Source organism: Cupressus sempervirens, chromosome 3, assembly GCF_028749045.1.
Source record: "Cupressus sempervirens isolate cs-2001-9-10 chromosome 3, ASM2874904v1, whole genome shotgun sequence".
NCBI classification, from domain to species: Eukaryota; Viridiplantae; Streptophyta; class Pinopsida; order Cupressales; family Cupressaceae; genus Cupressus; species Cupressus sempervirens.
Window position 1 is genome coordinate 638,784,309 of NC_143120.1, and position 72,089 is coordinate 638,856,397.

Here is a 72,089-nt window from a genome sequence, read left to right on the forward strand (position 1 = left end):
ACTCTCCTCCACAAACAAGCCCTCTTATCTTAGGTGCTAGTGCTTCCTTGAACAGAGCCAAAACGGTACCTTTTGTTAAGAACACTGCGGGTTCTTCTTTCTGGTATATTCCTGTCATGGGAATTACTGTGAATGGCAACCCAGTAGATATTCCTAATGGAATTTTTGATGCGTAATCGGACAGTGGCGGCATGATCATTGAATCCAGAACAACCATTACAATTCTAGTAGAGGCTACATACAACCCCGTGAAGGAAGCAATTCAATCGGCCATTGATATGACTCCAACAAATGGCTCTTTCGCGGTGGGGCTGGATTTGTGTTACCAGACATCAAGTGACATCATGTTGCCAACTGTAGTATTCAATTTCAAAGGTGGGGTGGATTACGTGCTTGCAAGCGACAATCTTTTCGTCTGGGAATCCAGTCTTATGTGCCTCGCCATGGGTGGCACCACGGGATCACTTTCCATCTTTGAAAACATACAGCAGCAGAATTTCCACATTCTTTATGACAATGCTTAGAACAGTCTTTCCTTCATGCCCGCTAAATGTGATTCCCTTTGAACAATCAGTGATCACCCTCTTCTCCCTCCTCTTTGTCTGTCTCTGCAACTTCCTCTGCTCAGTTTCTTCCAACGTCCATTATAGTACGTTCTATCATCTTCTATTCAAGTTTTCTGCACTGCCTTATATAATACATAATGTCTCTACAACTTCCTCTTCTCAGTTTCTACCAAGGTCCAATATAATACGTTCTATCGTCTCTTATTTATGTTTTCTGCACTGCCTCATATAATACATAATCTGATATTGTTGTCATTCTGTGATTTCTGTACATGTGAAGTTCACTGAAAGTGCAAACTAGAAAGAACAGAATAATAAAAATAAGAAAACCACAAACACATGATTTATCGTGATTCACCACAAATTGTGGCTACATCCACACTACAGGGAAGATCTCTTATTAATGTTAAAGACTGAACTTTACATCACAGTTGTAGTTTCAGCTCTACGAATACAATACATAATGATGAACCTCCAATACACATAAAGTCTCGAAAGAAATGAAGAGACATAGATAATTGGAGGGAAACAATACTAAAATGTAAATAACAAATAAAAGACTGTTGGGCTTCACATATACACCCAACAAAACCCCACTTAAAGTCCAACTGCTATAACGTATGAGTCTCCCATGAATTCCGCTATTGTTATTTCTTTACAAGACCAAGAGAAGCTCAGTAGAACTCAAACTTCTATCATGGAGAAACCTTTGTGAGTGCATCAACTAGATTCTCCTTAGTGTTAATCTTCAAAACCTAAAGTTTTCCCTCCTCAAGTTTACTTTGAATGAAATGATAACACACTTCAATGTGTTTAGTCCTACTATGAAACATTGCATTTTTGGCTAAGTCAATGGCACTTTTACTATCACATTACAAGGTTGATCTTTGTTGAGGACAATCAAAATCACCAAATAAACATTGCAACCAAATCAACTCTTTTGCTCCTTTAGTGAGAGCAATGTACTCAGCCTCAATAGTAGAAAGTGAGACCACTTGTTGCTTCTCCAATAGAAGTAAAAATATAACCAATAGTAGATCTTCTATTATCTAGATTTCCATCCATACTCGAATCAGTATAACCTCTAAGAGAAGTATCATTGCTACCAAAACACAATACAAAATTTGGAGTACCTTTAAGATACATTAAGATCCACTTAACCACATCCTTCACTCATAAATCTACTGACAACCTTCACTACTTGGGTGATACCTAAACAAGTGAGACCATTGCATACATAAGACTACCCACTGCTGAAGAATATGATATGTTCTTTATTTAGTTTTGTTCTGCTTACATTGTTTACCTGGATTACTCATAAATCTGCTGACAACCTTCACTACTTGGGTGATACCTAAACAAGTGATATCATTGCATACATAAGACTACCCACTGCTGAAGAATATGAGATTTTCTTTATTTATTTTTTTTCTGCTTGTGTCTTGGGGTAGATGGCTAAAGATAATTGGAAATGATCAGTGAGAGGAGTGTTGACTAGTTTGGCATCCCTCATGCCAAATCTTTCTAATACTTTAAGAACATAGTGTTCTTGAGAAAGCTTTATTTCCCTCTTGTGTATATCATAGATAATGTCCATGCCAAGTATCCAATTCGATGCCCCTAAGTCCTTCATAGAAAACTTTTGTGACAACTTTTCTTTCAATTATGAACTTAGCTTCATAGATCAACTAGTAACAAGCATGTCATCAACATAGAGTGATAAAAGAACAAAGAAACCATTAGATAACTTCTTGTAGTAGACACATGGATCAAATTCACTCTAAATGAAGTTATTTTCAGTCATGAATTGGTCAAACTTGAGGTACCACTGCCTTGGATCTTGCTTGAGACCATACAAGCTCTTCCTTAATCTACAATATAAGTTTTCTTTATCATGTTTAATAAATCCCTTAGGTTGCATCAGGTAGATTTCTTCATTCAGATCACCATAGAGAAATGTCATTTTAAAATCCAATTATTCAAATTCAAGATTATGAGCAACAACTAAACCAAGAATGGCTCGGATTGTAGTCATCTTGACCATGGGTGAGAAGATTTCATTGAAATTTATGCCCTTTTGCTGATCAAAACCTTTAAGAACCAACCTGGCTTTGTAATGCTTATGACTTTTTCCTTCATCTTTCACTTGATAAATCCATCAATTTTTGAGTGCTTTCCGATTTGGTGGCAAGAGAATCAAATCCTAAGTTTCATTTTGCAATAGAGAATCCATCTCTTCCTACATTGCTACCTCCCATTTGTGAGAATCTGATGCTTTGCAAATTTCTTTGAAGCTTGCTGGTTCAACATGGTCTGATAGAAAATATTCTAGCTTTGCTTCTTCAGAATATAATAGTTCATAATCAGAGAATCAGGTAGGAAGCCTTCTCTATCTTATAGATTTTCTCGGCCCCTAAAAATTATCCCCATTATGTGCATCTAGATTTCCATTGTTATCAACACTATTGGTATTTGCCTGAAAATTGGATTTTATTAATTCATAGGGATTGCCCCTTGGCAGAGAATAATTGTTTTTTGAAGTTTTGTTTTGATTTATGTTGATATTTTGCATCTCAACGCCCTATGTGAGGGAATTGTTCCTAGCAGATGAATTGTGCATGCAATCCTCTATGTTATGTTCACTGTTGATATTTCCATCATGCCAATAACCAAGAGTGAGGAAGGCTATTGCCTTGGTGAATGGTAGAGACTTGCTAATTATTGAACACTATTATCTATCCCATGTGAATGCTATGATGAGTCTCAACCGGAGTGATCAGAGTTTGCACACTAGTTTGGATGCCACGGGAATTAACTTCCCTCTAAATGACCTTGTCTTTATCCAAGATGTGTTGTTGTCTTGCATGGCCTATCTAATAGGTAACCTCAAAGTACCTTGAGTCACAAGTGAACTCCTCATGTTATGGTTTCTCTACTGTTGTGGTTGTTAGCTCGAGTTCGTGGATGAGCTATTGACTAGTGTGATTACACTATGTAACATCTTCCAAATGTATGCATGGTTCATGCTCAGTGAGACTTGTCAGATTGTGGTGGTGAGTATGGGGATGGAAGGCAGTATTATTAATGATATACTATGAAACATAATGGGGAGTAGGGGAGCTATGGTTGAGCTAATATTTGTTAGCATTTTGAATATCCATCATTTTTCCATCGGTTCCCCTTTCTCCTATGTGACCAATCTAATAGGTGTACTAGAAGTGGCAAACCATAGAACCACTATTGGTGTAGTGTGCAAAAAATCATCGGTGAGCCTCCTATGTGGAGTCTGCCTCACCTATGAGTGGTATGTTCTCATCATTAAGATGTCTATGACCAAGAACATCGATAGGGAGAGTGTCTTTCTTAGTATGTTTTTCATTTTCTCTGTACTCAAACAAAGGATTATCATCTTTGTTTTGATAGAAATTTGAAACTAGAGTTTCATGGTTGTGACTTCCTATTTCATCAATACTCTTTTCACTAGTAGTATTGGAGTGTCTCCACATGCTAGTAGATGAAGTGGAAAGTGGGGTAATAGCTAAAATTGAAGTGGGAGATAGAATACTTGAAGAAACATTGTTCTGATTTCTATCAGCATTAGTGTTATTATCAAAAAGAGAGAAATGAACTTACTCACTTGCAGATTTTTCTTCTAAGTTGAGAACTAGAAATACCTTCTCGTTGAAGACAACATCTCTACTTCTAATAATTTTCTTCCCAAATAGATCCCAAACTTTGAAACAAAACTAGTCTTCACTATAGCCCATAAATATGCCTCTTTATGATTTTGGATCAAGCTTCCTTCATTTCTCCTTCGGAACATGTACATAAGCTTTGCATCCAAACAACAGAATGTGAGAATATGAGATTTTCTTTCCCAGCCGCTCTTGCTTTGGTAAGCCAAAATCTAACTAAGAAGAGGGACTTTACTTGATTAAGTATACAGTTGTATTACATGCCTCTATCGAAAACTCCTTGCCTAAACTAGCATTAGAAAACATACAATAAGCTTTCTCAAGGATTGCCTAATTTTTTGTTACATGCCTCTACACAAAACTCCTTGTTTAAAGTCTTACATTCTCTTAAAACACTTCACCATCTGACCATATTCATCACACTTATCGAGCATAATCTAGTTAAACTCCACACCTATATTTTTAGAGAACCAAATCCCATGCTCATCATTTCTATGCTTAATACCAAGAATCTAACAAATAGAGAGAACAAAGTAGTGCATAGGAAAATTATCTTTGGAGAGGAGAAGCCACCTATAGAGACCTTGAATAGAAACTTCTTAAAAAAATTTTAAAATGGAACAATGCCCCAATTCCCTACTAACTTTTAAAATAATTAACCTCATTAAAAACATTGAGTACTTCACAATAAATGCACATTATAATGATTTCATGAGAGATTTACACATAATGCTCCATAGGGATAGATTCAAAATCTTCCCAATTTAAGAAGAAAATAAAAAAATTAGTGTACATTCCTTGTCCCATGAACTTGCATGCAACATTATATTGCTTTTGGAACATAATATGTTTTGGAAAAATCACCCCATCTCTCATGTCAACCAAGACTCAATGTTTTGTTGATAGCATATCTTCCTTGCCAACCCATACCACCCTATCCATGAAATTTATTAGTAACATTGAGAGCATCACCTTCAACAATAAATTTCTCATAACCCTTCGAATGAGATAATGTGACCCCTTGGAAAGAGCAAAAATCTCTACAATGTAGATTTTATGAACTAAATGTGGATAACATAATTGACCAAAACTCTGCCTATAGAATCCCTTATGAGACCAACCCACTTGCATAACTAGGATATTATAGTGTTACAATCTAAATAGAAGAAGTATTTTTGAAATTTTAGTAGTTAAATTATTATTTTAAATTTTTTTTCAAAACATTACAATAAGTCTATAAAATAAGATTACTCATTTATAAGTTAAATAAAATATTTTGTTAAGGATATAGTCATTGACCATATCTTGAGGTACTAATGGTATACATTAAATAGTGTTTGGGTTACCTTATCATTTGTCCCAATATTCATAAGTGATTTGATGCACAGCTAAAAAAATTTGACAAGTATTATTGATAATGTGAAGTTGCACTAGGCTTCAACTAGCAAGCTATTTTAGTTGTAGCAAAACAATTGTTAAATTCACACATTCAATAAAAGGTACAACTTATTCTTATCATAAATTTCCTATCTCAATATCACAATATTTATTGGTGGCATTGTCATGCCCAACTTTTACAAGGAAAAACACAACCCAATTTTTTTTTTTGAAAGGTAAATTGAAGGGTAATATTTATATAGGCCTATACTTCATTATGAATACATTATCAAACTATGAGGTGTTTGGAATATAAGAATTCATGTTTCCTCAAGAATCTTAGAATTTTCTTATTCAATCATTGGGTTTGGGGAAAATAAATTTTAGTTGATGTGGAATATTTGTCACCATTCAAAATTATGTATTCCAAGCTTCCATGGGAAGCCAATTTGTCTTCTAACATTCATAGGGGTTCTAGATTGTAACATGAAAGCTAGATGATATGATTTCATTACGAATCCACATCCAAACTGGGAAGTAAGACTTTACTTCTAGGGATGTTAAGTACCCCTTGCATATCAACGTAGTTGCAATAATTTTGTTGTTTGCCAATGTGGCTATGTTTGTAAAAGTCCTAGATGTTCTGACTTTAAGTCGTATGACCTTACTTGTTACATTCTATGTACAATACTATTGTGGTATGGTTATTACTATTTTAATGAGATTCTTACATTTCATCTTTTATTAGTTTACAACTAAATTAATGTTTTTCGCCTAGATATTTTAAATCAATTCTTGATTATTTATTCACCAAATTTCTCTAACATTTTACTGTCTAATAACCCATTTTTAATTACTAAATTTTAATAATTCTCAAATAATCTATAGCTAATGATACCCCAACCATTCCTACGTCCGAACATAGAGTCATCTTCCATATATATATATATATCTTTATACTTGTCCTCAAGGTGATGTACATATTTACTAATATTTTTACGTGTCTAACTAATGTATTATTTCTTAACACTACTTGGTAATCTAGGTTATGACATAATAGCTAGGTGATGTTATCATATAAGATTCACATTCTATCCTCAAGGTGAGACATTCTGTATGTAATTTTGGAACACAATTTCTGCATCAATGTTGTTATAGTGGTTCCATAGTTGCTTTTGTGAAGATGTTTTATAATTGCCCTAGGTAAATGACTATTCTCATTACATTCTATGTCCCATTTGATCCTAAACTATTATAGGAGGACTACTTTGATGAAAAATCTTGCTCTATATCCTTTAATAGCTTCAGCCAATTAGTTGTTTTACAACTATGTATTTTAAATCATTTATCATTTATTCATTATCCTAATTTTATGATGTAGTACTATTTACCAATCCCTTATCATTATTATTTAATGAAAGTAACTAAGAAAATATAAAAGACTAATTAAAAAGTACGATTCTATTTCTTACATTATCAACTTTGAACCATTACTTTTAACCACGATTCTTTGTTTATACCTCCAAATAATAAATTTATGTTCTAACTAGGAACATTATCAAATAACCAACTACTTTAATTACTACCATTACATATGCTTACTTAACCATAAATATAAAAGTTGTTTTCTAAATCTTACAATTTCATGACTATTTACATAACCACTAGAAAATCTATCAATCTTATAATTAGCTTGAATAACCTAAGTGCCAACTTAATTTTCCACATTAATCACCTTATTCATAGCATAATTAATTATTATTAAAGGAAAAAAAACCAATTTCCCTAACTTTATGTGAATACAGATTCCCTTTATTCTATATGATCTAACATTATAAACATACTAATATAACTCACTATTAATCGCTTAGATCCTAAACAAAACTCACCAATACTAAGTATTTATAATATATGCTTTCTTACTAAATAGGAGATTGCATTAACTAATCCTTACAAGCTAATGCCAAAAAAATATTATAATGACCCTTTTTTACTTAGTAAGGCCATCCCTTACTTATTTAAATCACTAAATCATAATTAGAAATTAGTATCTAACCCACCCCCTAAACTAAAATTATCAATAACAAAGAAACACCTAACTACCTTACCTTTATACCCCTTTAACCCCAAACTTTTTTGTTTTTTCAAGAATTTTTCTAGGCATGTGAGAGGGGATTTAAAGTATTGTTGAATTTTGATTTAGTAGCCTTAAGAGATACCTAAAGATCTATGCAAAAGGAGTTAGGGGTCTTGTCTTATAAAGACATGAGTACAAGACATGTTTCCATGTTCCCAAGAAAACTTTTGTTACACTCTTGATAATGCTAAGCTTAAAGGATGATGGAGTATTATTCTTAAAGGTGAGATGGGCCTTCCCACATGTAAGGTGAGGTTGAGCAGCTTGGATATGAGGCTGATCAATATAAGAAAAACATACTATTTATATGTTTTTTTTTAAAATTTTATATGCACATTGTAAAAAGTGTGTCCACTTACCAAGGGAATGTGATAATGTTAGAAGTTGTTTTCATTTCTATTTTATTAATATCTTAAGGGTGAGTTGATGCATTGGGAAGTGGTTAGGTCTTCAAACTCATAGTGAAGTGAGGACAAATGTGTCCTATACCAAAGTAATTCAATCTTTTGGGGAGAGATTCTAGGAATTTTTAGGTGATATATTATATATTTTCTTTATTTTAGAATTGAGTTTCTTCACTTGAAATTGTAGTAGGGTACACATTATTATAGTGTTTATATTATTCTAATTATGGATTTGTGACATTCAGTCACACGATTACCATGAGCTTCCTTCATATGTAGATAAACAATTCTAATTGGATGAATATAAAACTTAGATTCCTAACTCAGTATTTGATATATCTTTTTCTGTCGAGAGGGCAGGATACATGGAATATTTTTATGATTATTTTATTGTCTATAATTGGGGAGAGGAGTTATTTTCCTTTTCCCATACAATTTCTAGAGACTTGAATTGTAGCTACAAGAGGATCTTCACTATAATTTTAATACATCTCTCCTTTCTCATTTTAGGAGCCATGTTTATGAGTTGCTAATGAACTAATTTGGCTTCCCCACTAATCTAAAATTTGCAAGTTTGATACCACCAAAGTAACTATCTCATCTAATGATATATTAAAACTTGAAATCAAATGAATAAATTTCCATGTATATACAATGATCTATTAAAATATAATATTTCTCTTTCCATTGCATCTAATGCATGATAACTAATTTTTTCAATTCAATCACCTATGTTTTTTGAATTGAGCCAACTATATCAATAAGAATCTCCCACACAAAAAACTATGAAATATGTATACCAATGGATTTATAGATCAATATAAGGGGTAGCATCTCATTTACATAACTTCTCAATATTACATCAAATCACATAATTGGGAAACTTACAGTGATTTACTCAATCTACATTGCATAATTTTTACATAGATTATCCTACATGAAGACCCCATAAGATTTAACTCTAAACTAAATGCATAGATCTTCATATTTGAAAAATCTTGATCATCTAATTTTATCATGCCTTTCCTCACAATGAATATTTCTATGCAAAGACATCTATATACATTTTTCTCAAACTCCACTTTACACAATTATAACAAGTAGTTTTTTTTTTACTATGAAACAACAAAGGAAACTTAATGTTGGTGTAAATAGATATTTACTATTTACACTTTACTTAAGTTTACTTAGGTTAGTGCACTATTTTATTATTTATTTTGTGAGACACTTAGAAGTTTGTGTACCTTTTTGAGTTGTCATGTTGACAACACAGAAGTGCGCAACTCTAATTCAGCACATGGTGTCTACAACACTAGAGTTTGCATCATTCATTGATTTTTCATGCAGACAACATAGGTATTTACACTCCTAATTTATCACATGGTGTCTACAACATAGATTTGCATGCTACACCATTGTAGGCTTATCCTCTCATCATTGCACTTACTTTCATGCTTAATGGAGGATAACCCATATTTGGTGGACATGTGCCTATTTGTATGACTTATCATGATGTTGATTCCTAGACATTCTAGATGCATCTCAAAGGGTTTTATATACAGGCACTCCTAGTGTACTTGTACATTGGGTTGAATATAATATAGTTATTCTAATCATACTTTGATCTATTTTGCGCTTGCTTTTGAGTTTCTTGGTCTTGGGTGAAATTTTCCCTAAGGAAAATTCTTACACTTTAACTTCACAACACATTGGGAGATGCCATGGGAAATATTATGTCTCTCCACACACTTGATTTTCAACATATCTAGGAGTAAAACCCTAATATCTTCATAGGAACCATCTTTCCAAAAGCTACAAAACACACAAAAATTTCAACCATGTAGGCTCACCTCCCATCCTAGGCTTCTATGAAGCCACCTATTGAGCAAGGGAAACAAGATCCAAACTAGGTTTCCTTCCAATCTTACAAATGCATAACATATCATAGTTATATCACTTGAACAATCCCATTCCAAGGGTATTTCACAATGGTCAACCAATGGCACCTTGAACATAGGGTGAAGGTGTGCTTTCAAAAGGAGACTTGCCATATCATAACATATCTTCAATAAAAAACTTTCATGCCCTTTCAAGGCTTTCAAAAATATCCTCCAAACATACTACCATCAAATATAGCATCCCTGAAAACCCATACTCCATAAACTTCCTTTAAGCACATGTCCACCAGGTGTGGATTATCCTCCATTAACCACAAGAGTAAGTGTGATATTGAGAGAATAAGCTTACAAAGGTGTAGCATAAAAAATAATGTTGTAGACACCATGTGCTTAATTAAGAGTGAAAATAACTGTGTTGTCTACATGACAGCTTAGTTAATTATGCAAACTCTAGTGTTGTAGACACCACGTTCTGAATTAGAGTTGCTGACTTCTATGTTGTCAACATGACAACTCATAAAAGTATGCAAAATCCTAAGTTTCAACCTAATAAATAATAAAATAATACATTGACCTAAGTAAACTTAAGTAAAGAGTAAATAGTGAATACTTATTTACACCAACACACCCCTTAAGTGCAACTTAGGGGAATGCACTTAAGCTCACAAATGCATGACGGGTCCTAGATAGATGGTCATGTTAGGTACCCATGTACAAAAAAAATGCTCTACATACAATGTGATGGAATGCAATATTTCATAAAGAAGAGAAAGAGGAAAAACTCATGGGAAAAACCCTCCTCCAAAAAGAGAGATAAGTACAATAAAGAAGATGAGAGAGAAGAAGACCTCTAATGAGGAAAAGATCCATTTTCTACAACATCTCACACCCCCAAGAGATCTTGTAAATGAATATACTTGAACTCAGTGAAGAGTTTTGTGAAGATATCCATGACTTGCTGTGCTATAGGACAATACTGTAATGCAATGATCTTCTCATGTATCAACTCTCTGATGTAGTGCATATGAACCTCAATGTGTTTAGTCCATTGATGCTGAACTAGATATTTAGAGATCTCAATAACACTCTAATTGTCACAATGTATGACTGTAGGTTTAGGTAGATCAAATCCAAACTCCTTCAGGATGTGCTATAACCAAAGAGCCTCTGTAGCTACATTGATAGTACTTCAATACTCAACCTCAGTTGAAGAAAGAGAATTATTATTTTTCTTCTTACTCTACCAAAAAATGGGGCTAGAACCAAGGTGAAACATATAACATGAAGTAGACTTGCGAGAATCAAGGTCCCCTACATAGTCTTAGTTTGTATATTCAACTAGCTGAAGTCCTATACTTGTTGCATAGTGTATCCTGTGTGTATGTGTACCCTATATGTAGTGCAAGATGCACTTGGTTGCCTTCCAATGAAGATCATGTAGCTCTCGCATGTAGTGAGAAACCATGCCAACTGGGTGAACCCACAATAGTGGGTTACACTTTTTTGGAGGAATAAATTCGTCCAAAAATGCTCAAGACAAATTTTTGGCCCTAAAACTTTAGATAGAAACTCCTCACATAGTTTCGATCGAAACTAATTTTGGAGGTAGTTTTGATTGAAACTAACTAAAAAAATATTTCTTGGCCTAAATAGTTTCGATAGAAACTAAGTAGTTTTGATAAAAACTAATTAGGCATGAAAAAATCGGCCTAAATAGTTTTGATAGAAACTAACTGAAAGTAGTTTCTATCGAAACTATTAAAAAACTTTCGATAGAAATTTAGTTTCTATCAAAACTAGTAAAGTAGATGCATTTTTCTTTGAGCTTCTAATGCCTTTTGCTTTTGTGGAGGTATCCTTGCCCATGTTGGACAACCAAAAACTTTAAAGTGCTTTACAATTGGTTTTCTACCACACCAAGACTCAAAAGATGTAATTCCATCTAAGGCCTTATGGGAACTTTTGTTTTGGATGTAATTGGCACAACACATGGCTTCTGCCCAAAACACTTGATCTAGAGACTTATGTTGAAGCATACAAGTGGTCATTTACTTAAGGCTTCTATTCTTTCTTTTAGCAATACCATTCTACTATGGTGTGTAGGAAACTAAATGTTGAAGATCAATACCCTCATGAGTGCAAAAGTCTATAAGCCTAGAGTTGACATATTTCATGCCATTATCTGTTTGTAGAATCTTGATGGCTTTCCCTGATTGCTTTTAAACTTGAGCTTTGAAGGTACTTTAAATGGGCCAACTACATCACTATGAACTAATTCAAGAACAATTGTAGCCTTCCAAGACTTCCCCTTGTCATATTTATTTTTGGGATGCTTGCCTACTTACAACTTGGACATACACCCTCTGAATACTTGACTTGAGGTAGACCAATGACCATATCCTTGCTACTAAGTTGCTAAAGGTAGTAATAATTGAGATGTCCAAATCTCTCATGCCATAGTTTACTTTGTGAATTTGAATGAGTCAACAAGGAAAGGGAAGTGAACTTAGGCACAAAATAAGAAAAGGAATAAAGTCTTGTCTCATGATTAACCTTTCCAACCGCCACCATAGAATCATCCTTGAGATTTTTCACCACAACTATATCAGGACAAAACTCCACTTTGGTGCCACATCCATAGTGAGTTATTTGATAGATGGAAAGAATATTGGTGCTAAGTTTAGGAAAATTAAGGACATCCTTGAAGATGTCATTTTCCAACTCAACATTCCCTTTCCCTTCAACTTCTACTTGAGTATCATTTCCAACATAGATTTAAGGTACATTTGATGGTTTCAAAGAGGAAAAATGCACCCTTGAAGTGCCCATGTGATGTGTAGCTCTTGAATTAAGAACCCATTCCTCAGCATTGTTTGTACTTGATACCAAAGTTTGTCCCTTACCCTTTGAAGTGATTGAAGATCCCTTATCCTTATAGGCATTTGGCACATCAATTTTATGTTTCCTCATTAGGTTTACCAATTCATCAATCATCTTATCCTTACACTCATGTTCATCATGACCATTCTTCTTACAATAGGCACAAGTTTTCTTCTCCCTTTTGTTGGAGCTGTTCCCCTTTTGATTTTTTTTGGAGAAGGACTTGCCTTGTTGTAAGAAAGATTATTGAGTGGAAGAAGATTGATGTGAGGAAGATTGTTGTTTAGAGGAGGATTATTGTGTGTCCTATTGTGGCTTAGCCTTCCATTACTTTTGCTTCTTGTTGTATTTTTTACCACTTGAATTCTCTTCATTAGCTACCAAGACTTTGGTCATGGAAGACTTGAGAATTCCCATACTCACTAAATTATCATGTTCTAAGATCAACATTTCTAAACATTTCTTGAATGAAGGTTTAGTGTAGGCACTAACCATTATTAATTTGTGAGTATTATAAATGGAAACAAAAGGAGCATATTTAGGTAGAAGATGAGTCATTATATGTTTGATCATCTTTCCATCCTTGATGGGTTCACCATAATCCTTAATTTGTGCCCTATACATGTCTACTTGGGTAAGATAGTCTTTGATGGTGTTGAAATTCCTAGGATCCAATTTGAGAAGTTTTTCCTCAATGTTGTAGGCCATATCTTCATCTATGGTCCCATATAATGCTTCAAGTTTAGCCTAGACCTCTATTGGATTGGTAAGTTTCCTAACATGATATTTGACAAGGTTTCAGATATTCTTAAGTAAGGTTCCTAGGGCCATTTCTTGTTTGATTCTCATTCTTCTATTTGAGCTTCATCAGCATCAGCCAGAGGTTTCTTTGCTACACCAGTTACATAACATAGTAAACCTTTTTCAACCAATGGTTCCTTTATGTTTTCTTTCCAAGTAGCATAATTATGTGGAGTTAATTTTGAAAAGGAACCCATAATGCATAAGCACAATATCAAGGAGACACAAAACATAATACAACACCCCCCCCCCGCCACCCCCCCCAAAATGAAAGATTTTGGCACTTTATATGTAGTGCATTTACAATAAGCCACTTGTCAAAATGGACAAAGTGGGCTTCTAATTTTTCTATTTAAAACCTCCTCTTGGAGTTCAAATCTAGAATTTTATAATGTAGTTTAGAAATAAAACAACTTTGAAGTAATACAATGCAATATAGGACCTATTTCTGAAAGTGGTATTTTTCTCCACACAAGCCTATAATTTGATTATAGATCTAGAAAGTAGATGAAACAATATACACTTTCAAAAAAAATAGAACCTATTTTTGAGTCCAGATGAGCCTGTATAGAGCGTTTGAAGTTGCAAAATGTAGGATTGGATAGGTAAAATCACCAAAAAATGCTATTTCTGACTAATATGTGCATCAAAACTAGAAAAGAATTGTATCATAAAAGTTTAGGAAATTTTTCCCAAACTAAAAAATATCACACCTAATTTGGAGTACGGATGACTAAGTTATAGCCTTCCAAAGTTGGACTATCAAATCAAAACTAAATCTAGAGAGGGGTCTAGAGAAGAAAACATGAGGTTAAATTTAATGGTTAAACAACAATCACAACAGTTCTAATTTGTCTCCAAATGACTATCAAATGGCCATCAAATTTGAGATAGAAAATTGATGACATCAACAAAAAAAATGTCCCCCCTAGTTAACGTGGTAGTATGGAATTGGCATGTGGAGTATGAAAATTTGCTAATGTGTGCAACTATACGAGTCCAACATGACAGTTTATGTGTTGTTGATGGGACCGTTGGCTCGATGCTTATGTGGACTTGTTAATGTAGCTCTTATGTCGCATCCTACGTAGTAGGAGGATCTAACTAGATTGGGACGATGCTGTATAGACACGCTATGTGGCAGTTCATGATTTGGTCATACCACAAATGTTGACTGATAGAGTTGCATTGATCACCAGTTTGGAAAATTCAGTTACCAAAAAGTCATCCCAATAGGAACATTGAAAGCAACCGACAAAGAAAGATAGGGAGAATAGAGGTTTGGTTTGTGGCTATTACAAGGAATAAGATAGGTGCCAGAGAGTAGCTATTTCAACAGGCTGATGACATGGTTTCAAAGCCAACAAAGGGGACTCTCTTTAGTCCCACATGCTTTGTAATAGCACAAGTGGTGGTTTTTAAAAGACTTCGGCCTACATTGTTGAATCAAAAGCAATGTTTGTCAAATTGTTGAGCCATGCTCGATTGGTTGAAAAATATGGTCGGTATTTGAGTAATCAGTGCTATAAATGATGTTGAATCTTGTAGGGTGTAGGCTAGATTTGATTGTGGATAAATGGAATATTCTAATGAATATTATTTGTGGGGGTTGGGGTTTCACAGCTTGGTTCCTACAAAAAATTTTCTCTACAAGCTGAACTTGCATAAAATATTTTTCAAAAGAAATACCTAAAAAATGCAGAAATTAGAGAGAAAATTAAAATGATAGATCTAAAACTCAAATGAACAAATTAATAATGACCATACTAAATTTGCAAATCAAGCCTTTGGGTTCTGGTTTGTAAGAAAATTTTGCTTCAAAATCAACTATGGCCCAATATAGGCATATTTATAGTCAATTTTTACTGAATCGATGCTATGGATGCAATGGTGAGGTCTACTTTGGCTCTAGATGCTACCAATCTTTGTAAATTCTCTAAATTTGAATTGGGCCCTTTAAGAGGTGAAGAAACAAAGATCTCCAATGGCTATGTGAAGAGAATCTCTGTTAGCTCTGATACCATGTAAGAATTTGCCTTAGGGAAAAATTTACCCAAGATGAAGGAACTCAAGCACAAGCACAGAATAGACCAGAGTATGATCAGAATAATAATATATATTCAATTCAATGTATGAGTACACTAGGAGTGCCTGTATATAAAGGCCTCTAAAATGCATCTAGAATGCCTAGGAGTTAACAACATGATAAGTCTTACAACTGCACACATGTCCACCAGGTGTGGATTATCTTCCATTAAGCACAAGAGTAAGTGCAATGATGAGAGGATAAGCCTACAAAGGTGTAGCACAAAAATAAATGTTGTAGACACCATGTGCTTAATTAAGAGTACAAATAACTATGTTGTCTACATGACAACTCAGTTAATTATGCAAACTCTGGTGTTGTAGACACCATGTGTTGAATTAGAGTTGCTTACTCCTGTGTTGTCAACATGACAACTCATAAAAATATTCATAGTCCTAAGTGTCAACCTGATAAATATTAAAATAATGTATTGACCTAATTAAACTTAAGTAAAGTATAAATAGTGAATACTTATTTACTCAAAACAAGGAGATTCAAGAAAGAAAATCAAGAAGTTTCATGAAACACAATGCACAGTCACACTACCACAACACAATACCAAGATTTACAATAGCAATACAAGAATCCCATAACAACACTTCATGCTTACACACTAGTAAATTTGGACTCAATTTTCCACAAATTTTGGTCAAAATTTTGATGTAGGTTGGTCAAAATTTTAACCAAATAGTTTGTGGTAATTTTTCCTATTGAAATTTTGACCAACTTGCATGTTGGTCAAAATTTTGACCAATACATTTGTCAAAAAATTTAAATTTTTGCTAGCTCTAATTTTCCATTGTTGGTCGAAATTTATGCCAATGCTTAGGTGAATTTTTTTTAGAATTGGTGGAAATTTCAACCAATGTTTGGTAGAAAACTATTAAGAATTTGTCGAAATTTCCACCCATGTTTGGTCAATTTTTTTATATAATTGGTGGAAATTTCAACCAAGTCTTGGTAGAAAACTATCAAGAATTGGTCAAATTTTCCATCAATGTTTGGTCAATTTTTTTTTATAACTAGTGGAAATTTTGACCAATTCTCGGTAGGAAATTATCAAGAACTAATCAAAATTTCCACCAATGTTTGGTTGAATTTTTTTTATGTTGTATCAAGCAATTGTTTCTTATCCAAGCTATTTAATTTGCAACCTTTTAAATCTCTACAAAGATAAAGTTGGAGTAGGATAATTTTTCTTCTCAAAGGTGTCCTCTAACTATAAAGTGTCTATTCCATTATCTCTTGAACTAGATATGTCTTGTTTGTTAAATAGATAAGGGAATGGATGCTTTACAATTAGAGGACACCTTTGAGAAGAAAAATTCTCCTGCTCCAACTTTATCTTTGTAGAGATTTAAAAGGTTTCAAATTAAATGGCTTGGATAAGAAACAATTGCTTCATACAACATGGAACAAAGAAGAACATAAACATATAACATGGACATGTATTCTTTGAAATGAAAGCATCCAAGAATGTAAGCAAAAGTAGAACTATTGAAGTGTAACATGCCTCATTATGCACTCTTGATATTGCCAAAGTTGACAAAAAAAATTTCAACTGTGAATAATGAGATATTATATAATCAAAGTAACAAAGGAATTTCATTTTCATGAAAATCAATTTTTGAAGTACAGTATAGTACAGTACACAAGTTGAAGAAGAAAATATCCTAAATTAAACACCACAATATGAACATTATACATTTTATCCCACAAGAACTTCAGCACTAGAACAACTACTTTTGAAGTTTACTAAAAATGAATAGGGCATAACATTTATATAGAAATGAGATAACAAAATTTCATTAAAATAGTTATAACAATAGTTATAAGAAAGATTTCTTTTTCACTGTTCTATGAAATTCTGCCTTCACTGGTACAAAGTTTAAGTGTACCAGCATTAAGATAATATAAATCAGTTTGTAATAGGAAGAAAAATGCTTATAGTATGCTAAAATCATCAAGGTAATTACATATAATCAGCACCAAACGATAGATATTGAGCAAGAACCTAATGATACTGATGCCATTCTTGTAGCAACAAAAGATATAAGCTCTAAAAACTCAACACCACAAAAATGGAATACAGATTTAGTATCTGAAATACCAAGAGTAATTTGAATTACACATATATGGCATTCCAATTCATTCATATACAACCATTTCCATTTGGCATACCAATTTGATCTCTTAGGCTTTGGCTCTGGCCTTGGGACAAATAGGCCCTTATAGAGCTCCTTTTGTTTCATATACATCTCCTTGTCATGTTGTGCAAGGAAATGCAACTCTTGTACCACTAACTTATCTTTAGGATAAAGTTTCTTAACCTTTTGGAAATCCTCTCTTGCATCATCTATCTTCCCAAGAGCACATTTTTCCTTCCCACATCTAAATAAAGACTTCACATTATTCTCATCTTCAACTAACACCTGCAGATAAGGAAATTGAACATCAAAGAGGTGAAACCCATTACTTGATCTCTTCTACATATATAGGTAAAAGTAGACCCACACTTGCAATTTATGGAATCCTTGGCCTCAAATTAGATTGGGTACAAAAGTATCACAATTTTTAGAAAAACAAAATGACTCAATACACCATTACACAATGCATACCATGTTACACTAGCCAATGACATCTTCATAATGGTTCAATTTCAACAAACATGCAACCATATTGTGATGGCATGGATTCTTAATAGCATTTTCCATGTTATTATATTTTCCAAACTGGAACATAAAATCATCTCCCATGCACACTAGGGCCTACGCAAAATCACATGTTGGAAAATTTTGCTAGGTAGGCAAACTGCCTGAACCTAGGTAATTTGGAATATAGTAAATAGAAGAATCAACAAAAGAACAAATATGTCACCATTTTATATTGATGCATCACCTCTGCTAGTTTTCCCTCTTTAAAAAATGCATTACCCTCTATATGTTTCATATCAATTGCTTTAATCTATCCCTCTACTATCATGTCACTCCATGCATTACCTTGACAAATTTATAATAAATGAAAAGAAAATTATAATTTACAAATTGCAATGTAACTACACAAAAAGACAATTGGTTTTGCAACTGTAAGCTGCCAAGATTGTTAAAATAAGTAACCAGTCTGATTTGCATTTGTTAAAGGGGAACACTATTAGGAATTCAACCTAGGTCTATTGTGCAGTAAGCACTCAAAATTAACACTAGATAGAGCCTACCTGTCATCTTACTAAAAGACATTAAGATTTAAGAATGATACAAAATAAAATTAGCATTGACATATAACTACATCCTTCACTCTTTCTATCCCTAATACTAGCCATTCCAAAGGAAATTGGATCATACGATGTGTAGCATTTGATATTTGAGGTTCTGTTACTCTTACATATTTAGTGCCTACATATATAGCTTGACTAATTAGTGTGAGAAGAGAAGAATTAGACTTACCTCCTTTGCTTCCTGAAAAGCAATAAGCTCAACCTCATTTATGAGATTAGTCTTAGGAGGAACATTTGGAAAAGAAAAGTTACCTATATCCAAATTGCCATCCCACATGAAGTAATGCATGTTCACTAGCTTGCATGCTTGCTACACCAATTGCCAAGCCACTTAAGACCTTTTTCTCTACAGGAATAGTAAAAGTTATGTCAAACTTAAACCATGTTCATATATAGATACATTATGAATAAGAAACTGATTACATTCTAGATCATATAAGATTTCATCAATCTTGTAATAGAATACATTTGTTTTGATATAGCATATCAATAAAAACTACCCAAACAATGGCAACCAAAATTTCTGATAATAAATTATTCCTAGAGCTATTTACCATTTTAAAGAGTAAAAGATTTTAACTAGAGATAGAATACACCATTATTATTATTTTTTGAATATCACACTTGTAATTTTTATTGATAATCTGAGGATTATAATGGGGCCCCAACCCATTAAATCTATTTAAAAACTATATGAAATACAAGGGCTAGATAAATCTAGACACCTATAAGCCTCTGATGAATAACTATAGACCAAATAAAAACTCATGTACCAAAATGAGCAAGGTCTAAATTTCCTAATAACTAACCTCACAAATGGACAAAAAATGATATTATACCAAAATCCACCATTCTCAAGCTGGCATGCAAATAGATGTGTTTATATTGTGAAAATAGGGACCTAGCCATATTTGCAATAAGTTGATAGCCCTAAGATTTTCCTAGTGAACACATATTTCACACAACACCCAATTTCCTTCCCTACTCTCTTACCATCAGAACTAGTAGCAACCTAAACACTAAGCTCTTTAAAAGAGTGTTTTTAAAGCACAAATCAAACCATCTTTTAAAATAACAAAAAGAATTAACAAAATTTGGAAATTTCCAACACTCATTACGAAGAATTACCAGCAGCCCATCTACATCCATTGCAAGTTCCCAACCCTAAAAAAACTAGTTCTATTTTAGAATAAAGTAGTTAAATCTCCTTGTGCAAGGTTATGAGTTCCCCCACCAAGCTTTTAGTTGGTTACTCTACCATGCTTATAAAATCTTCATTTGAACTATCAAATAAAATAATTACTCTACTATTCCCATACTACCTTCATTTGAACTATCATATAAGATAATATTTTTTGTAGAAAGGAAAACTAATTTTAAGACCCACTATTGACAGCCAAACAATGAATGTAAGCATTAAGTTTATCCTTGAAATTAACAAAAATGAAAGCACTAGTTCTAAGAATTTCCATACTCCCACTAGCATCCTACCCTAGGATTACTATAAGCTTAATAATCTTTTAGGTATCAACATCAAGAATCATAATGGTATTTTGGGACCTATCAATTTGAAACATCCCCATAGATGGGAGAATCCCAAGATGAAGAGTCATGGTCCATCATTTCTAAGAGATCCAAAGCTTGAGAGCACACCACAAATATCTCAACAAAACATATCTTGCAAAGCACAAAATGACAGAGGAAAAACTTATCTTCCACCATAGATATCACATCTACTGATGCCAACTAGTAGGAGCACATACCATGTACTATGATTGTTGGCACATCTTAAACAGAGCCATGTGGGACAAAGTCAAAGTTACTAAATAATGATGATCCATACATTTACATGATACACTCCTTGAGCTCAGGCAAAATGAATTGGGAAAGGTAATGTGAATGAGAATAAAAAGAGGAAACAACAGGGCATTCAATATGATGCCAACCCTTGCAAAAGTTCTAAAAACCACACCTCAGGAACAAGCTTAAATGCATGCATAATTTAGTAATTTCAAATTTTATAATATGTGGACATTATAACAAAGTTGAAATAGTAGTATGATGAAAGCCAAAGTGAATTAAAAATCAACGAGTGAGTTTGAAAGTGTAGGGAAATCAAGATACCATTTTGATTTATATTAGGATACAAGAATAAAATACAATTTTAAATTTTAATGCAATTGCAAGGGGTACTAACAAGATCATTATATAGGGAAAATATATAAATATAGATTAGATGGCATAAATACATAACAACAATAAAAGGAACAAATGGGCTTGCCAAATTGTCATCTCGTCTCTATAACCCACACAAAATGTCAAATATGAGTACCTCACTCTCAATGGTATCAAATTGTTTTCCTATGTTATAGATGCTAGGCATATAATTGTGGAGGAAGCAAGAGATTGTATAATCCAAACTGAGCATGCATTCACAAGAGTGGGAGTGGGGTTAAATAAAATGTATGAAGAAATGAGAAATAACTTGACAAGAGATCTTAATAGAAAACTACGAAAGGAGAAAGTGGAGTCTAAATTTATGGTGTTTCCAAAGAAAAATAGAAATCTATTGCATGAGATTAGTATCCTAAACAAGCATCTTAAAATGCTTCCTTTTTCTCTTAGGACTCTAATGTTGGGTACCCCGTCTGACCTATTACAAAAAGGTAATTAACAGTTCAAGAAATCTAATAACACTTCTCATTCTTTTTATTCATTGTGTTAATGAAGTGAATATAATTCACATATCACTAGTGCCTTAACGTCAAGAATGGATGGTATGAAAATCTTAACTCCTTGGCTTTAGAAGGAATTGAAGAACAATGGTCTGAGAAGGATTAGAGAATTCCATTACTCTATAGATATCTAAGAACACATTGTAAATTGGCAAAATAAACTTATAGATTTGTACATATGACATGTAGATAATTCATAATAATATTATAAATCACATTATAAGAATTTTGTTTAAAAAATTCAAATTTTTGAATTGTTACAGTAAAAAATTTGTTTACCAATGCTTCCCATTAGTAGACAATATTTGCCTATATAGGCAATTAAAAAAAAGCATTGCTGCCTCATCAAAGTACCTAATAGATATATTATTACTAAACAAAATGTTTGGATCTTATATTAAGGGGCAAACACTTTAAACAAATGGAAGTCCTCATCAAACTGAAATAAGATTTTGAAAAGTGATTTTGGTATCTGTGAACACATTCCCATTATAAATGACAAAGATAGATGCAATGCTACCTCTCAAAAAAATATCAGATAAGGGTAACTGCACCAAGTTGTGGTGCCAAAAAGGTGACACAATTTTTTTTTCTAATTTTCAATAGCACATATACACTTTATAAAAAACCAAAATATTATAAATGGGCTGCATAATTGCAGCCCATTCATTTCTCCTCTATTTTCCAATTTTCCCTCCTCACAGTGCATACCTAGATTGAGAGAAGACAAGATTTTTGCCACCCACCTTGCCAATATACCTCCTTGTCATCGAAGTTCAACATCAAAAGCATGCCATATGTTATCTAACTCTCTTTTTGCATTATTTTATATGTTTTGTAGCTTTTTTTTTGATTTTTCTTTAAATTTGTTTATTTATTTAGATTTCAATTGATTTCTTATCTAAAAATGTGAATAATGAACCAAAAAATCCCCAAGAAGGTCAAAACCAAAAACCTCAACAAGATCCAAACCAAAACCCTCAAGAAGATCAAAACCAAAACCCTCCACAACAAGAATAAAAAATTTCACAACCTAAACCAATTGCAAGACCTCCTCTTGGCACACAAGAAAACATAATAAATGAAATAGAACAAGGCAAAATTAAATTAGAAGCACTCATTGGTTAGTTGAAAGCTTGTGGACAAACCAATCCAATGAGAGCTCAATTGGCATCATCCCTCAAATCCATGAAGACCCACATAGCTTCTATTAGTGGTCAGTTAGATGTTTGGTGGGTTAAGAGGGATGAACAAAAAAGATATTATGCAAATAAATTATCATATCAAGATGTTAAAACAAAAGATATACCAAAAGTTAGAATATGTGCATTGTTTAGAAAGCCTGGTGAACAGGATACTGTTAGAGAGGGTATTATACGGTTCCCCATCCATTGGAGCATACAGGACGGTATTAGAAATAATTTTTGGGATAGATGGTGGATGGTTTTTGATGCCCCTCCTTGCAATAATCATGAGGTCTTGATGTATTTCTTAAGGAAATTGTATTGTGAGTTTGTCCTTGGGGAGATCCCTAATTATTTTGATATATTAGACTCTTAGGGTAGAGGTGGGGGGTCATCATTTGAGAGGCCATGGCCACGTCATGACCCTAATGTAGATAGGGCACCTATGGTCAAGCCATAGGCTGAGCATGTGACTATTCTTTTAGTTGTGAAGGAACGTGTAAAGGCCAATGCTCTAGGGACTATTAGTGCTTTGGCGCGGACCCTCATTCATTGCATGAGTCCATTAGATTAGGAGGAGCCTTTTGTATGTCATGGTCACATGTGCACATCATGTGGATCCTTATGCACATTTTGTAGTCATGCTGAAGATGGTGCAGATGATGGGCTAGTGACTGATCAATTCATGAATGAGACATTTGGCATTGACACACAAGTAAATTAAAATTATAATAAACTAATTTGATCACATTTCATATGTATATTGAATGAATAATTAATTAGCATGTATTGGCATTGTTCAAAATTCAAGGTCAGAGTGTTGGTGGCCCTAGAAGCAATCCCCTGGCCCCATTTTTCATCTCATTGACAAGTCCAGAGTTATATATCAATTTAATCCTTTAAATGAATACATATATTTATTAATTAATCATATGAAGGATTGACAAAAAAAATTATGCATGTGCATTAGTTCTTTATAGGACCATCGACATTCACTATAGACTTTGAGCCTAGATGTGACATGAGCTTCGTAGAGGTACATTTTTTTCATGTTAATTTAATTCATTTGATTATATTTGTTTCATAATTCGTGTTACATTTAACATAAAATGTATTGTAAGACATGAAACTGTTGACATTTGAGACTCCTCCTCATCTTTGATAGTCCATCGATCGTGGAGTGGCTACAGCTATGGCTAGTTCATAGCCATTGACTGAGGTATGAAAGAATTTTCTTGGTTTTAGTTGTTGTTTATAATAGTCAGTATCAAAATTTCTAATGTTATTTATAAGTGATTATATTGATTCAATTGTTGTAGGGTCTTGTCACACTCAATCATCCACGAGCCTTCGAGGTGGACTTGCAGAGCGACTATATGATGGTGGTAAGAAAATAATTAATTTTGTGTGTACATATATTTGATTTCAATTTATAATAATTATTGATTCATATCTACTTTGTTTCTATTAGCTCAAGTTAGAAAAGAGCCACAACAAGAGGATGAGTGAGCATTCACTCCACATGACAACCGAAGACCTCTAGAGATTTGTTTCCTTCCCCTCATTGGAAGGAGAAGATATAGTTGATAGACATACATATATAGGCATCAACGGACATATATGTTAGATTTTATGTTAGTGGACATATTCGATATACATTTGATGTATATATGACATTTTATATTTGATGTATGATATTTATTTGATGCATGAAATTATTAGACTTATGACATTAATTGGTTAATATATGATATGTTTGTTCATGTACGACATTATTGGTTATCATAATATATTATGCATTTGTTGATGTATGACATTATTGGTTATCATTTTATATTATATGTTTGTTCATGTATGACATTATTGGTTTTCATAATATATTATATGTTCCTTCGTGTATGACATTATTGGTTAACATAATATATTATATGTTTGTTCATGTATGACATTATTGGTTATCATAATATATTATGAGGTTGCATGGGTACTTGTACCCACACCCCTGGTACTCATACCCACGTACCCAAGTACGAGGTACTTGGTGGAGAGCATCATACCTAAGGACCTTGATTGAGATTTTGGATTTTTTTTTTGGTTTTTTGTTTGTGTATTAGCTTGTTGCTTATCAAGCTTAATTCAATACGTAATTAGTTTGAAACTTTGATATAATATTGATTAACAATAAACTATATCACTATTTAAGCATAAGTTTATCATTTCCAATATGTCATCATCATATGATTTATGATCTTGTTCATGTTTAACATTTTCCTTCTCTATTATTTGTTTATCAAGCTTAATTCAATACGTAATTAGCTTAAATTTTTTATACAATATTGATTAGCAATACACTTTATCAGTGTTAAAGCTAGAAATTTATCATTTGCAATATGTCATTGTCATATGATTTATGATCTTCTTGTTCGTGTTTAAAGCCTGCCTTCTATGTTATGCATCTAAATATTTATCCTAAATTATTATTACAAACATAAAACAAATTTAAAACTGAAAACAATACATTACATTTGCAAACTTTATCACTGTTCTTGATTTGAAAAATCATTGTCATGACTCATAAATTCAGGTTTTCTATAAATATAAAAGTATAATTAAAACTAAAGTTTGACATACCCAAGTAACCCCATCCCCTATTATAAAAAATAGTTGTACCTGTACCCCTACCCATACACATACCCTAAGTACTCCAAGTACCCCTGTCCCCATGCAACCTTGTATAATATATGTGGATCTTGGTGTTTTCTATACACCTATGTGGTCTATAGGATCTCTTGCTACTTAGAACATCCACTAACCTTGCCCAACCTCCTCAAATGGAAGCTTTATGTGTGGTAATTTTTAATGAATACAAGATCTGGGACATTGCAATTGTTAGATAGAAGTTTTATGTTTCATGAGGACCCTTTAATGCATCCAGCTAATTTTATTTTCAGCACCACCCACTAAGAAAATTATTGTGCACCCACTTGCATGGGAACAGTGCTTAGTTTAGGTTTCTTAATCTCTCTACACAACATTCAATCCTCTTGAAATTTTTTTTTAATTTTTTGCAACCAAAATCATCAGTTAAATTCTATCTGAAAAAACTTACTGCACCAAAGTTACTATATGGGAAAAAACTCTTCAAACATTTGAGTAGATGCTGCAAATTTTTCATACCCCTATTTTATTTGGGGTGAAGGATAGTGCCTAGAGGACATGCACATTGAGTGGACTAAATGTTAGAAGAAGCATAATTATGAATGACAGAGGCTGAGAACCATACAAGGCTGGAGAAGATGAGGGGAAAACAAATAACATAATAAGTTAGATGTTAAACTTTAACTACAATGCACAATATTATTATCCAAGAGGTACAATCTAAGATGTTGTACATATTGGTGCCTAATCTATTCCGCTAATCTACCACTAGGTTGGCTCCTAGAGAATGGTAGGGCCAAATATGTCACTACAACTATTTGTAGTTAGCAAATATGTTAGGATAGGTGCCACTGGACGTGTGGCAAGTTTTTAGAAGACTTACATTGTTGTGTTTCTTTGATGTCATCTGTAGGTGATGATTGTGTTGTTGTTAGAGCAATAGAGGGCTTATCTTAGTATAGACAGAGTTATGTATCCTTGAGTCCCCCAAACCCTTGAGAAGCATTAACACCCATTGTGTCCAATTGCATAATGAGACATGGAGATTTTTGAGCAATTTGCACTTTTGTCTATCCTTATCCTTTGGAAGGAACTTTTTATACTTCCATAATTAGGAAGAGGGTGTCTCTTGTTGGCAAACTTAGATGTTGATTGTTGATGATCTAGTTACTATTGGTTGGGGTGGCACATGGAGGATCAAGTTCAATTGAAAATAGAGCATTTACAACATTGCACTCTCTCCCATCCTTTATTCTCACTCTCTCCCTCTCCCACCGCCTACTCTCTATCCCCCATCCCCTACTCTCACTCTCTCTCCCATCCTGTACGAGCTCTCTTTGCCATTGCCTACTCTCTCTCACACTCTAACACTCTCTACCATCCCCTACTCTCTATCTCTATCTCTCTCTCTCTCATACACATTCCCATTCCTCCTCTTTCTCCCCCTCTCCCACTTCCTCTCTCACTGCCTACTCTCTCTCCCCCATCCCCTACTCTCTCTCTCCCCTCTCCCATCCGCTACTCTCTCTTTCACAAACATGCACACTCCCATCCCCCCCTCTTTCTCCTCTCCCATTCCCTACTCTCTAGATTTTTCACACAAACTCCCATCCCCCATCTCTCTATCCCTCTCCCACTCCCTCTCGCACTGCCTACTATCTCTCTCTCAAGTACTCTTTCTCCCTCTCTACTTTCTCTCTCCCATCCCCTACTCTCTCTCTCACTCTCTCCCATCCCCTACTCTCATTCTCTCTCTCTCCTATCTCGTACAAGCTCTCTCTGCCACCCCCTACTCTCTCTCACACTCTCACACTCTCTCCCATCCCCTACTTTATCTCTCTTACACACATTCCCATTCCCCCTTTCTCTTTCCCTCTCCCACTCCCTCTCCCACCAACTACTCTCTCTTCCCCATCCCCTACTCTCTCTCTCCCCTCTCCTATCCCCTAAACTCTCTCTTTCACAGATACACACTCCCATCCCCCCTCTCTCTCTCCTCTCCCATCCTCTACTCTCTAGATCTCTCACACACACTCCCATTCCCCCTCTCTCTCTCCCTCCCACTCCCTCTCCCACTACCTGCTATCTCTCTCTCTCACTCTCTCCCTCTCTACTCTCTCTCTCCCATCCCCTATTCTCACTCTCTCTCTACCACCCCTACCCTCTCTCACACTCTCTCTCATCCCCTACTCTCTCTCTTACACACACTCCCATCCCCCTTCTCTCTCTCCCTCTCCCACTCCCTACTCTCTTTCTCTCTCATCCCTTACTATCTTTGTCTCTCTCTCCCCTCTCCCATTCCCTACTATATCTTTCACACACACACCCATCCCCCCCCCTCTCCTCTCCCATCCCCTACTCTATCTCTCACTTGCTCTCCCTCTCCCACTCCCTCTCCCACCACCTACTCTCTCTCTCTCTCTACTCTCTCTCTACCACCTCCTACTCTCTCTCACATTTTCACACTCTCTCCCATCCCCTACTCTCTCTCTCTCTCTCTTACACACATTTCTATCCCCCCCTCTCTCTCCCTCTCCCACTCCCTCTCCCAACACCTACTCTCTCTCCCATCCCCTACTCTTTCTTGAGCTACTCTCTCTCTCTCTCTCTCTCCCCCTTCCCCCATTCCCTATTCTCTCTCTTTCACACACATGCACTCCCATCCTCCTCTCTCTCTTTCTCTCCCTCTCCCACTCCATCTCCCACAACCTACTCTCTCTCTCTCTCTCTCTCTCTCTCTCTCTCTCTCTCTCTCTCCCTCCCTCCCCCATCCCTTACTCTCAATCTCTCTCTCCCATCATATACTCTCTCTCCCCATCCCCTACTCTCAATCTCTCTCTCCCATCGTATACTCTCTCTCTGCCATGCCTACTCTCTCTCTTACACACATGCCCATTCCCCCCTCTCTCTCTCTCTCCCTCTCCCACTCCCTCTCCCATTGCCTACTCTCTCTCTCTCCCAACCTCTACTCTCTTAGTCTCACCTCTCCCATCTTCTACTCTCTCTCTTTCACACACACCACACACACCCATCCCCCTCTCTCTCTCCTCTCTCATCCCCTACTCTCTAGATCTCTCTCACACACTCCCATCCCCCCCTCTCTCTCCCTTTCCCACTCCCTCTTCCATCACCTACTATCTCTCTCTCTCTCTCTCTCACTCTCTCCCTCTCTACTCTCTCTCCCCCATCCCCTATTCTCTCGCTCTCCCCTCTCCCATCCCCTACTTCCTCTCTCTGCCACCCCTACTCTCTCTCACACTCTCAAACTCTCCCATGCCCTACTCTCTCTTACACACACTCCCATCCTCCTCGTTCTCCCTCTCTCAGTCCCTCTCCCACTACCTACTCTCTCTCTCTATCATCTCGTACTCTCTCTACCACCCCTACTCACTCTCTCACACTTCCTCTCTCTCCCATCCCCTACTATCAATCTCTCTTCCCCATCTTGTACTCTCTATTTGCCACCCCTACTCTCTCTCACACTTCCTCTCTCTCCCATCCTGTACTCTCTTTGCTACCCCTACTCTCTCTCACTTCCTCTCTCTTCCATCCCCTACTCTCTCTCTCCCCTCTCCCATCCCCTACTTTCTCTCTCTCTCTTACACATATAGCCATCCTCCCTCTCTCTTGCTCTTTCTTTGTGTCTCTTTTTCCTTCTCTATTCACTATTTAGGTCTCAATAGTGTGTGCGCACTATAGCGCACACATGCTATTAAGACTCAAATTCAAAAAGCTTTAAATGGTGCATACGTGCTATTCAAAGCTTTGCATTAAACCAAGGCTAAGGCTTGGTTTTTCCTTGGAGTCTATAAATAGGTTTGAGACGTGTTTTTTTGCAAACATACAAAAAAATATTGATTTTTCTTGTGTGCTCTCCTTCAAGATTCCTCATGGGTGGGCATCGATAAGATCAGGTTACATGACATTGGAGGTCTCTATGTTAGCTATATAACCATATAATTTATTTTTAATTTGAACTATTTCAAGCCTTTCATCTATAATTTCTTTTGACTATATGTCTATTTTTTGTCAAAAACCACCATGTACTAATTGGGTTGTAGATTTTAGCTCATTCATTGAATTTTGCAACTTAGATTTTTAGAAACTAGACTCCATTCTACACACTTTGAAAAAAAGAAGTTTTGATTTTAGATCAGTTTCAATCATATATAGGGGGAGCACATAGATATTTCATTTTTTTGGGATGTGTCTAGTTAAAAAATTCATTTTTTTAAAAAAACACATTATAAAATTACCCGAAAAGTTTGGGATAAACTACTACTTTTGTTTTTGTCATATCTTAAAATTTTGAGCATAACTATCTTCAAATTCTTGTTGAAGTTCAGAAATTCTTGATTTCAGAAAAAAAAAAAAAAAAAAAAAAAAAAGTGTCCACGTATACCCCCCTTTTGGTACCACAACTTGGTGCACTTACCCATAACAATGATATTTCAAAATGACTAATTAGGCATTGGTTTTCTGACCATTTCTATGAATAATTTATATAATCAATGATTGTTAACATTCAAGAACTCATTAAAAATGTTCATCAAATGGTATTAAATTACAACCTGAGGGTAGATGAAGTTCACAAGTTGTAAAAAATTATTATCATGCTACCTTGATAAAGTATTTCGCCTCTCATTTGGTAGGCATTTGCATCAACCATAGATGCCACAATTTCTTGAGATCATAGTCAGACTACTTCTTGCCCCAGATAATTTTTTTACAGCAAGGAATTGAGATGCACAAACTGAAGTAACCACAATTTAATCTATAGGAAGCAACGCCATGTGCCAAAATAAAGAAACAATAGGAAAGATGAAGACTATCTGCAATAGCAAAAATTATTGCCTTAATTAACAATAATTATACCATGAATCAAAAGTCAAAAGGTTCACTTCCATTAACACTATACAAGAACAGGTAAAGATATTTGTTAATGAATTTGCACCATGGTCAATAAATCAATGTTCTGTGAGCTTCTATGTTGTAGCCTTTGATGTAATCATGGATATACTAAGTATTTCAAGGCTATAGGGATCTTCTGAGGTGGTGTTCCTTAGCTACCTCTCCACAATAACCATAAGATAATAATGTTGCACACATCATCTTTTCTACAGGTAAAGTACTTGAGAAACCTAATGGTAGAAGTCTTAATACTTAAGACCTTGTAAAACTCTTAAACTAAAGACCTCTCTATGGTCAAAAACAAGAACACAGCCTATGGGTGTTGAAATTTGACCTCCCTATAATAATGTATCCAAACCTATCAATTTAAATGATCACTGGCATTTTTTGAGAGTAAGTCTCTTTTCCATTGACCCCAACTTCATCACTCTATTAAACACCCATATATTGAGGTAATCTTTTAGGTAATAGCACACTCAATGGTCAACCAAAATATACTAGATTCTTGTTGTAGGAAGAATATTTTCTCACTAAACCATTTGTACTCTTTGAATTTCCATTCACAAAATTTTGATCAAGCTTGGGAAGTAACACACCCTTGCCAATCCACTTAAGATTCAAAACCCCCAAGTATTTCTGGGTATGATATAAATGGGTCTTTAGACTAATCATGTTTAACCAAAAATCTTCATGAAATAGGAAAACTAATCAATTATAAGTGCTATAAATATAATAGAAGAGTTTTCAAGAAATTCTAATCACCTAATTAAGAAAACTAAAAGCCTAACTTAAACTTTGATGGTTCTGAAAGGCTACAAAACAATTTTTCTTAAAAAATACTTTAGAGCTTGTGCAATAGTTATTGTGCCTAAGTTGTAGAGAAGTCAACAATGTGCTTTACGGAACACTGATTTGTTGCCAAAAGCTATGGTGGAATCTTGTCTCAGATCCATTGATTTTTGTCTTCAATGAAATTGCATTCTAAAACACATGCAGTGGAGATTAATTTTGAGTTTACTTTCATTGTATAACATTCTCACTATGATTTTACATTGATTTTAATTAAGAAATGCTCCAACATATAAATTGAGATTGCATCTAGGTGATAACAAGTGCAAATATTACTTCTAAAATCATGTTACTTTGCTATTGTCTATGTCAAAGATGAAAAGAACATTTTAAGGTAAAAGTTATGTATGCTTGTAGGCTTTATCTAATTTGAATGAAGAAATCTCAAGATAAATGCACCTATGAGCTTCTTAATACCATAGTCAACTTTAAAGACCAAATTTTGTGTTCATTAAGGTTAGCCTTTGAGATTATCTATTGGATATTAAGGATGTCAAAGACTTGGGCTCAAGTTTAGGTAGGCTATCTATGCAATTTTGCCTCATAAGAAAAACCCATTGCTTCCACAATTCTATCAAAAATAAGTGCACCAAAAAGCTTTTTATTACTATAGTCCACTTTAAAGACCAAATTTTATGTTCATAGTGGTTGGCGTTTCAGATGATCTCTTGGATACCAAGGGTGTCAAAGAATTAGCCTCAAGTTTAGGCAAGCTATGCATGCAATTTTGAATCATAAGAAAAATTTATTGCTTCCACAAGTATATTAGAAGATAAGATCATTTACCATCAAAATTAGAGACCAAAAACTTTGTTTTAGATTCCTGTCAACTCTATTGCCTTCATTCTTTGTGCTTTTTATAGTTTTACACATACATATCTTTAGTTAATTTGAACAAGCCTTAAGGAACGCTCTTGAAAGTTGAAACCATTAATGGCTAGAAGTAATTATCTAGTGACATTTTATAGAGACATACATTGGAACTACATTGCATTTGCATTGAATTACATTTTCAAGAGAAGCAATAGTTGGTGAATGGAAAACAAGTCATTATTACTCACACCACAAAATGAAACTTTTGGGCGTATGGAAAATATCTTACTTTCATGTGCAATGATAAGGTGGCTTCAGAACATGTCCTTGTCCCATCACCATTGATTTATCCTATAGCATCACATTAGTCCATTCCTTCAACTTTTTTGATGATATGGAAGCCTAGAGGAAAATGATTCTTCAAAAGGGGGTTGTAATTTGGAAAATTAAATATGAAAAATAACATTCAATAGAAATTTCTATTAATTATGTCAGTTTTTTGCAGTGCAGTATGGGAGTTATGCTTGACTTTTCAAAGAGATCAGTTATCCAACTAGAGTTGGGGTGATGAGTACAGTAGATTTCAACTTTAATAGCATTTTCTATTCAGGGAATGGAGTATTTATGTTCTTCTACGGCTGATTGTGTAGGACAAATCATGACTTTGGGACTGTACTTTAAGAGTAATTATTAGGTAGTTTGTGTCATAGAAATAAATTGGGACAAACTTTTTCTTGTTTGTTAACTATTATACTTTTTAGAGTACTTATAAGTCCTATATTTTATGACATATGACTTGAGAGGACTTGTGTTCTTAAATAAGATCAGAATTTCAAATCTCACTAAGTGACTTTCCTAATACAAACTATTTGTAGATCCAAATTCACATCTCTTTACTGACCTAATAAGGGTGATAGTCATGGTATAATATCTTTTTTTGGCCTTTTCCAAAGATTAATGACAATGCAAAGAATATACCAAACCCAATAAACACTACAAACTAACTACAAGCTATGAGCTAATTAGACTGTAGGGACCAAGATATAGTTTTATGTGATATGCGGTGCTCTTCATGTACAATATAAAAGTACGTTACTTTAGACATGGATATTGTTGTTACTATAGACTATGATGAAAGTGTATTCCATAGAATGAATAGATTATCTTATTCCTTGTGATGGAAGTGTTCTAAACAAAAATGTGCATAATTTTTTATCAATATGAATGTTGGTTAAAGAGCTGGGAAGGAAATAAGTGTATATTTGCAACTAATACACCAATTTTGAAGGATCTGCTGGACTTATTGAAAGAGTGTGCATTTGCCAAAAAAATGTAGGTGTGCATATGTTGAATTCATATAAAATTTTTTAGGATTTTATTGGTGATCCTAACAACAGTTTAAACAATGGAGTTCAAGAGATTGCACTACTCATTCTCTAAGTAGTATGCACTAAGGCACAAATTGTGAAGGGGTATGTTGTATTTATTGGAAGACTATTCATTTGCAAGAATAATGCAAGTGCACATATGTTAAATTCACATTGGAATGGTTAGGATTTTATTTGTGATATTGATTGTAGTTTTTAACAATCGAGTTCAAGAGATTGGACTACTCATTCTCTATTTAGTATGCACTATTCTCAAGAACTGGTCAAGTTATTTATCAAGGAAGCTTATGAAATGTCCATTTCTTATTCAATGTTCAAAGAATGACTTTTGAGTGACCTTAATGATTAATTTCTTTTGTTAACTATAGAGAGGGTGATTATCAATAGAACCACATGTTATCTAAGGGTCCAAAAGAACAATATGATAAGAATATGCTTGAAATGAGCTAGATACATATTTGAAACATTGATAAAAGCAACTGACAACTATTTGGTATTATGCTAGTATTTAGGAAATGTATAATTTTTATTTTTTGCAAACTATGCTGTAGAATGGTATGTTCACTTGATTATGTAGTTGTAATTAATATGGATGACTAAAGGAAATCATAAATTACAAAGTATAAAAATAGCTCCTTGTCTTCCAACTATGCATACCTTATCCAACAAGCCCACACCAAAGCCTCTCTTGTTTTATGTTGAATAATGATCTTTGATGGTTCATAAATGCTTAATTAGGTCAGTAAGAGTTGTGTGCTCTGAAAATGCAAAATTTCTCCCTTAAGACAAAGGACCCACTTTTCAATATCGCCTAGTAAACCCTATAATAATAAATTTATAAACATCCAAATCTTGAAATCAACTGTGAATCAATCCTTCCCATTAAGTTATGCTTTGTTCAACTCCCAACTATCCCTTTTGACGCAAGCTATGGTTAACCACTTGAATGTTATTCACTCTAACTAGTTGGTCATAGCAGGTATTGAAAGAATGGTTTTGCATTAGACCAAGTTGACATACGGCACCTAGAAGAAAACTTGTTCATGGGCAAACCCTATGTGAAATGCCAATCCGATATCTACACTGACCAAAGTTCAAAAAACATGGAGAAACCCTATGCAAAATGCTAATCCAATATCTATACTCACCAAAGTTTAGAAAATGTGGGCAAACATATTTGGTGTGCACTCACCAAAGTTCAGAAAATGTGGGCAAAAACATTTGGCATTTCTAGTCTTTGAATTGACTTTATCCAAATTTGGTTAGTCAAAAATTTGTTATGACCCACTTTGGGTAATTTGATGTTGGTCAAAATTTTGATGAAAAGGGGAAAAAAATAATTTTGCAACCAATGTAGGAATGAAAACAAAAAATAAAGAGGATTCATAGAATCGGTCAAAAATTTTGGTAGAAAAATGGATGCAAATGTACTAGTGACAAATTCATTATGCAATGCTAAAAGAAAAATGATCATGGTTTGAACAGCAACCTTGGTCCAAGCTAAAGGCAATGATAATTGTTGTAGAGCTCCCTTACTCATCCTACAAAACCCTAACTGTCACTAAACTTAGAGAGTGGGTGAACACCCCACTAGTTTTCCCAAGACTCCCTAAAAATGCCTTTCCTACTAACTCTTTTTTTAGCAAAAACACCAAACCAAGTTCCTCTTACAAACTTGTCTCCCTGTAAGTTTTCTATATTTGACTTAGTGAAAACATGGGAGAGAACACATGTGACAAGTCCATTTTTGAAATGGTGGAAGAATGCATGGGTAAAGGGCCCCCTTAGGTTGTCTAGTCATTATCATGGTCAAAATTAGGTCCCTAACATGTTATACTATCACATGGGTAGCTCATTTTCACATAAAAGACACTTTGGGACCACCTAATGAGTCCTCAAAACCCTAGTCAAGTCCAAATTCGAATTTTCTTTGATTGTGACCCATCCTACCCCTTGTCAAGTGGGTTTACTTACTCATTAACAAGGTATTTTTTTTTACGATAAAATGCCACCATGACCAAAAAACCCTACATGACATGTCATTGTACACGAAATCCACAAGTGTCAAGTGACACATAAAAGCACATTCCACATCATCATGACATGTCCCTAATGCATCTTTATGTTTTAAAAATTTCACAAACAAGAAAGCTCACATTTACAAAATAAAATGTATCACAATGAGGCTTTTGAATCTTCCAAAGATTTGCCTTGGTTAAACTGTGGTCACATAGGTTTGGAACTTGTTTCCCCAAAATAAATTTCATGGTTTTACTTTCTGCATATTAAACTTGAGCATTGGTAGTCCAAGGAGGTCATATAAAATACATATATCATAAATGCATATAATTTCAAATGTTATGTAATCCATATTAACATAATTCAATTAAATTGAATTTCCTAATCATTTCAAATAAATGATTAAAAATGTTAAAATATCAAAATCTACATATCATAAATCATCATAATCAAATTAACATTTTGCATCACATCATAGTCTAATTCTATCCTATCATAAATTTGCATCCATATGTGTTCGATCATTCCATTCCCAAAATCAAATTCTTAGTACATATCATAGATGCAAAACACTACTGTAAGGTTAAAATTAATAGATAGAACAAGCCACTGTCCATCTAAGTCTTGAATAATGTCAAAATATCCAAATCCTGAATATCAAGATGCAAGTAACATATCTCCACTTAAACATTAAAATTTCACATTACAAGCTTGTACCTAGACAGGACATGTTAAGAACATATTTATTTGTTTGGACACTCTTATGAACTTGACACACATATCTTGTAAGAGAAATTTCCCTAACCTAAATATCATATAGAGTGGCACTAAGAAAAAAGTGAACATGATTCCAACTATCATATAAGGGGTATTTCTCCACTAGTAAAGTACAATCTACAAATAATGCACATCTCCACTAGTAAAGTAGAATCTACAAATAACACACATTAAGTACAAATTCATTGGCTTTCTTAAGTGTAAGATTATGTTAAAACAAAAATAATATATCATTTAGATTTATAATACATTGGGAAATGTGTTTCAATATTAAATCCATAGAAAAGATAACATGTTTCCATTTTGAAATCATGTCAAACCCATTGATTTTTAATACAAATAAGGTGACAATCCTTATAAGGATCATACACCATGAAAAATCTTAGGTCTAAAGGGCTAAAGAAATTCACAAATTCAAAGCTATATTATTTTAAATTTTAGGCAAGATAAGAAAAGGTGTTTAAGAGTTTCCAAATGCAAAGAAAGTTCATTTTTAATAAATGTACTTGTAAATCAAGTTATGATTATAAATAAATTTAAAATTGCTTTATTTGAATATAGGAATTGGTATTATTAAATTTTTAAGTTAGAATAAATAATTATCTTTGGATTTATATTTGTGGTAATACTTTTAAAGATAATTATTTTATGTTAATTTCTTCAGTATTTGAACCATCTTTCAATTTTTTACTATCAAGTGATGTAAAGATAACACTGAATATGTGTGTCAACTAGATCCAAATAATATTTATCAACATATGTAATTATGATTAAATTGTTCAATTTTATAGTAAGATGATGTTTTGCGCGCACGTGTGTGTGTGTGTGTGTGTGTGTGTGTATGTGTGTGTGTGTGTGTGTGTGTGTGTGTGTGTGTGTGTGTGTGAGAGAGAGAGAGAGAGAGAGAGAGAGAGAAGAAGAAGAAGAAGAAATAAAGGGAATGTGTAGATAGAGAGAGGCAAAGTGGAAGGGTGTGGGGTGAAATAATTGAAAAGAGGAGAGAGGAGACGGGAGAGATGAACAGATAGAATGATAAAGATATATGAGGTGATAGAGGGACAATAGATAAGTAGAAATATATGTTGGTAAGTACATAGATGGAGAGGGCAGATCAAAGAGAAATAGAGAAAATGGAGCATTCTTTATCAAGGTCATAGACAATGATGACGATCATTGTTCAATGAGTCTACAAATTTCATTGTAGATTTTTTTTTTTATGCAAAGTAATATTTATGGTAGAAAGCACAACATCTAATTAAAATAGTGCACATTCAACCATTGCAAAATAAAAAAATATTAAAACCTTGTGTTGTTCTACTCAGCAAGAAGATATAGCATGAATTTGTAGAGTAGATGAACCATTTGTCCATAATGGAGATCTATGAGTTCTTGGGCAAGGTGACTCAAAATAAATAATCACTATGTAATTTAAAGCAATAAAAAGAAAAAATAAGAATGTGTCCTCATTGTTTCATGAAATAAAATACCTAGAAAATATTTTTACATATTCTTTTGCATAATTACAAGTAAATAAATGTGATTCATAATAAATAATCTAATCGAATAAAATTGTATATGTGATGTTTAAGAAAAATTCTAGATGGAAAAATAACAAGATAAAATTTAATAATTAAGCTCATTAGGTGAATGAGTTAAAGAAAATAAGAATTTTGTAAATTAAAATAACTTAATATAATAGTATCATACCCTTTTAATTTTATGTCTAATATAAATGGATATGTTGGTATTCAATTAGTAACAAAGAGGTAGAGAAATTAATAAAGAGAGGTGGAGGAATAAGTCTAACTAGGAGGTATGGAGTCGAAGTACAGAGATAAAATTATAAAGATCTATAAGGTGATAGATGGATAGTAGATCAATAGAGAGATATAAGATGTGAAAGGTAAAGTGAGGGATAAGATAAGATGCATATAGGAATAGAGAAATGAATGGCTATGTGTGTGAGTAAAAAAGATTTGACATTGGCATAAATGTGACATAATGTGCAATTGATTGTTGTCTTATTCATAAGTAGAAGGCAAAAATCATTCATTCAAAGTTTATCCCCATGGAAGAAAGATTTTCCTCTACTACTATCAAGTGTTTAGTGTCAAAATTTCTATGAAAATAATAAAAACAACTATGCTATGTATTTTTTTAATATTCCATTTCATATTAAATGCTAATTCCCTTATTTTTCAAAATCATTACTACTATTTGACTAGTACTTTTACACAAAGAACAAAATGAAATCATTTAATATACATAAAACTATTGACTTGACACTTGCACCCTCCAAAGATATAAGTACTAGTTAGACAAAATTTACAAACATTAATAGAAAAAAAGTCCCAGATCATCCATTTGATATTTCTTTCCTCTTAGCAGAAGAAAAGTAAAATTTTGTGATTTTGTCTACCCAGCCCCATCGTTCGGGATGGGTGGATGTTTTTTTCCCTCTCCATGGCATGCCATGTTGAGTACAGAGTCTGTGCCGGCTGGGGCATTGTGGCCGTGGAAAAATGTAAAGTTAGGATTTTGTTTTTAAATTATTTTTTCTTTATGTTTTGTAATTTGTAAGTTAGTTTATGAATATTATATTAATAGATTTTTGTAAAGGTTAGTTTAAGTAAGTTAAATTTATTTATTAATGTTAATAGTCATAAATTTTTGAATTCCAACTAAGATTCATTTGGTCATAGATGATTTAGATTAAATATTATTCAAAATATTTTAAATATTTTAAAAAACATTTTAAGGATTTTGATATTTTTATTTATGTAAACATGTCTTCATAAACATCATCTTCCTAAACATTTATATAAATACATAGAACTACTATTAAGATATTTTTATATGTTAATAAAAATATATACTTAAATTTATTGTATAAATCATTCTTCCAAACATATATCTTTACATTTCTATTTATTTCTAAATGTTTTCTTATTAAAAAAATTTAAAATATTTTTAACATAATGCTCTTATAAGTGTGATATTGCTATCATGATTTAAGTTTTATTTTAATAAGCAATTTAATCACTTGTTATAATATATTTATTAAAATATTAAAATTTGAAACTTCAAACTTCACAAAGTAAACACTTTAATGAAAAAATTAAAATATTTTTAATCTTTTATAATTTTATTAATTTTAGAAATATTAATTAGTGAATCAAAATAATACTTTATATATATATATATTAAAAATACAATTGAAATTATCTATAACTGTAAATCTAGATTAATTTTTATTATAATATACTAAACAAAATATTATTTATATTAACTAAATATATTCCAATTAATTATAATTGAATGTGGTTAAAAATACATTTTTTTATAAGTTGAGTTAAAATATAAATATAATATTGTTATATACTATTTAATTTCATATTTAATTTAAAATATTAATAACTCTATTAATCTCTAACTATTAATAAATCTAACTATGACTATAAATCTAACTTAATTTACAATATTGAACTTGAACCGAAATTGAATAAAACATAAAAACGGATGTCATGAATAAAAATGAATATCTCAATCTAATCACACATAAATTAAATTAAATAAATTTTAAAATTATATTACAATTTAATCAACATATAAATTCAAACTTCAATTTATGTTAAAAATATTATTAAAGTTACTTTTTTAAATGAATAATTTTAAATTAATCACATATATTAAAAATAATTAATATTCACATTCACATTATTTTCACTTAGAAATTTTAAATATAATAATTTACAATTAATTTAACTTTAATAAAATATAATATAAATATCAAAATTCTTAAAACATTTTAAAAAATAATTAAAATATTTGAAACAATATTTATTTTAAATCATTTATGACCTAACGAATTTTAAATGAATCTTAGTTGGAATTCAAAAATTTATGATTATTAACATTAATTTAACTTAAAATGCAAAATTTCTCCCTTAAGACAAAGGACCCACTTTTCAATATCGCCTAGTAAACCCTATAATAATCAATTTACAAACATCCAAATCTTGAAATCAACTATGAATCAATCCTTCCCATTAAGTTATGCTTTGTTCAACACCCAACTATCCCTTTTGACACAAGCTATGGTTAACCAGCTGAATGTTATTCACTCTAACTAGTTGGTCATAGCAGGTATTGAAAGAATGGTTTTGCATTGGACCAAGTTGACATACAACACCTAGAAGAAAACTTGTTCATGGACAAACCCTATGCGAAATTCCAATCCGATATCTACACTGACCAAAGTTCAAAAAACATGGGGAAACCCTATGCAAAATGCTAATCCAATATCTATACTCACCAAAGTTTAGAAAATGTGGGCAAACATATTTGGTGTGCACTCACCAAAGTTCAGAAAATGTGGGCAAAAATATTTGGCATTTCTAGTCTTTGCATCGACTTTATCCAAATTTGGTTAGTCAAAAATTTGTTATGACCCACTTTGGGTAATTTGATGTTGGTCAAAATTTTGACGAAAAGGGGAAACAAAAAATTTTGCAACCAATGCAGGAATGAAAACAAAAAATAAAGAGGATTCATAGAATCAGTCAAAAATTTTGGTAGAAAAATGGATGCAAATGTACTAGTGATAGATTCATTATGCAATGCTAAAAGAAAAATGATCATGGTTTGAACAGCAACCTTGGTCCAAGCTAAAGGCAATGATAATTGTTGTAGAGCTCCCTTACTCATCCTACAAAACCCTAACTGTCACTAAACTTAGAGAATGGGTGAACACCCCACTAGTTTTCCTAAGACTCCCTAAAAAGGCCTTTCCTACTAACTCTTTTTTTAGCAAAAACACCAAACCACTTCCTCTTACAAACTTGTCTCCGTGTAAGTTTCCTATATTTGACTTAGTGAAAACATGGGAGAGAACACATGTGACAAGTCCATTTTTGGAATGGTGGAAGAATGCATGGGTAAAGGGCCCCCTTAGGTTGTCTAGTCACTATCATGGTCAAAATTAGGTCCCTAACATGTTATACTATTACATGGGTAGCTCATTTTCACATAAAAGACACTTTGGGACCACCTAATGAGTCCTCAAAACCCTAATCAAGTCCAAATTCGAATTTTTTTTGATTGTGACCCATCCTACCCCTTTTCAAGTGGGTTTACTTACTCATTAACAAAGTAATTGTTTTTACAGTAAAATGCCACGATGACCAAAAACCCTACATGACATGTCATTGTACACAAAATCCACAAGTGTCAAGTGACACATAAAAGCACATTCCACATCATCATGACATGTCCCTAATGCATCTTTATGATTTAAAAATTTCACACACAAGAAAGCTCACATTTACAAAATAAAATGTATCACAATGAGGTTTTTGAATCTTTCAAAGATTTTCCTTGTATAAATTGTGTTCACATAGGTTTGGAACTTGTTTCCCCAAAATAAATTTCATGGTTTCACTTTCTGCATATTAAACTTGAGCATTAGTAGTCCAAGGAGGTCATATAAAATACATATATCATAAATGCATATAATTTCAAATGTTATGTAATCCATATTAACATAATTCAATTAAATTGAATTTCCTAATCATTTCAAATAAATGATTAAAAATGTTAAAATATCAAAATCTACATATCATAAATCATCATAATCAAATTAACATTTTGCATCACATCATAGTCTAATTCTATCCTATCATAAATTTGCATCCATATGTGTTCGATCATTCCATTCCCAAAATCAAATTCTTAGTACATATCATAGATGCAAAACACTATTGTAAGGTCAAAATTAATAGATAGAACAAGCCACTGTCCATCTAAGTCTTGAATAATGTCAAAATATCCAAATCTTGAATATCAAGATGCAAGTAACATATCTCCACTTAAACATTAAAATTTCACATTACAAGCTTGTACCTAGACAGGACATGTTAAGAACATATTTATTTGTTTGGACACTCTTATGAACTTGACACACATATCTTGTAAGAGAAATTTCCCTAACCTAAATATCATATAGAGTGGCACTAAGAACAAAGTGAACATGATTCCAACTATCATATAAGGGGTATTTCTCCACTAGTAAAGTACAATCTACAAATAATGCACATCTCCACTAGTAAAGTAGAATCTACAAATAACACACATTAAGTACAAATTCATTGGCTTTCTTAAGTGTAAGATTATGTTAACACAAAAATAATATATCATTTAGAGTTATAATACATTGGGAAATGTGTTTCAATATTAAATCCATAGAAAAGATAACATGTTTCCATTTTGAAATCATGTCAAACCCATTCATTTTTAATACAAATAAGGTGAAAATCCTTATAAGGATCACACACCATGCAAAATCTTAGGTCTAAAGGGCTAAAGAAATCCACAAATTCAAAGCTATATTATTTTAAATTTTAGGCAAGATAAGAAAAGGTGTTTAAGAGTTTCCAAATGCAAAGAAAGTTCATTTTTAATAAATGTACTTGTAAATCAAGTTATGATTATAAATAAATTTAAAATTGCTTTATTTGAATATAGGAATTGGTATTATTAAATTTTTAAGTTAGAATAAATAATTATCTTTGGATTTATATTTGTGGTAATACTTTTAAAGATAATTATTTTATGCTAATTTCTTCAGTATTTGAACCATCTTTCAATTTTTTACTATCAAGTGATGTAAAGATAACACTGAATATGTGTGCCAACTAGATCCAAGTAATATTAATCAACATATATAATTATGATTAAATTGTTCAATTTTATAGTAAGATGATGTTGTGCATGCACGTGTGTGTGTGTGTGTGTGTGTGTGTGTGTGTGTGTGTGTGTGTGTGTGTGTGTGTGTGTGTGTGTGTGTGTGTGTGTGTGTGTGTGTGTGTGAGAGAGAGAGAGAGAGAGAGAGAGAGAGAGAGAGAGAGAGAGAGAGAGAGAGAGAGAGAGAGGAGAAGAAGAAATAAAGGGACTGTGTAGACAGAGAGAGGCAAAGTGGAAGGGTGTGGGGTGAAAATAATTGAAAAGAGGAGAGAGGAGATGGGAGAGATGAAGAGATAGAATGATAAAGATATATGAGGTGATAGAGGGAAAATAGATAAGTAGAAATATATGTTGGTAAGTACATAGATGGAGAGGGTGGATCAAAGAGAAATAGAGAAAATTGAGCATTCTTTATCAAGGTCATAGACAATGATGACGATCATTGTTCAATGAGTCTACAAATTTCATTGTAGATATATTTTTTTATGCAAAGTAATATTTATGGTAGAAAGCACAACATCTAATTAAAATAGTGCACATTCAACCATTGCAAAATAAAAAAATATTAAAACCTTGTGTTGTTCTACTCAGCAAGAAGATATAGCATGAATTTGTAGAGTAGATGAACCATTTGTCCATAATGGAGATCTATGAGTTCTTGGGCAAGGTGACTCAAAATAAATAATCACTATGTAATTTAAAGCAATAAAAAGAAAAAATAAGAATGTGTCCTCATTGTTTCATGAAATAAAATACCTAGAAAATATTTTTACATATTCTTTTGCATAATTACAAGTAAATAAATGTGATTCATAATAAATAATCTAATCGAATAAAATTGTATCTGTGATGTTTAAGAAAAATTCTAGATGGAAAAATAACAAGATAAACTTTAATAATTAAGCTCATTAGGTGAATGCGTTAAAGAAAATAAGAATTTTGTAAATTAAAATAACTTAATATAATAGTATCATACCCTTTTAATTTTATGTCTAATATAAATGGATATGTTGGTATTCAATTAGTAACAAAGAGGTAGAGAAATTAATAAAGAGAGGTGGAGGAATAAGTCTAACTAGGAGGTATGGAGTCGAAGTAAAGAGATAAAATTATAAAGATCTATAAGGTGATAGATGGATAGTAGATCAATAGAGAGATATAAGATGTGAAAGGTAAAGTGAGGGATAAGATAAGATGCATATAGGAATAGAGAAATGAATGGCTATGTGTGTGAGTAAAAAAGATTTGACATTGGCATAAATGTGACATAATGTGCAATTGATTGTTGTCTTATTCATAAGTAGAAGGCAAAAATCATTCATTCAAAGTTTATCCCCATGGAAGAAAGAGTTTCCTCTACTACTATCAAGTGTTTAGTGTCAAAATTTTTATGAAAATAATAAAAACAACTATACTATGTATTTTTTTAATATTCCATTTCATATTAAATGCTAATTCCCTTATTTTTCAAAATCATTACTACTATTTGACTAGTACTTTTACATAAAGAACAAAATGAAATCATTTAATATACATAAAACTATTGACTTGACACTTGCACCCTCCAAAGATATAAGTACTAGTTAGACAAAATTTACAAACATTAATAGAAAAAAAGTCCCAGATCATCCATTTGATATTTCATTCCTCTTAGCAGAAGAAAAGTAAAATTTTGTGATGTTCTCTACCCAGCCCCATCGTTCGGGATGGGTTGATGTTGTTTTCCCTCTCCATGGCATGCCATGTTGAGTATGGAGTCTGTGCCGGCTGGGGCATTGTGGCCGTGGAAAAATGTAAAGGTAGGATTTTGTTTTTAAATTATTTTTTGTTTATGTTTTGTAATTTGTAAGTTAGTTTATGAATATTATATTTATAGATTTTTGTAAAGGTTAGTTTAAGTAAGTTAAATTTATTTATTAATGTTAATAGTCATAAATTTTTGAATTCCAACTAAGATTCGTTTGGTCATAGATGATTTAGATTAAATATTATTCTAAATATTTTAAATATTTTTAAAAACATTTTAAGGATTTTGATATTTTTATTTATGTAAACATGTCTTCATAAACATCATCTTCCTAAACATTTATATAAATACATAGAACTACTATTAAGTTATTTTTATATGTTAATAAAAATATATACTTAAATTTATTTTATAAATCATTCTTCCAAACATATATCTTTACATTTCTATTTATTTCTAAATGTTTTCTTATTAAAAAAATTTAAAATATTTTTAACATAATGCTCTTATAAGTGTGATATTGCTATCATGATTTAAGTTTTATTTTAATAAGCATTTTAATCACTTGTTATAATATATTTATTAAAATATTAAAATTTGAAACTTCAAACTTCACAAAGTAAACACTTTAATGAAAAAATTAAAATATTTTTAATCTTTTATAATTTTATTAATTTTAGAAATATTGATTAGTGAATCGAAATAATACTTTATATATATATATATATATTTTAAAAATACAATTGAAATTATCTATAACTATAAATCTAGATTAATTTTTATTATAATATACTAAACAAAATATTATTTATATTAACTAAATATATTCCAATTAATTATAATTGAATGTGGTTAAAAATACATTTTTTTATAAGTTGAGTTAAAATATAAATATAATATTGTTATATACTATTTAATTTCATATTTAATTTAAAATATTAATAGCTCTATTAATCTCTAACTATTAATAAATCTAACTATGACTATAAATCTAACTTAATTTACAATATTGAACTTGAACCAAAATTGAATAAAACATAAAAATGGATGTCATGAATAAAAATGAATATCTCAATCTAATCACACATAAATTAAATTAAATAAATTTTAAAATTATATTACAATTTAATCAACATATAAATTCAAACTTCAATTTATGTTAAAAATATTATTAAAGTTACTTTTTTAAATGAATAATTTTAAATTAATCACATATATTAAAAATAATTAATATTCACATTCACATTATTTTCACTTAGAAATTTTAAATATAATAATTTACAATTAATTTAACTTTAATAAAATATAATATAAATATCAAAATTCCTAAAACATTTTAAAAAATAATTAAAATATTTGAAATAATATTTATTTTAAATCATTTATGACCTAACGAATTTTAAACAAATCTTAGTTGGAATTCAAAAATTTATGATTATTAACATTAATTTAACTTAAACTTACTTAAACTAACCTTTACAAAAATCTATAAATATAATAATATACATAAACGAACTTACAAATCAGAAACATAAAATTAAAGTAATTAAAAAACAAAACCCTACCTTTACATTCTTCCACGCATGCCCCAGTCGGCATGGATTTCGTAGTCAACATGGCACAACATGGAGAGGGAAATCGACGTCCACCCATCCCGAACGATGGGGCTGGCTAGATGACGCGATGACAACCAAAACTCGAGTATACGAGGAAAATGAAATGTTGTCAGAAACGCCATTGACAATATCTTGCAGGTCTTTTGCGTCAAGTTAAATTTGTGTTGAGTGTTACAACATATCTACTTAAGGTTAGGATGTATTAATAAGCTCCCTTATGATAAAACTTATAAAAACTAAGGATTGACATTAAATGTAAGGTAAATACATACATATTTGAACCATTCTATTACATATGACAAGATAAAAACAAAAATCACTTGATTTAACATATCACTTTCAAGATTTTCAACAATATTTATGGGGATTATGGTTGTGATTTTGGCAGTATTAAGGTTGGGAAAACCCCTTTCGAGTGCAATATTTTGAAAACTTCCAAAATTCTAGCTTCTTCTATAGCTAAGCATATATAGACAATGTAAGATTCAGTAGGCGAAAACATGTATAAACAATGTAAAAAAGCCCCAAATAACTTCTATGGAACTCCAAAGATCCTTGTAAGAAACACATTTCCCATAATTACTCCAATTACTCCCCTCCCTTGTTTTCTTTGAATACTTACACGTTCCTCTAAAAAGGTAAGATCCATTAGTTGGGCACCTTAACTTAAAGGTTCTCAAAATCCTATATTAAAAAATTCAAGTAACTTCGAGTTTTTTCAGTAGCTTTCTTTGCAAGTCCATGCTTTTTATAAAGCTATACAGAAAGAATAAAAAGAGCAAGACCCATACTTTTGCACAAATTCATGTTTTATACATGTGTTGATGTGGTATCACATGATTTGTTACTTTCTAGATCTAAGGAATGCATTTAATCCAATTATGGTTACTCATGCAGTAACAACTTTAATTTCACAAGAATTAATGAAATATTGGACAATAAGTCAGCAAGTGCTATAATAACTATTAGAAAATGCTCAACTCAATTTTTTGAACCATAATAAGTACTCTATCCATTTGTCTTTTAGTTTTTGTTAATCCATTTATGTTTGGCCCCAATTCTAATTAGTTGATTGTGCAAACAAATATTGTGATTTCTAAGTGAGATGAGCTCCCTAATTATTTCCAATTTTAAACAAAATGAATTTACTTGAAGTTTTGTTGCTACTCTTATTGTGTTTCTTGTTTAGTCACTATATTTTAACAATAGAACAATTATATTCTTTGTATTTAACATAAGATAAGAATTCCACCACCATCATAGTTCTTATTAATACAATGATTTAAATTTCAAAATATAAAAAAAAATCTATTATAAATAATTATTTACATAATATACTATTTAACTCATTCCTAATTATATCTCAATTATTCAAACTAATTCTCATAAATCTCTTACGAAATTTTCTAAATAAAAAAATTAATCAATTTCTAGTTGAACTACTTCTAAGAATTCATATAAGCTTAATTAGCTATAAGCCATCCCTACCACCTAACCCTCCATGACCAGCCCTTTAAATACTTTGTATATTTCCTTATCCCAATTAAAATTTTCCTATTTACTTATATTGACTAACTAATTTCAAATCTTAATTAAACCTCCATTAAATTGCTAGGATGGCAACATATTCAAAAGTAATAAGTGTATTTAATGAATCAAAAGTATACCATCTCATTCGTATATATATTTATTTCGGCAAATCTTCCTACCAGGGAAACAACAATCTTGTTTCTATTTCAAGATGCCATCTTGCTAACTTTTACCACCTAACTTCCATTTAAATTTTGATTTTTGCTGTGCGAATTTGGTAACAACTAATCAGTGACTCTCTCATAATTGGAAACAATAGAATTACTTCACTATAAATTTGGTAGGGTTTTTACATTGAAATTGTTACCTTCCAAAACGATCTCCTTCAGAATTAATCAATTTTGTTTTTTTTTCTGTGCAAGCCCTCGTTTTTCCATCGACTTGAATAATTCTGTAAGCCTGCCAATCCAGGCCTCTCGGAAGCTCCTGACAGAGAGAATGAATAAGTTGGAGGTCAGCATGAGAAGCTCAACGAACCCCATACTCCCTTCTCTCGAAAATAACCAGACCAGAGAAGAAGAGATGAGGAGATTACTGAACGGAAGAATAGTAGAAATGCAGCGGCAGGAGAATCTCGTTCCCGTTCGTGTTGAAAGTCAGCAAATGAGTGGTCGGTCACGTAAAGAAATCGACCATCCAAAGGACAACCCACATCCATTTAAGAGAGTGAAGCTGACAATGGATGATGACGACAACATGGAAGTTGATCTTCATGATGACATGGAAATTGATCTTGTTGATGACAACATGGAAGTCGATCTTGATGACGACAACATGGAAGTCGATCTTGTTGACGACAACATGGAAGTTGATCCTGTTGATGACAACATGGAAGTTGATCTTGTTGTCCCACTGACGCCTCCCATTGAAAATCACAGAAGAGAGCTTGAGGTCTACCTCTCTCTGTTCGGCCGATCATTGGAGCTCCTCCACAGCTTCGCCGCAAGATTTTGATGACAATCTAATATTGAGAAGTGATGAAGTTTTAGTTCTACTGCAGGTCTTTTGCGTAATTGTTGTAGAGGAATTGAATAGTATTTGTAGAGTTTTCAAATTTAACTCGTCAGAGATGGCACGTCATTTACGACACTCTTCAAAATGAATATCTATTCTAAGTGAAAAGCACTTTAGTGACTTTAACATATATTTATCGATAGGAAAACCAACAACAATTGCCAAACTAGTATATATTAAGTAATTATGTTATAAAAGTTTTAAAATGATTGACTATAATTTAGGGACGTGTTCGAGCAAAAATGAAATAATGTTCGAAACAATCATTCAAGGAACGGGTACAGTTGGAGAAGAACTGAGTAGTATTTGCACAGTTTTCAAATTTAATTCGTCAAACACGTCGTGTCAGTTCCCAACTCTTCGAAATTAATTGAGTTCATTAATTTTGTGAGAAAAATGTATTTGATGACTACTTCATTTATGTTAAAAGATTAATTGGTTTTATAATCTTTGACTATTAAATTGGATGACGTTTAAAAGTACACTTTAGTAATAGATCTGTAATCGGTTGCCTTCTCCAATTGGAATAGTGTTGTAAATTGACACGAAAAGCAAAATGACGGCCATTGTGGATGGAGAATCTCTATAAATTCAGACGTATTCCACCTCAATTTAATAACATTCATCAGTTGGATTGATTTCTAATTTGAGGGTGTACGAAGAATCATATTAAAATGAGAACGAAGATCATATATTTCTTTTCAATTTTAAGCCTGCTTATGTTTACATCATCATGAATTGCTCGGTCTAGTGGAGGCATTAGGTCAGTGTGTTTAATAAATATTCTGCTTTAGATTTTTTTTTAAAAGACGACTTTCATATTGTTGATAAATCGATTTGTCATTGAGAAAATAAGTGATTTAATCTAATGAAGTATGTAGCAAATCAATTTTTCCAATAGTTGGATAGGCCCTTGATATCCCGCCTTCCTCTGCATTTAGAGGGGCAACTCCCTCATAAGATAATATTTTGATTTTTAAATAAAGATGATTACAACTTAGAAAATAAAAAGAAAACTATTGATGACAAATGCACCACATGACTTCAATGCTTCTATAAAATTGATGTAAACTAGTAATGAAGACAAACAAGAACTATGCTTGAGAGCCATCATTGACACAATGCTAATTCAATAATTCATGAATACTTGCACAATATCATGAAAATATTCATTATAGAGAATCGACACTTTAACAATTCAGAAGAATGGAAAAGAACCCAAACGCACGTTCCTTTATTCTCTTGCACCAAGAACATAAACAGAAACTTTGATTACAAAGACAACCTTTGTACACACTTTCCAAAATTTGTCTTATCACCAAAACTCTAATAGAAGTGTTTTCCTATTCCAAGTCCAAAAAGTTCCCTATTACATTGAGATTCATGAATTTATAGCTATTCTAGAATAACCAACCTTTCATGTCTATAACTACTCAAAAATTTAGAGTTTGGACTAATCCAAAGACAGTTCATAACCAACTCTAACTTTCAATGCTTAACTATAGTTAGAAAAAGTTAAGACATTGACCAAAACCAAAATTGATTCTCAAGTTGACCTCTTTACAAAATATATAAACAAAAATCCGAGACAACTTTAGACATATCCACTTCTAACTTTCAACTATGATCATTGATATTTCCTGAGCTTGCTTTTTGATTTGTAGGTGTTGTGAGTAGCTGAGTTAGGTTTGCTTTGCATGATCTAAATGATTTGATGACTTGTGCCAAAGCCTTTTTTTTGATGATGATCAAACTTTGCATTTTTTGCTTGCATAGATTGTGTCTCTTTCCAACTTCATCCAACTCTAGGATGTAACCTGGTAAGTTTTGAATATAGGAGTCTAACACTACTGAGAGACTGCTCAATCTCATCATAATTTTAGCATCTAAACTTTATTTACCACCAAGTTCAGTGCTGATCTTTACCTCTATGCATTCCAAAAAGGAAGATATGTGTATAGCTTGAGTGTCTTTGATAATAGGGATACCTTCTACAATCATTGCTATATTGCCCAAGGCCTTCTTTTTTAGTAGTTTGCAAGAGTTTAAGAACTTTTCTCCTTCATTCAATTGTTGATTCATGTTATCATTCTTCCATCTGATATTTTCCAACCATATATCAATTTTCTCTTCTTCTCCATTGGTGACTAACTTCAATGATTTGACTATATCACTGTACATTCCTTTAATCTCTACTAGATTAGCATCAATTTCTCTCTAGAATGTTTGTTGTTCCTTGAGAGTTGTTAACTCTTTTTGAATGTTTCATTGTACGTGATTTGTCTTAGCATATATTTAACCTTAACTTCCTGAAATATGCTTGATGTTTGTTCTTTTGCATTTATCCATGCTTTCACCATCTTACCATAAGTTGAAAATTCTCCTATGTCTTGAATGGTTTCTTCATCAAACATCTTCTTGGGATTTCCTATTATCTATGTAGATGAACTAGGGTCTAGAAAGGAATCATCAACCATTGATTAGATGCATGAAGAAAGGGCTTGAACTTGACACTTGAGTTGATTCTTAGCATGTTTATCTCTATTTGACTATTCCATCAAGACAACAACTGGCACTTGAAAATTATGCTCTCTTCCCTCATGAGTGGTCTAACCTAGATCCACTTTAGTTATGCTAAAATCAGCTTCATCTACCTTGATTATGTTCTTTTCTGTGACTAGTTGTGCAATTTCAACAAATAGTTTTCTTGAGGTAGGATTCAACACTAGTCTAGATTCTATTCAAGTTTTCTTTACCTTCATACCTTTATGTACTAAATCAGCTATGACATCCAGATTCTATGTTTTCATTTGGATCATCATTTCCTTCTACACTTTTAGGAGATAATGAGCATGTAGGGGATGCTATGGATTGAATCATCTCATTTAAAAATGATGATGGTAAAGAATTCATCTTAGGATCTTCTTCTATCATTTTTTGGGTTTTGTTTTAACATCTTGTCCTTGGGTTTTGATCTCCTCTTCCTGGCAACTACGTTGAGCTCACATGCTAAAACTAGACCAATTCCTTTATCTAGATCTTCACTATCATCTCCACCTTGTATGATATGTAAAGAACTAGAAGAAGTAGGAATAGAAGATGGAATGGCTAAAACTAATGTACCTTCCTGGGAATTATTACTTTTCTTTGCACTATCTCTTCCTATTGATCTAGTAGTCATGGCTTCTTTAACTTTATTCTTTAACCAATTCTTAGTTTGTTGAACTACAAAGAAGGTTCTTTCTTGAGGTCTTTGAATTCTGATAGAGACCAATTAATGTATGACAATTCTAATAATTATATCTGCTCAAAGAAGAAAGGATCAATTAGGTTTGATCCATCCTCTTTTATACCTATCCCATCCCATCCCATTTTTTAATCAATGATTTTTTGCATAGTGAATCTCATCCAGTCCCTTCTTCTCAATTTGAAGTCATTATCACAGTTTGCTCAATAATCTTCCATTGTAGGGAAATGAAAATAACTAGGTCCTAATGTCAAGTTGTTTTTAACAATCCTACTACCATCAAATGGGAAAAAACTATGGAAAGGGTATAAAGTCATCTTCACCATGGTCCTTTTGATATTTTGAGAATCTAAGGAAGAGCGCCCAATACCGATTAGGAAAGGAATTGATCCTTTATTCTTGCACTTCTTGTTTACTTCACCAATTTGCCTGCAAACTTTTGAGAGCATCCACCACCATCTATGAAGTGAGGCAACATAAGAGGACAATCTTGAAAACCTTCAATGTAGATGTAGGTGAATCGAGGGTACTGTATAAAAAAAGTACCATAAGTACTAATGAGAATGGCTTCTTTAGGAGAAATTTGGAGTCCTATATCTCCCTATAGCTCTCTAGTTGTGAGCATAGAAAAAGCATCAGTTATCCTATAGAAATGTGCATTGCTTTGTTTTAATTGCAATTGGGGGTAATAATTATATATTTGCAGGGCTATGTTATACTCTCCATAAGGATTAAGACCAGGCCATGATTTCATACTAGCAATTTCATACATTAGGTACAAGGACATGTATAACCCTTGATTTGCATTGAATTTGGTTAATTGGCAATGAAGGGAATCACTAATCATTTCTCCACAATCTATAAATTTTTTTCCAGTGGTGATGGTATTGATGTATAAAAACATCCAATCTTGAAAGAATTCAGCAGTCTGTCTTCCTAGTATCCTGTTGAGGAGAATTATCATATTAGAAATGTCTTCATTAAAGATATTTCTACACAACACTCTTGGTAACTATGATTCTCCTCTTCTAGGTTGATCCAACCAACTCTTACCAATAACATTCAAACATGTCTTCTTGTTTTGATGGAAGTACCCTTGAGAACTTTCTTTAGAGATTTCTATGAATTCTTCTCTTATTGGGAGTCTAAATGTGATGGAGATAGACACCAGATCCAACCTTGCCATGATATTAGTTTCTGAGATCTTGATGTCTCTAGTATTCTAGTCATACACCTTGACACATTCCAAAACTAGTTCTACACACTAAATTTTACGTGAATGTTCTCCTACATGATTTAGACCACTATCTAATGTTCATTGTGTTAGAGGTGATCTACCTTTTTTACTCATCATTTTCCAAATGTCTACAATCACCATGTATCCTATATTTATATCTAATATCTCGGGAAGTGTGCTTGTTAATATCACAAGAGGCTCCTTGTCTTGGACTTTGTACCTCATAGTATTGCTTATCAAATTCCTTAATCAATGTTCTTCTAACTTTGTATATTCAAACTATTGACTTTAAAGAACACTCAAAACCTCAACTTTCTATGTTGATTCTAAAATTTACCTAAAGTATTATGTCAAACAATTCACATGCCTTTCTCTCTTCAATTCAAGTTCACTACTTGATTTGAGAAACCACTTCAACTGACATTTTCTTCTTCATGTCTTAGTATCTAACAACCAATTGATTATAATTGTGGTTGAGTTGAGAACTACATATTCCTAATTTACCTTCCACCAAAAATCACACAACACATCATTTCCTCATACTTTTCAAATTTCTTATATATATGCAAGCCTTTGACTAATGTATCTTCCTTGCATGGATTTATTTCCACTTGACATTTCATTAATAATCTTCAATATATTGATTGAGGATTTCTATCAAATAGTTTGTATGCTTGAAATCATACCTCTTCATAGTATTCATCCATATCCATGCACTGTGTGCATGTATTTATGAACATTGTGTCTATTGGCTTACCAAACTCTGTGTAGGATTTAAGCAAATATGAAAATCAAATCCACGAAGCCCAAGAATACCTGCATGTAGAAAACCTATCACGAAGAAGAAAAAGACAACAAGAGGCAAGCGTTTGATCTAAAAAACATACAAATTGTATATTTAGATTAAGAAGAGATTTTAGAGATTAACAATTACAAAGAGATCAATCCTTATAAAAGGAGATTGAAACTCAAAAATGGTAATTGATTAGGCATATTAATGTCTCAAATTTGATATAGTTTTTATATAGTCTGAACTTACTCTTTGAGCCATGTGAAAAACATTTCCAAAATATCTATTTTAAATGTCATGTGAACTTATGATGAATGTAGCTAGAACCTATTAAACCTATGGATAGTGGATATGATGTACCTCACTTAGCATTATATATAAAGTGCAGTATTTCATATAAATATTTTAAGCTATGTTTTAATATTTGAATGTTAGTAGAAATGTTTTATGTGTTCAAATGTTTTTAGTTTTCAAGAAATGGAGAAGTGGCATGAAGAGTGGTGAGCACTGTATTAAAGAAGAAGTAACAAAGATTGGTCATAGCATGAGAAGCGCAAGTTAGTTCCAGGTGACAAGCCGCATTTGTGAGAGGAGTTATTTTAGGAAGCCCAACTTGTTACATTATTTGCGAACCATTGTTTTGTTTCTCAATTAATGTTCTAAAAGTCATGGTTGACATTCTGCCCTTTTTCTACTGATGATGTTTTCTCATGAGATTTTATGTTATGTTTGTAATAAGTTCCAATCCTCTATATATATGGAGAGTTAAAGTTAGTTATTGAGATTCTTAAGTTGTTTTCTCTGTTCTCTATGAATTTTTCACTCATGTGACAAAAGAAGAATTCTAATGAGAGAGTGATTTTGGATTACCTGTTGTGTTCTTAATTAGTTGAAGCCAACCAAGGGGGCCCACTTGGGAAGTGGAATAGATTTAGGTAGAGCAGATTTGTTTCTTGCAATTTCCTATTTAAGGTAGATTTAATGTATTAGGCTTGCAACATAGTTACTATGAAAGTTCTTGCAACACTTGTGGAAAATGATCATACTAGATGTTTGAACTATTAACTAGTTTAGAATTCCCTTTTCTATAATTTCTACGATTCTTTGTTGATAATCTAACTATGTTTATTTTTTTGTATTAGTACTGTAGATTCCTTTCACACATTTTACTTTCCTATAGCATAGGTGTTAAGACTCTTAAAGGAACTTGGTGCACATACTATGCTGACCTATTTCAAGTCCTACGTCCTTGGGTTGACAATTCAAATGTATTTTCATAATGGAATAGATAATTCTAAAAATGGATATAGTACCCTTGTTAGAGGAATAGTAGTTTGATTATCTTGATCTATTATGGAAACTTGCATTTTTGGCACTATTATTGGGGATGGTGTCAAACTAGGATCCTTCATGAGTCCTCTATTTCTAGATTAGTGCGTTAGTTAGAAACCACAAGATTTGTTGCTTGATTCACAAGTCACCAATTCAATTACATGCATCTAAGAGGAAGACCACAAGATGAATATGGGATATTTCTTCCACGGGAACTTGTTAATCTGAATGAAGAAATTGAAGAAGAAGCTAAGTTTCCTTTTTCAGATACAAGCCCTATTTTTCTTACAAAATCATCCTCAAGGATAGAACCTTTGGATATAGGTGGTCTTCAACCTTTTCCTAAAATTTTGGCCAGTTTTCTTGATAGTACTGCTCCAAATTCACCAGTTGTTAACAATCCAGTGTCCAATATCCCTTTTCAACAGCAACCTCATAATCAAATACCTCTAGTAACGGCATAATACACTTTTTCATTTCCTCTCCCAAGCCTTGTAACTAATGGTAATCTAAAAAATATACCTCCAAATGCTCTTCCAAAGTTTTATTGCCTCGCAATTGAAGATCCTAGTACTTTCTTGTTTGAGTTTGACATATTTTCTTGTAGCTTTGACTATAACACTGATGCCCATAAGCTCAAATTATTTCTAGCAATACTAAAAGAGTTAGCTTTATGATAGTTCATGGATTTAGGAGACAATGTAGCAGGTACTTGGGATGAAATGCAAACTCTATTTCTAGACAAATACAAAGAGTATTGCAAAGAAAATTATTCAAGAGGAGATGATGTCTTTAGAATATCACAAAATGAGGAAGAAACATTGGAAGACTATGTTTCACATTTCTTGTATACACTGCAGAAGAACCCTCAGCATGTGTTGTCTAACGATTCACAAAAGCTAGTCTTTTTGACAGGTGTGAATGATAGTTGTCTAGAAGCATTAGACTTGATGGCTAGAGGAGATGTGTATCAATCTTCTTGGGATGACCTCAAGAAAATTTGTCTTAATTAATCAAGATCAACCATGAAAAAAGGAAAAGGACACTGGACTATAGCTATTAAAGGAATCAGTTAGGGTATTTCAAAGCTCAAGATATATAATTCTGCTCTCAAATTTGAAATAGCCCATTATAAATAATGTTACTACACATCTCAAAAAAATGACTACAAAGAAGAAACACATAGAAGCTAAAGTACAATTAGTTGAGTATTGCCCCCATTTCTAGAAGCAGAAGAAAGATTGCTAATGCAAATTGGTCACTAGCGTGGTAACCAGCATCTTCCAACTGAGTACATCAAGATAGATGGAGATAATGAGCAAGTATTCTTTGTTTCTCAATGTCAACCATGGGCCAAACGTCAAGGTATACCTTAAGACCCCTTGCAAAATTCAAATCTATATGGTAATTAATGCAAAATCATAATACCCAAGGTCCTTCACAATATAATCAACTTAATTGGAATAATGCTTGGCAAAATAATCTACAACAGCCTCAATGGCCTTAGAATTTCCAACCTTCCTAGCCAAAAAAATAGAATAATCAATGGAAAAACCAAAAAAACCAATTGCAACCAGCCCGGGGGAATTGGCAGTCTACAAATCAATGGAGAGGACCTCAACAGTGGCCTAACCAAAATACTGGTAATCCACAATTACCACCTCTAGTCCAAAAACTTACACTAATGCCACCACCTATGAGTCTTGGACCTCAAAAGTAGACCTAATTACCTACACAACCTCAACCAAATCCAAATAAATTGTAGTCACAACAACCCATGTACTCTGCTAATGCTCAACAACATCCTATTTACACTTTAAATGTTGCAAATATACATTTGAGATCTGGTACAACCATACCAGTGCCTAAACCACCTCTTTTACAGTATTAGAACCCTAGTTTCTAAAGAGGTTGACCCAACTAATGTCATTATTTCAGCTCAAGCCCAACTAGTAGTTAAACCTCCTTTTCTAGAGAAGCTCGTACAAGGTAAACTTGTACAAACAAAGGAACAATCTTTTGATATTATTGATCAGTTAACAAACATACATATCCAAATACCCCTATTCCAAGCTATTAAAGATGTTCCTATCTATGGCAAAGCCATTAGAGAAGCTTGACTAAAGAATCCTAGGAGGAAGGAAAAGGACCCAACTATAGTCCATGTTGTGGGACAATTGGCTAACATTATATTAGGAAAATTGATCATTTCTAAATATTTTGATCTACGTAGTCCAATTGTGAAAGTGATTATAAATGATCAGTCTGTTAAAAACATTTTAATTGATATTGGTGCTACTATAAATATCATGACCAAGGATACTATGAAGAAGTTGAAAATAGAAGGATTAAGGGCTACTCAAACAATTCTTAAACTTGTAGATAGTAATATTGTCACTCTTGATGGGATGATAGAAAGCATAGTTGTAACCCTAGACTCTCTAGAGTACCCTACAGATTTCATGATTCTATCTCCCAAACTCAATTTATCTAGTTACCCTATCATTCTAGGATGACCATGGTTAGCTATAGCTGATGCAAATTTAAGTTGTAGGTTAGAAAATATGGCCATATTCAATGGTCAAGCAACAAAAAAATTTGATTTATATCCTCCAACACAACCTTAACTAGATTTACATGCATATATCTGGCTAGATTTAAGGGATGAAGAAGAAGAGTTAAACTCTCTAGCATAGCTTATGATGTTACATAGACAATCGTTCTTAAAGCTGTAGGAAGAGGATTCAGTAATTTGGAGTATTCTTACTAACACTTGTGCAATAGAAAAAGATGTATTTGATAGTTTTGTATTAGAATTTACCATACATGAGGAATGTAATGAGAATTGTATTCTTCTCAAAGAACCAAACATTATTCATCAACTCTTACCACGTGAATTAGATACAAATCCAATCTCTGAAGTTGTTATAATTGAGTCTATTGCTACTATTGAGTTGTCAAAAGGTATAATCTTCACATTAATCCCAAATTATCTTCCACATAGATGAAATAGTTAACAAAGCTACTTCAAGAACATGAAAAGGCTTTTGCATGAGATTATGGGGATATGAAAGGAATGAGTCCTACATTATGTACTCATAGAATATACATCAATGAAGGGTGCCTATCACTCTGTCAACCTCAGAGAAGGATTAATCTAACCCTTAGAGAAATAGTTAAAACTGAATTGTAAAAATTGCTTGATGCTAGTTTTATTTATCCTATATCTAATAGTAGATGGGTGTTACCCCTAGTCATAATGCCTAAAAAGGGAGGAAAATGGTCATTTTTAAAAAAATGAAATATAGAGGAGGGAACATTGTTCATTATCGTTTGAGAAGAGGATTGACTGAGGACCTCTTGATGGAAGACTAGAAAACAAGGATAGCCCTAAGTCAACTCCCCTAATTCTAGTACCAATAACCACCACATCTATTGGAGGCCTTCCTAGAACACTACACTCATCAACTCAGCTAGGTTGTCCTTCACATAGGAACATGTCCAATGCTTCTAAGATGGAAAGACTAAGCATACAAAAAAATTAATGAAAAATAACAAATCTAATTGTTCAATTTCTTAACATCAAAGATACTGAAATCTAGAAAACTCCTATATGCCATCTTAGTACCATGGGATTATTTCAATCGAAGAAAAAATCATAAGAGGAGAAAGTTTGTTGGTTGCATCTTAAGCTATATAGCAGTTAGCTTCCTCAAAATTAATGGTTTTTCATGGCTCAATTGCTAGGCATTTAAAAGCCAAAAATCTTGAATGATTTCTAGGACTTTACCTAGAACAGTCCTACCACATAAAGCTAGTTTATTTTTTTATTTAATTAAGTTCAAAGTTATTTAGAGGGATGGTTTTGTAGTTTGTGCTTTCTGAGTTTGTCTTCTTGGGCACATCGAGACAACACTCACTACCCTATCCCTCTATTGTTTTCCCTCCTCTATATTTGTGTGGGGTACCTTTGATGGTGTGTAAAGCTTACTAGTATGGTGGTGGATTTGACCTCCCTCTTCACCTTTGAATTTCTGATAATGATTAGCCTTCATAAAGCTTTATTTATGTTAATATTGTATTTCAATATTTGGCTCTAAAATTTTATTGCTATAGGATCTTTTTGCCAGCTGATGCATTTACCTTTCACCTTTGCCACTTATACATATTATATTTGACTCTATATTTTATATCTAATATGTATTTTATTTGACTCTATAGCTTATATCTAATATATAGGCTCTATGTGCATTTTGTTTTACCACGATGATATCAAAAACTTGTATGTTATTTTTATTTAATCGGACTTTACTTGAGGTTTCAAATTACCTTACAAACCTTGAAATTATATCAACAATATTTTAAATCTCTATTGTTTTCGCCGACTTACATTTTTATCTCTCTATTGTTTTCCTTCCTCTATATTCCATAGTGCCATCTTTCTTAATGGGATAGTGGAAAATAAGGATTCCCACAAATTTGAAGGTTAGATCTTTTTATCACCATAACTTGTGAAGTAATTCATTTTATTGACTTTGAAAAATTTATTAGTGACAATATAGATAACTAATGGAGCTCAGCTTACATTTATGCCTTCCTCTTCTATGTCATTGCAAGAGTAAAGAGTTGATTGAGGTACAGTGTACATGTGATGACTCAACATTGAATTATGATTACCACTCATAATTAAAATTACAAAATAGATTTCATCATTTTAGAAGAGTGAATTTTTCATTTACCATGCTCATAATTATCCTATAGTTGTATTTAGTTTTTCACACTTCTATTGGGCACATTGTTAAGACTTTCAATGTGACAAGTCTATTTACCAATAGATGAGTGTGATTCATTATGGAAATAATCTTGAAATGAGCTTTTTAGTGCCCCGTGGAACATTTTGGATTCAAACCATTTTAATCAGGTTGTGGTTTTATGGTTGATGGGTTGTATGTTTTGTTTTTAATTTTTTATTTTAGCTCCTTTCAATGTGGTGTTCATGCTTTGCTTATATTTTCTTTTCTTTTAATTTCTTGTTTCCTAATGCTATTTAATATTCTTTTGTTGTTTTTGAAGATTTCTTTTAAAAATATTTTAGCACATTTTTCATAAAGCAAGATAGAAAAATATGAATTCCAATTAAAAAATTATGCATAACAAAAACATCTATTTATACTACAATTGTAAAACAAGAAGAAGTAAACAACAAAAGAGATAAAAACTAAAATTCATTACTAGATATTCAAATATTAGAAATGAAAAATTAATTTAGAATGGTTTGAAACTAAATCATTCCAAAGAATATTGAACAACCTAAGTTATATATTTTTTATACAAAGATCTCTCCAAATTAAATAATCTTGTCCTTACTAACTCTCCTATTATCATTATTGTTCTTTCACATTAGAAAACTTCCCTAATATACCATTCTTACTTTATAAAAATTATTTGACCCTTTCAAAACTCTACCTTTTCAAAATTTAATTACTCTTCTATCCTCATTTTCTTAATTTATTAAAAATGATTAGAAGGTACATAGATTAACCTTTTGTTTTACATATATCTCATCATTCTTCTCTGATAAGGACATAGAGCATAAATACATTTCTGCCCACGTCATATTCATCTTTCTAAATGCATTATGTGGACATCATATATCCAATGCAAGACATGTTGATGAATGTAATTGGTGGGGTGTCACCCTTCAACATTTGCACTAGAGGAAGTAGTTATACGTGGAATTTTAATATATTACCACAAGAATCAAACCCTAGATACATTAATACAAGCCATGCCAAAAGAATCAAACCCTAGATCTAGATCTAAAAATAATTGATTGAGAAAAATTCAATTCATGAGTAAAACAAGTTTGGTATTTCACTTTGCTCTACTATTCAATGTTTATGAAAACTGTTGGAAATAGGTTGATGGATTAAATGGTACATTTTAGCATCATGCTAAGTGGAGTCACTTGAAGCTTGTCCATGTAAACTAGCATAGCCTCAAAGCTAGACTAGAAGATCTAAACAAAGAACTATGACTTGTTGGGAGGCAATAGTGGTTGGGATGATTCATATATTCATTTAGACAGGTCTATCAATCTCGTTCATTAAGATCAGAGACCACAGTCAGTTCCTTACTCATGGAATAATATGTGGGGACAGAATTAGTACTTATAGGAAGTCATCTTGGGAAGATTGGTATCACAATTTGTGCTACTTAAATTGTTCTAATCTTCAACTAACACCTGCAAATAAGGAAATTGAACATCAAAGAGTTGAGACCCATTTCCTGATCTCTTCTACAGAGGTAAAAGGAGACCCCCACTTGCAATTTATATAATCCTTCACCTCAAATTAGATTGGGTATGAAAGTATCACAAGTTTTATAAAAACAAAACGACTCAATACACCATTGTACAATGCATACCATGTTACATTGGCCAATGACATCTTCATAATGGTTTAGTTTCAACAAGCATGCAACCATGTTGAGATGGCATGGATTCTTAATAGCATTTGTCATGTCCTTATATTTTCCAAATAATCAGAACATAAAATCATCTCCCATGTATGCTAGGGCCTGTAGAAAACCACATCTTGGAAAAGTATGCTAGGTAGGCGAACTACCTGAACCTAGGTAATTTGGAATATAGTAAATAGAAGAATCAACAAAGGAATAGATATGTCACCATTTCATATTGCTGCATCACCTCTGCTAATTTTCCCTCTTTAAAAAATGCATTACCCTCTATACGTCTCATATCAACTACTTCAATTTGTTCCTCTACTATCATGTCACTCTATGCCTTGCCTTGACAAATTTATAATAAATGAAAAGAAAATTATAATTTACGAATTGCAATGTAACTACATGACAAGACAATTGATTCTCCAACTATAGGCTACCAAGATTGCTAGAATAAGTATCTAGTTTGATTTGCATTTGTTCAAGGGGAAGACTAATAAGAATTCAACCTAGGTCTATTGTGTATCAAGCACTCAAAATTAAAACTAGATTGAGCCTGTCTATCATCTTACCGAAAGACATTAAGATTTAAGAATGATACAAAATAAAATTAGCATTGACATATAAACGTGCATCCTTTACCCTTTCCATTACTAATACTATCCATTCCAAAGGAAATTGGATCACACAATGTGTAGCATTTAATATTTGACCCTCTCTTACTCTTACACATTTAGTGCCTACATATATAGCTTGACCAATTAGCATGAGAAGAGAAGAATTAGACTTACCTCCTTTGCTTCCTAAAAACCAATAAGCTCAACCTCATATATGAGATCAGCCTTAGGAGGAACATTTGGAAAAGAAAGTTTCCTATATCCCTATTGCCATCCAACATGAAGCAATGCATGTTCACTAGCTTGCATGCTTGCTACACCAATTGCCAAGCCACTTAAGACCTTTTTCTCTATAGGAATAGTAAAAGTTACATCAAACTTAAACTATGTTTATATATAGATACATTATGAATAAGAAACTAACTATGTTCTAGACCATATAAGAGTTCATCAATCTCATAACATAATACATTTGTTTTAATATGGCATATCAACAAGAACTACCCAAACAAGATCCCAACCACAATTTTTGACAACAAATTATTCCTAGAGCTATTTTTCATTTTAAAGAGTACAAGATTTCAACTAGAGATAGAATACACCATTCTTTAAAAAAATGTCACACTTGTAATTTTTATTGATAATTTAAGGATTATAATGGATCCCCAACTCATTAAAGCTATTTAAAAACTATATGAAATACAAGAGCTAGATAAATCTAGACACCTGTAAGCCTTTGATGAATAACTACAGACCAAATAAAACTCATGTACCAAAACAAGCAGGGTCTAAATTGCCTAATAATTGACCCTGCAAAAAAATAGAAAATGACATTACACCAAAATCCACCATTCTCAAGCTGGCATGCAAACAAATGTGTTTATATTGTGGAAATAGGGACCTAGCCATATCTACAATAAGCTGATAGCCATGAGATTTGCCTAGTGAACACACATTTCACACAACATCCAATTTCCTCCCCTACTCCCTTACCATCAGAACCAGTAGCAACCTGAACATTAGGCTCTTTAAAAGAGTGTTTTTAAAGTGCAAATCAAACCATCTTTTGAAATAACAGGAAGAATTAACAAAATTGGAAATTTTTAACACTCATTACAAAGAATTACTAGTAGCACATCTACATCCATTGCAAGATCATCTTGTCTCTATAACCCACACAAAATGTCAGATATATAAGTACCTCACTCTCAATGGTATCAAATTGTTTTCCTATGTTATAGATGCAAAGTAGATAACTATGGAGGAAGAAAGAGATTGTATAATCCAAACTGAACATGCATTCACAAGAGTGGGAGTGGGGTTAAATAAAATGTATGAAGAAATGAGGAATAACCTACCAAGAGATCTCAATAGAAAACTAAAAAAGGAGAATGTGGAGTCTAAATTTATGGTGTTGCTAGAGAAAAATAGGAATCTATTGCATGAGATCAGTATCCTAAACAAGCCTCTTAAAATGCTTCCTTGTTCTCTCAAGAATTTGATGCTAGGTACCCTATCTTACCTATTACAAAAAGCCAATTACTAGTTTAAGAATTCTCATAACACTGCTCATTCTTTTTAGTCATTATGTTAATGAAGTGAATATAATTCTCATATTACTAGTGCCTTAACATTAAGAATGGATGCTATGAAAGTCTTAACTCCTTGGCTTTGGAAGGAATTGAAGAACAATGGTCTAAGAAGGATTAGAGAATTCCATCACTCTACAAATATCTAAGAACACACTATAGATTGGAAAAATAAACTTATAGATTTGTACATATGACATGTAGATAATTCATAATAATATTATAAATCACATTATAAGAATTTTGTTTAAAACATTCAAATTTTTAAATTGTTATGGTAAGAAATTTGTTTACCAATGCTTATCATTAGTAGACAATATTTTCCTATATAGGCAATTTAAAAAAAAGAATTACTACCTCATCAAAGTACTTAATAGATATATTACTACTAAATAAAATGTTTGGATCTTATATTAAGGGGGAAATGATAGCTTTAAAAAAATGGAAGTCCTCATCAAACTGAAATGAGATTCTAAAAAGTGATTTTGGTATGTACCAACACATTCCCATTATAAATGACAAAGATAGATGCAATACTATCTTTCAAAAAATTATTAGATAACAATGATATTTCAAAACAAATAATTGGGAGTTGGTTGTCTGCCCATTTCTATGAATAATTTATATGATCAGTGATTGCTAACATTCAACAACTCATAAAAAAGTTCATCAAATGGTATTAAATTATAGCTTGAGGGTAGATGAAGTTCACAAGTTGTAAAAAATTATTATCATTCTACCTTGATAAAGTATTTCCCCTTTCATTTGGTAGGGATTTGCATCAACCATAGATGCCACAGTTTATTGAGATCATAGTCAGACTACTTCTTGCCCTAGATACTTTTATTACAAAAATGAATTGAGATAAACAAACTGAAGCAACCAAAATTTAATTGATAGGAAGCAACACCATGTTCCAAAATAAAGAAACAATAAGAAAGATGAAGACTATCTTCAATAGCAGAATCTATTGCCTTAAGTAACACTAATCATACCATGAATCAAAAGTCACAAGATTCAGTTCCATTGACACTATATAGGAATAGGTAAAGATATTGTTGAAAATTTTTCACCATGGGCAAGGCATCAATGTTCTGTGAGCTTCTATGTTGTAGCCTTTGATGTAATCATGGATATACTAAGTATTTCAAGCCTGCATGGATCTTCTGAGGTGGTGTTCCTTAGCTACCTTGCCACAATAACCATAAGATAACAATGCTACACAAGTCATATTTTATACAGGTAAAGTACTTGAGAAATCTAATGATAGAAATCTTAATACTTAAGACATTGTAAAAATCTTTAACTAAAGACCTCTCTATGGTCAAAAATAGGGGCACAAGCTGTGGGTATTGAAATTTGACCTCCCTATAATAATGTATCCAAATCTATCAATTCAAAGGAGCGCTGGCATTTTTTCAGTGTAAGTTTCTTTTCCATAGACCCCAACTTCATCACTCTATTATACACTTATATATTGAGGTAATCTTTTAGGTAATAGCACACTCAACAATCAACTAGAATATACTAGATTCCTGTTGTAGGAAGAATCTTTTTTTACTAAACCATTTGTACTTTTTGAATTTCCATCCACAAAATTTTGACCAACGTTGGGAAGTAACACACCCTTGCCAATCCATTTAAGATTTAAAACCCCCAAGTATTTCTCGGTATGAAATAAATGGGTCTTTAGACTAGTCATGTTTAACCAAAAATCTTCATGAAATAGGAAAACTTATCAATTATAATTGCTATAAATCTAATAGAAGAGTTTTCAAGAAATTTTATTCACGTCAATAAGAAAACCAAAAGCCTAACTTAAACTTCGATGGTTCTAAAAGGCTATAGAACAATTTTTCTTAAAAAATGCTTCAGAGCTTGTGCAATAATTATTGTGCTTGAGTTGTAGAGAAGTCAAAAGTGTGCTCTATGGAATGCTGATTTGTTGCCAGAAAGCTATGGTGGCATCTTGTCTTAGATCCATTGATTTTTATCTTCATTGAAATTGCATTCTAAATCACATGCAGTGGAGATTAATTTTGAGTTTACTTTCACTGTATAACATTCTCACTATGATTTTACATTGATTTTAATTAAGAAATGCTCCAACGTATAAATTGAGATCGCATCTAGGTGATAACAAGTGCAAAAATTACTTCTAAAAGCATGTTACTTTGCTACTGTTTATGTCAAAGATGAAAAGAACATTTTAAGGTAAAAGTTATGTGTGCTTGCAGGCTTTATCTAATTTGAATGAAGAAATCTCAAGATAAGTGCACCTATGAGCTTCTTAATACCATAGTCAACATTAAAGACCAAATTTTGTGTTCATTGAGATTGGCCTTTGAGATTATCTATTGGATATTAAGGGCCTCAAGGACCAAATTTTAAAAGACCAAATTTTAAAAGACCAAACTTTAAAGACCAAATTTTAAAAGACCAAATTTTATGTTCATAGTGCTTGGCGTTTGAGATGATCTGTTGGATACTAAGGGTGTCAGAGAGTTAGCCTCAAGTTTAGGTAGGCTATGTATGCAATTTTGTATCATAATAAAATTTATTGGTTCCATAAGTCTATCAAAAGATAAGATCATTTACCATCAAAATTAGAGACCAAAAACATTGTTTTAGATTCCTATCAACTCTGTTGTCTTCATTCTTTGTGCTTTTATAGTTTTACACGTACATATCTTTAGTTAATTTGAACAAGTCCTAAGGAATGCTCTTGATAGTTGAAACCATTAATGGCTGGAAGTAATTATCTAATTACATTTTACAGAGACATATATTGTAACTACATTACATTTGCACTAAATGAAAATTTCAAGAGAGGCAATAGTTAGTTAATGGAAAACAAGTCATTATTACTCACACCACAAAATAAAACATTTAGGCTTGTGAAATATATCTTACTTTCATGTGCAATGATAGGTGGCTTGAGAACATGTCCTTATCCCCTCACCATTAATTTATCTTGCAACATTACATTAGTTTGTTCCTTCAAATTTTTTGATGATATGTAAGCCTAGAGGAAAATGTTTCTTCAAAAGGAGGTTGTAATTTGGAAAATTAAATATGACAAATAACATTCAATGACACTTTCTATTAATTATGCTAGTTTTTTGCAGTGTAGTATGGGAGTAATTCTTGACTTTTCAAAGAGATCAGTTATCCTACCAGAGTTGGGGTGATGAGTTTAGTAGCATTTTGACTTTAATAGCATTTTCTATTCAGGGAATGGAGTTAGATTTTAATTATTGTGGAATTTGAGAGATGTTTAGCTATTAGAAGGGTCTCCCTTGCTATTAGTTTTTTGCACTGGTGTTCTATAGCTGATTTGAGAAAAAAAATCCCCTAAATTTGAAACTAGAGGATGAAACCCTTTTGGCTCCCTTTGGCAGTCTCATTAGGAGCTGTAGTTGTGCTTAAGCTATTATCTTTCTTCTTTCTTGGTAGACTACCACAGTTGTATGTAGGACATAATTGTTGGGAATATTAGAGCATTCCCATCTCTTTAGGGATGTTATAGCTATTTTTTAGTTTGTTAGGACCTATGTACATTTATTATGATTTGTTATGAATCATTTTTAGACTAGAATAGGAGAGTCTATTGGAACTCTTCTATAACTAGGAGATTAATCTACCATGAAAAGTTAATGAGTATGATTGAAGAATGTAAATAAAAGAAGCCTCTTATTCTATGTGAAAAATATTCTTGCTTCTATATGCTCTTCCCAAATTATGAAATTAATTACATGGTATCTGCCAACCACATCATAGCTATTGGACACAAAATTTCCATATGATGAAGGATTCAAAGTCACCTTTATGATTGGTTAAAATCAAAATGTTGGTGGCTTGAACATGAGATTTTTTGGTCTAGTAATCTATCCTTGGTAGTGTCCTTAAATCCATCTTCACCAAGCTCTATCACTGGTTTTAGAACACAACTGAGTATTGGTGATATGGTGCAACTATTTTCAAAGGGCTAAGTACTTGCTAAACAAGAAGCTCAAGTTGGAAGCATTGATTGTTGTTGTGGTTCAACAATGTATGCCCCATCCCCCACCACGAATGGGGATCCCCTATATTTCTTTTTAGATCCCTAGACTCACAATTCGAGATCTTGGAAATTCAAAGAGTCAAAAGAGTAAAAACTTCAAAAATCAAAAGAAAAAAAAATAACCAAAAATCAAAAAAGTCATAAAAATTTGCAAAAAAGAAGAAGAACAAAAAGTGCATGCACAGCTGGCTATAAAACCCATCCCCCCTTAACATTTCATTTTACTCTCATTGCACTTTTGTTTTTCACTCATTACACACAAGGTGCATTTGAACAACCGCGCCCTTCTTTTATTTTATTTTTTTGCACTACGTGCCCTCCATGGTGACACCATGTGCACCCTCTTTGACGAAGCTACATGCACCCTCCATGGTGGTGCCACACGTGCCCTCTGTGGTGGTGCACCCTTCATTGAGGCACTGTGCATGCTCTTGAGTCTCCATGGAGGCACCATGTGTGCCCCTCATGAAAGGCACTGCACACCCTATATGGTAGTGCCCTACATGCCCCTCATGAAAGGCGCCGCATGCCCTCCATGGCAGTGCCACACATGCCCCTAGTGAAGGTGCATCGCATGCACCCTCCATGGCATTGTCGAACACCCCTCGTGAAAGGCACCACGCATCCTCTATGGAGACGTAATTCATGCACTTCGTGAAGGTGCATTGTGCATACCCTTCATGGTGGCGTCATGTGCACCCCTCATGAAGGTGCACCACATGGCACCCCTCATGAAAGGCACCACATGCACCCTCCTACTGTGTGCACTCATAATAACAAATTGTGCACCTTTTCCACAAGCTTTGTGCTCCCCTCCACGCGTGCTTTTGTGCCACACACTTGCACATTTCTCGAAAAACCAAAAAATAAAAAAAAAATAAAAAATAATAATATATATATATATATATGTAATGATGATAAAAAATAATAATAAATAAATAAAATGAAATAAAAGGACGCAAGGTGCACCATAATTTGTCTTTAAGAGATGTTTGTCTTAATTAAGCATTTTCAGCTCTCTGGACTAATGTTTGCTTCTTTTTGTAGGTAAAAAGGCATCCTCAACTTGTCAGGGTCATAACTTTTGACTTGGAGCTCAGAATTCAGAACCGTTTACACTATTGGAAAAAAGAAATGAAGATCTAATTTTAACCCTTGAAATAGGGAGCCTTTGGTTGCCTAGTTTTAGGGATTGATGAAGGTTTTGACTTAAAATTTTGAGCAGAAGGCCTCCAAAAAAGCTATTTAAAAATGCCTAGAAAATCTTGTGAAAAAAAAAAGAAAAAGTTCCAAACATTGTTAGTTTAAAGAATAATTTTGACAGCTGAGTGTCAATACACTTAACCATTTTTCACTATACATGCCAAGCAAAGAGTAGGTGCCGAGTAATAACAAGTGCTGAGTAACATGAGGTGCCAAGCAATAACAAGTTCCAAGTAACATAAGGTGCCGAGTAATGACAAGTGCCAAGCAACATAAGGTGTCGAGTGTTAATAAGTGTCGAGTAGCATAAAGTGTCGAGTAATACAGTTTTGTTAAGGTACTGAGCTATCCAGGAAACACTATGTACCAAGTATTAGTAATTCTTCAGGAGCTGAGTAACTCAGGATATTAGCATAAGAGTTTGTTATTGCACAAACTATGATGTAAACCATTTTTGTAGCTGACATAAGATAAATCTCGAAAGATAAAGAGATAAGAACGAATCTTTTACATTTTCTATGCAATCTGCATGCAGCCAATTGGAAAAATTGGAAAGGCATGCAACCAATCAGCAAAAGGCAAGTATTGAGCGAGAAATTAAGAATCAATGTGGATCGTAGATTCATATCAAACCCTAAGTCTTCAAAGTCTTTTTAAGGAAGACAAAAGTTTCATTGAAAGAGAGATGAGAGAAGTAGAGCAGTGTTAAAGGAAAAACATAATGGAATTTAGTGAAAGGAGACATAGAAAATAAGAGCAACAATTCAATAATTAGTGTATTAGAAAAAAGCAAACAAGAAAACTAGAAAATAGATCTCAGAGGATCGAAATCAGAGAAAGAGCCAAAACAAGTACCTACATTCAGCAAACAAGGATTGCAAAAAATTAGGTTTATAATATCTAATACTCTCTTACCAGTGTATTAGAAAGGAAATCCTATGTAGATAGGTTGGCTTAATAGCTATCTGTAGATCCTTATCAAAAGGTGAATAAATTCTTTAACAAGGTGACACTTCATGTTGAGTTTTTTTGAAATCCTTTAACTAGGTCACTATTGACACAATGTAAAGCCTTTAACAGGGCAGACCATCAGAAGTGGTTGAACAATATTGCTGTAGTAATTTTTGTGGGCATCATCCCCACCCCAGTTTTACCTTCTTATTTCTAGAGGGTTTTTGGGTTACCAAATCCCAGTGTTATGTGTTGTGTATGCATGTTTTAGTTTCATATTTTCTTGATGTATTTACATGCATGCAATTTACTTTCAGTTAAAAGGTTTTATTGGTTAAATTACAATACTTCTGATTCACAAACACCCCCCCCCCCCCCCCCCCCCCACCTTCTCATAAGTATTCTTTCCATATTTGAATATTCCAACACTTGGTATCAGAGCCTAGTTAGGTTCTCACAAGAAAAAGTCTAACAGCTTGGAGGAAAAGATCTAAAGATAGAAGCTTTCAAACTTGGAAAGATCATTGAAAATCAGGTGATAGATGTGCAACTTTCTCTGCATAGCTTGGAGGAATTTAGAAAAATTTTGAGAAACTCATTAAAAAAGAGGAAGGATCTAGCCATAGCCAAAAATGAGATAAACTACAAGGAGATTGATACCACAAATATATTTTCCAATGGAGATACTAAAGAGTTTGATGCAGCAATTGCATAACTGATGGAGAAAAACAAAGTTCAAGCAGATGAGATAAGATCTCTTAGAATGGAACATGAATCACAGGCTATAATGTTATGTGAAATCACTCAACAAAAGAAAAGAGTAGTTGAAGATAAATTCATGATGGAAAATGACAAAAGGAATCTTGTAAACAGGCTTGAAGAAAAATGTATTGAATTGACAAGGATCTCAAACATGCAGATGGATACACTTGCCCAAATGATGAACTTTCATCATGAACTTAATGTGAAAGACATTAAGATCTCTACACTAAAGATGTAGAATGAAAAATTGTAGAATGACCTAAGAAGAGAGAAGGAAATTTCAAAAAAAATAATAAACCCAATGAAGCCATCAGGTATTTTGAGCAATTACTGAAATCCCCAAGATCAACCCATGATACATTAGGACTTGGATACAACAGCACTGAAGTTGGAGAATCATCAAAGAGTGCAGAACAAAGAAGTGAAAAAGGTTAAAATGTCAAACCTACATGTCATTTCTGTGGAAAGAAAGGTCATACATCTAATTTATGTAGAAGCAAGAATGCCCATCAGCATGATAAACCTAAAAATATGAATCATTGTCATAAGTGCAAGAAGCAAGGTCATCAAACATATGAATGTAGAATCAAGACTATTAAGACATCAAGATTTGAGGGTCACTGTCATAATTGCAAGAAATTTGGACATAGAGCTTTTGAATGCAGATCAAAGC

General features: G+C 32.7%; 1 protein-coding gene and 2 pseudogenes across 1 annotated transcript in view; 2 read left to right on the forward strand and 1 right to left on the reverse strand.

Annotated features, from left to right (window-relative positions):
• LOC149568297 (aspartic proteinase nepenthesin-2-like) overlaps window positions 1–176 on the forward strand; it is a 726-nt gene extending 550 nt beyond the window's left edge. The window contains exon 2 of the mRNA XM_089816709.1: window positions 1–176. This exon is cut by the window's left edge and continues 230 nt beyond it. Within this exon, the coding sequence (XP_089672835.1) occupies window positions 1–176 (176 nt within the window).
• A 15-nt stretch (window positions 177–191) lies between these two features.
• LOC149568298 (aspartic proteinase nepenthesin-1 pseudogene) lies at window positions 192–524 on the forward strand (annotated as a pseudogene).
• Window positions 525–17,826: 17,302 nt separating this feature from the next.
• Window positions 17,827–46,593, reverse strand: LOC149568299 (peptidyl-prolyl cis-trans isomerase FKBP42-like; annotated as a pseudogene).
• Window positions 46,594–72,089: the final 25,496 nt, after the last annotated feature.